The 72,089-nt window shown below is 42.6% G+C and overlaps 2 protein-coding genes across 2 annotated transcripts; both read left to right on the top strand.

Annotated features, from left to right (window-relative positions):
• The first annotated feature begins 28,258 nt into the window (after positions 1 to 28,258).
• Positions 28,259 to 33,139, top strand: LOC134354700 (regulator of G-protein signaling 21-like). Its single transcript, XM_063063842.1, has 5 exons — positions 28,259 to 28,426; positions 29,236 to 29,346; positions 29,657 to 29,718; positions 29,826 to 29,992; positions 31,200 to 33,139. The coding sequence occupies exons 1-5, from the start codon at positions 28,272 to 28,274 to the stop codon at positions 31,386 to 31,388; spliced, it is 684 nt and encodes a 227-aa protein (XP_062919912.1). The 5' UTR covers positions 28,259 to 28,271; the 3' UTR covers positions 31,389 to 33,139.
• A 14,775-nt stretch (positions 33,140 to 47,914) lies between these two features.
• LOC134354701 (regulator of G-protein signaling 21-like) lies at positions 47,915 to 51,492 on the top strand. The gene is made up of 5 exons (XM_063063844.1): positions 47,915 to 48,117; positions 48,544 to 48,654; positions 48,769 to 48,830; positions 49,449 to 49,615; positions 50,171 to 51,492. The coding sequence occupies exons 1-5, from the start codon at positions 48,011 to 48,013 to the stop codon at positions 50,354 to 50,356; spliced, it is 633 nt and encodes a 210-aa protein (XP_062919914.1). The 5' UTR covers positions 47,915 to 48,010; the 3' UTR covers positions 50,357 to 51,492.
• The last annotated feature ends 20,597 nt before the right edge of the window (positions 51,493 to 72,089 follow it).

The raw sequence follows: 72,089 nt of genomic DNA on the forward strand, positions 1-72,089 counted from the left end.
TCTTAGTTGCTTGAGGTTTGAAAACCCTACCTTAAACGTTTGAGGCAACAACCTCCAGAAATCTGAAAAAAAACAGAAAATGTGGAAAGTACTCAGTAAGTCAGGCAGCATCTGCAGGGAGAGAAGTAAAATCAATGTTTCAGATCAACCATCTTCCATCAGAACCCATAAATGAAGGTGAAAGGAAATGGGGGAAAGGGTGGAGAGACAAAGAGATGTCATAATAATGCTGTCAAGGTAATAATTCTGTCTTAAGATGGCTTCTGATTTAAGATGGCACTGCTGAAGTTCGATGACTACTTGCTGGTGGCCAGTGAAACAAAGAAATCAACTAGATACTTTGCTGTTCACACTTCTCCTGGTAAACAATCGCTGCAAACAGAGGCCTGTAGCTTCCCTATCAGAGATGAGTGGAATCGCCAGTACGATCTGGCACTTTTACGATATAGGCTGAGATTTCAGAGAGGTACGACAGTAGCAGCAAGCCCAGGCCAGAGTTGCTGGAGTGGACTTGGAGGCAATTCGATGCATCGAAGCTGAGGCGAAGTCAATGAAAGATCAGAGGTTTGGTCGATTCAAGAGCCGAGCCTAATTGAAAAGTTGGGTACTGTCTGAATTAAAGTGGCAGAGCGTGAGCCCCAGGGCATATCGAAGTGGAAGAGGCCTGCAGCTAGGGAACTTCAGAACAAAAACTTCACTACCGAAAGCTGTTTGCTTGCTTTTATTGTTTGCATGATCTCTCTCTCTCCCCCTCCCCCCTCCGCCACATTGAATGTTTGATGGTCTTTGTTTTTAATGGGATCTATTGGGTTTCTTTGTTTCGTGGCTGCCTGTAAGGAGAAAAATCTCAAGGTTGTTTAAAGCACACATACTTTAATAATAAATATACTTTGAACTTTGAACTTTGAATTACTTCAAAACTTGTCAGTCAGAGACAGAAGGGAATAAAATCAAATTAAAACAAGAAAGCACAGCCGTATCCATGGAGAGAAAATAAAAGTTTTGTGACCAAATTGATAAATTCAAAGTATTGAGTTCCAAAGACTACAGCATTTCCAAGATGAAAGATGAGGTGATTTTACTTGGGCTTATATTGGACAGTGTTAGCAGGATGAAGGCACAGAGGTCAAAGACCGGGATGGAGAATGAAGCTGCTAAGCAACTCAGAGTCACCTCTGAAAACTGAACAGAAGTATTTTCCAATTAGGTTACCAGCCTTGTTCGATCTCTTCAACGTAGAGGAGACCATAGTCTCATGAGAAGGAGAGGGAGTGCTCGTGGAGGTGCAAGAACCACCAGGGTGTAGTGGAGGCAAATGACCTAATTGAAATTCCAGAAGGAAAAAGGGAGGGGAATCTTGGTAGAATTACAGAGGATAACCTGTTGAAGGTAGAAGCTGTTAAATTAAAAAGGGGAATTCCATCAACCTGGGAGGGAGTGCAGGAAGTAGAAGATTCCAGTTTAACAGCCCTGACAACTCTGGAAGGGGGAAACCAGCAAAAGAGATAAATAGAATTTGCCTTTAACAAACTAGCACAAAAAGCCTATTAAAATGTCAGAGACATCAGATGTATTCCTGATGATGACACATTTTCATTGTTGGTATAACCAGTTCCCTCCTTCGTCTTTTCCATGTAGACACAGGAGGTGCAATGCCCTTCCTTCCCTTCGCCCAGAATCCAAACAGCTCTTCCAGGTGAAGCAGAGATTCACTTATGCTTTGTCCAAATGAGTACATTACATTAGATATTGAAGATGTGGTCTCCTCTACATTAGAGAAACCAAATGCAGTTGTAAGACCACTTCGCAGAACATCTAAGAGCACGTTACTTGCCAATTTTTTTCTTCAGCCAGTTTCTGATTGCTCTCTGTCTTTACTGTTTCAAAACATTCTTAACATTGGCTTGAGGAAAATCATCCATCTGAGTAGGTTGCAGTCCTTGGATGTAATTTAACATCCTTTTTCATTCTCTCATCAGAGGTGGTTGCACTTTCCTGTTTCAGATTGATTCTTTTTTTAAAATTTTTATATCAATCTGCCTAACTGTCACTTAGGCAACTTTGGTCTCCATCCTTTGGTCTTTTATCTCCACAAACACCCCTTTGGTTCTCTCCATCCTTCTCCTCTCTGCAACGTCAAATACGTTTGTTGTTTCAGTTATCCTGTTCTGATTATTTTTCCCTCTCCCCATGGTTGCTGTTTGACTTGTAGAGTCTTTGCAACATACTCTATCCTGGATAACTGACCCTCCCTTGCAATGGATTAAATTTCCAAAACTGCAGGTGAAAAATGCCTTCAGAGAAGCTAGTTTGATTTGTGGTCAACAAGCTGTCCAAGAGGATGAGCTGCCACAGGGGGAATGAGTCTCTTGTTTTTGCTGGAAAAATCAAGATTTGCTGCACCCCTCATACTCATGGTGAGCTGCTCAGAGTTAAGGAACTTCCAATCCATAACAGTCAGCGGAATATGGGATTTACTGTTGCCAGGTTCGAATATGGCCCAAGTGTGGAATGAGAGACACTGAAGCAGGTCACTACATCACAGACTTTAATGCGAACATTGTTAGAAGGAAAAAGAAAACAATAAATGCTAGGCCAAACAGGGTTGTTGACTAAAACACTCAAATGGAAAACAAAGCCTACACTGCGGCTGAAAAGAACAACTAAGAATAAAATGAATTCCGCTAGTCTTCAGAGTCAGTTGACTCCACAGTCCAATTTCTCAGGCAAAGCGGAATGCAGGTAACGAAGTGTAGCTATGTCCATTTCCAAGTCTCGACCAATACTATGATGGAATGAATGGAGTTAATACTATCACAATTAAGTAATAATTAGCTGACATGTGCATATTCACGAGCACAATTTCCGAATCTGTTGTGCCGCTGAATCCGTGGTTGTGACACTTACATTTCATCTAAGCAAAGACTAACACTGGGTCAGATGTAAAACTGGAACTATCCTCCCAGGAGTCCAGAACAAGTTGCAGCTGGGCAATATGGAAATCCAGTGTTAGCTCCAATCCCATCACATAAATTATATACAATTTTTACAAGAAACATCACAATTGCAATAAAAGAAACAAAGTCCATTGAAGTGAACAAAGTGGTCACAATGTTGTTATACTGAGGTAGTGATTTGTGTTGTGCTGGTTAGTTCAACAAACAAATGATTGAAGAGAAGTAGCTGTTCTTCAAGCTGTTGGTTTGGGACTTCAGGCTTCTGTGCTTCCTGCCAACAAGTGAGATAGAGAAGCCTGTACCTTTAAAACTGGGCAGGATGCGATTCCAGTGTTAGTTCCAATCCCATCAGTTTCCATGTGGATAGCTCAAGTTACAATTACCGGGCCCAGACTCCCTCCTGTAATCCATGTGCCCATTTTCAGATCAACTTACTAAACTGTTCACTCACACTCATCCACTTTCACCAGCATTGCCTTTCATCCTGCAACAAAATGTCTCAATCAGACCTACCTTTGAAATTACTCAGTAAGAACATCAAGCCAAATGGGCAATTATTGGCCAGACACCAGAGGTTTCATAGGGTTTCTCAGCTGATGAGGCAGCAAGTGCCAGCCTTGTCCAAGTTTGTGTTCACTCAACCAGCATGAGAACTGTCGGATAGAATTCATTTGGAAATTACTTCACTGTTTAAAATAACTCACTGGAATGCAACTCATGCTAACTGCACTGTTCAGTGCCTTCATGGCACAGAGGAAGACCACGTAATGTAACTAGTTAAAGCCAGTTAAAGCTACACGGTACCTCTTAAAAGATGGGGACATTGTGAATTCAGTGGATGAGTGCCTGAAGTTCTTCAACTGAAGATTGATCTGCCACTGAAAAATGGCAGGGCAGGCTTTGCATCTTACTTAGAGGCTATATCAGAGTACATGGAGAGGAGGAAAGACACCTTCCTTCTAAAGTGATCAGGAGACCTTCCATGCACACGTTCAAAAGGTGGATGGAGGAGAAAGAAGTGGACATCAATGCCAAGAGTCAAGCCCTGATGATGAAATGCAGAGAGGCAAAAATTTCAGTGACTTCACCGACAAATACAAGGAAATAGAATGTGTCCGAGACTTGTAGTTACCTGATCAGATCATTAAATTTTACATCCTAAAGTCAGAATTGGGGCCTGTATCTGGTGAGTTACCAGGATAAGTAGCTTGAGGATTCCAGCTTTTGCGAGGCTGAAGTCACATGCAAATACTTGATGTGAAGGGCTCAGCCAAGGAATACACATGAAAGCTGATGCCCGTGTACTTCAACGACATGCCCAAGTGATGGCTAACTACAGCCTTTGAGCCCAACCTCACAACAATGGAAGGCTAGTGTCTCAACAAATTCACTGTCCCAAGCTCATAAAGCATACAAATATCATCTAATCACCTCCCTTCTGTGTAGTCTTATCCCCTCATGAGCTTTCCTAACCCCTGGTCAGGCTGCACACTTCATATCTTCAGTGTTTTGCCGGGTTCAGAGTCTACCTTTGAGATACCAATTAAATTTCACACAGCATCAGTGTCCATGCCTTTGGTTGTGTGTGTGCCCACTTTGTCAATGCTGTTCTATACTCTTTCCTAAGCGGTTTGAGATCTTGGAGATCTGAAAGGTATGATGAGGTGGGGAGGGGAGCATGCTTACCTCATCTGCAACTTAGGAAAGAGATAGCAGAGTGAAGAGTAGCTGGATTATGAGGATAGCATTATCTTCAATGATTTCAGCCATACTGCTGACACAGATTCAGCCACAGCAGCAATAAAGGCCACCATCCTCTCACCTATAGGAATTGTGAAGATTTCTATCCACCCTGATAAACTACGGCTACCTCCGGTCATAAACCCAGTTGAAATTCAGACTGTTCAGCAAGCTGAGTGATGTGGCTTTCATGGTTGAGAAGGTGATACAGCCTCTGAGAGGTGGGTGGGAGATTCAGTCAGATGCAATAACCATGCACCTATGAGGTGGAGCATGGTTATAAGCCTGACTGACAGCTATTGTTGGGAGCTGAGTCACAGGGTCTGTTGTACTGAAATGTGTCTGAGTTGAAGCAAGCAGTTGGATGACTAAGGCACTTGAAGGTATACTCACTTACAAGCATTTATTTCAGACTTCTGACCTGTATGCAGTATTTCACCCAGATGGTTAGGAATGGCTCTTAGCTGTGAACTCCATGGCTTTGGCTATCAACTTTTACTATTTTCCAAGTATGTGCCTGGAAGGCCTTCCGGCTCTCTTAGATACGGAATATCACTCCCTCTCTGCTGGGGGGAAGCACAGTGGCACAGCGGACAGAGCTGCTAGCTCCCAGCTCCAGCAACCTGACCCCAGGTGCACTCTGTGCGTGGTCTGCATGTTCTCCCCACGACCACTTAGCTTTCCTCTGAGTGTGTCAGCTTCCTCCCTTATCCCAAAGATGGGGTGAATTGCCCATGGTAAATTGCCTCTGGCGTGCAGGTGGGCCGGAGGAGGAGGAGCAAATGGGAATGTAGGGGAATAAAATATGGTAGATGGTCAGAGGTTGGTGGCGGACCAAATGGCCTGTTTTCCTGCCGTATCTCTCCGTGACCCTATCATCCTTCTAGTATTGTGTCTGAAAGCACTGAAACCTTTGCACTCCTGTGCGACGTTTTTTGTCACTGTTTCCCCAATCAACCAGAACCAGTAAATGTTAACTGTGAGTCTCTCTCCATGGACGCTACCTGACCTTAGAACATTCAAGAAGGAGTATGACAAGTTTTTAAACTCTAAGGTAATCAACAGAGTTAGAGCAGAGAGGTGGCATGAAGGTTAAAAACAAATCCATGATCTTATCAAATGATAGAACAGGGATGGCCCCCACCTGAACCTGCTTCACATGCCCTCCTAATGAGTGATGCATTGGCTGCACACAGGAATCCTACAGATAATCAGGCAGCTTATGATGCAAACAAGAGGCCTGAAGTAATTGTCCGTCGGGATCTCTGTGCTTATTTTTGGGTGTTGTCCATTTTGTCCACAAGTAGTACAGGCAACGCCCGCTATGCCAGAATTTGATGTGAAACACTTCTGTAATCAAGGTAAACCTCCTGTCTCATTTCAGCCCAAACAAAAATTGCCTGACGTAAGTAGTTGGTCGGCACTTTGAGCAACAGATGGGACTTTCGTGCTCCCTCATGATTCTTTTACTTGTACAATGATTCAGATCACAGAATGAACAGAACGCCATCAGGCTGGGTACTGTGGTGGACCACAGCTTTGCATTACCAAAATGCCTGACGGAGCACTAAAATTATATATTTTTTCCATTGGAAATGAGATGGGCTTTTGTTTAGAGACAAAGAACCCATGTTCGTGATGAGTTAAGCTCTATAGTTTTAGTTCCTGTTTCTCAATTGGTCAGGGCAACCCTTTGTTCGTGTTTGTAAATATGATCCACAGTAGAAGCTGACTGATTATTATCACCGACTGGGTGCTATATTGAAAATATGAGAAGCACGGATGTACAGCAAATGAAAAAAAGTACCATGTGTTTTATGGAAAGTAAGACTGGCACATAATTCAGCAACAAAGTTGAAAGCCAACTCTGAATATCCAAATATTATGTAAATAAACAGAAGGTATCAGAGTGTACTGTGCTAGTTTATAGTCCGTGATCTCACCTTGGGAGCCCAGATCCATTTCCTGTTCAAATGGGAGGAAACCCCAGAGGGAGATTGGTCTTAGTTCATCTGTGCTGCACTGAATGTCGAAATACACGCCATTGCATATCTAAGGAAACCCACAGCAACTTCTTCTAATGCCATGTTCTAAAAAAGGCATACAAGCTGCCTAACTTCCGCAGCCTCCCTTTTTACAATTACTTCAGATCTGATAGTAAACAATATAATTAAGATCGGTTAGAATATGGTGGAGTTACATTCAGGAGCGATTTTGATCAGGGTAAAAGTTCAAAGTAAACTTATCGAAGTATATATATGTCACCACATACAGTGCTACCTTGAGATTCATTTTCTTGCAGGTGTTCACAGTAGAGCAAATGAATACGACAGAATCAATGAAAAACTCCACACAAAGACTGACCGACAACCAATGTGCAAAAGAAGACAAACTGTGCGAATAGGAAAAATAATAAATAAATTATCAACAGATAAACAATACTGAGAGCATCAGTAGTAGAGTCCTCGAAAGTGAGTCCATCATTTGTGGAATCATAGTCATAGTTATACTTTATTGATCCCAGGGGGAAATTGGTTTTTGTTAGAGTTGCACCATAAATAATAATAGTCATAGAATCATAAATAGTTAAATAGTAATATGTAAATTATGCCAGAAAATTATGAAATAAGTCCAGGACCAGCCTATTGGCTCAGGGTGTCTGACCCTCCAAGGGAGGCGTTGTAAAGTTTGATGGCCACAGGCAGGAATGACATCCTATGACACTCTGTGCTGCATCTTGGAGGAATGAGTCTCTGGCTGAATGTACTCCTGTGCCCACCGAGTATATTATGTAGTGGATGGGAGACATGGGCCAAGATGGCATGCAACTTAGACAGCATCCTATTTTCAGACACCACCGTCAGAGAGTCCAGTTCCATCCCCACAACATTGGCCTTACGAATGAGTTTGTTGATTCTGTTGGTGTCTGCTACCCTCAGCCTGCTTCCCCAGCACACAACAGCAAACCTGATAGCACTGGCCACCACAGACTTGTAGAACATCCTCAGCATCGTCCATCAGTTCAGAGATGAGATGAGAGAAGTTATCCAATTATGCACACTGGTTCAGGAGCCTGATGGCTGAAAGTTTGTTCCTGTACCTGGTGGTGGGGGACACAAGGCTCCTGTACCCCCTTCCTGATGGCAGCAACAAGAAGAGAGCATGTCCTAGCTGAATGGGGTGGATGCTGCTTTCTTGTGGCAGTGCTCCGTGTAGGTGCTCAGTTGTGGGGAGGGCTGTGCACATCACCTTCTGTAGGCTGATGGTGATTGTGTATTGTGGATTATTGTGCCCATTTTCCAAACCAGTAGAGGATGTACTGGGTTTAAATTCACAATTCTAAGAGTGATGAAAGGCGACGTCATATACTGGGATAGCCAGGTTGTCATGCAGTGGTTAGATATAGTCGGGAAATTATGTGTGGTGCTGCATTATATTCAATCACAGATCGCAAGCTGCAAAAAGAATTCTTCAGATTAGAAACTCACAGCCTTTGACCCAAAATTGCAAATGGAACCTTTTCAATTGCAGCTACGCTTTTACTGTAACTGGCTTTATCTGGACTGTCTTTTCAATTTCACAGAACACGCAAAAGACTTAATCTGCTTGCCTCTAATAGAGAGGAATTCCTGATATATTCAGGATGATGTAGATAAGCCAAAGGAGTTCTTACCTTATTGACCGACAATGTGGGAAGCGAGATATTGGAAAGCAAAAGAAAGCATTTAAAGCAGGGTAAACTGAGGGGGATATATCCCAAAGATAAACACAAGTGTTTCAATTGTTGCAACTATTTAACCACCAAAAAAAAAGAAAATATCCCCAAGTCCCTTCTTTTAAGTACTGTGGATTCCGGTTAATTGGAACACCTTGGGACCAGTACATTTTGGCCCAATTAAGCAGCTGCCCCAATTAGCCAAAGTTTCATGGAAATAGTTAAAAACATATTAAAAAGACAAACTAATACTGAGTAACAAATTAAGTATTTAAATCAGAGCACTAAATAATTCTTAATACTATAATAGTTCTTAATAGTTATCGACGGCTGAATTCATCCTGTGTGTTCATGCCATGTTCCTTTGATTGACTGTAAATGAACAAAATCAGCATAGAGACCTAGTGCGGGTAATGGACGTCCTTCAGAAAATGCTCTTGACAATTGCATCCTCCAAATCTTCATTTTCATTGTAACATTCGTGATGATTGTTGACACTTTCAAATTCTTCGTAGCTCCTAAGGTACTACTGCTGTTGTACAAGGCCTTGGTGAGACCACACCTGGAGTATTGTGTGCAGTTTTGGTCCCCTAATCTGAGGAAAGACATTTTTGCCATAGAGGGAGTACAAAGAAGGTTCACCAGATTGATTCCTGGGATGTCAGGACTTTCATATGATGAAAGACTGGATTTACTAGGCTTATACTCTCTGGAATTTAGAAGATTGAGGGGGGACCTTATTGAAACATATAAAATTCTAAAGGGATTGGACAGGCTAGATGCAGGAAGATTGTTCCCAATGTTGGGGAAGTCCAGAACAAGGGGTCACAGTTTGAGAATAAAGGGGAAACCTTTCAGGATCGAGATGAGGAAAAACTTCTTTACACAGAGAGTGGTGAATCTGTGGATTTCTCTGCCACAGGAAACAGTTGAGGCCAGTTCATTGGCTATATTTAAGACGGAGTTAGATATGGCCCTTGTGGCTAAAGGGATCGGGGGTATGGAGAGAAGGCAGGTACAGGGTTCTGAGTTGGGTGATCAGCCATGATCATACTGAATGGCGGTGCAGGCTCGAAGGGCCAAATGGCCTACTCTTACACCTATTTGCTATGTTTCTATGTTTCTAACTTGTTGAAGTAATGAAATTTTTTCCTTTTCACTCCTGGCCATTCCTTCAAGCCTGCAATGAGGAAAACATTTCTGAATTGTCTTACTGCTTATTAATCATCAACCAGTGGCATGCAAAAGTTTGCACAACCCTGATCAAAATTTCTGTTACTCTGAGTAGTTAAGTGAGTAGAAGTGATCTCCAAAAGTCATGAAGTTAAAGATGAAACATTCTTTTCAACATTTTAAAGCAAGATTAGTGTATTATTTTTGTTTTGTACAATTTTAGAGTGAAAAAAAGGAAGGGAGCATCATGCAAAAGTTTGGGCACCCCAAGAGATTTGAGCTCTCAGATAACTTTTACCAAGGTCTCAGACCTTAATTAGTTTGTTAAGGGTATGGCTTATTCACAATCATTGTTAGGAAAGGCCAGGTGATGCAAATTTCAAAGCTTTATAAATACCCTGACTCCTCAAACCTTGTCCCAACAATCAGCAGCCATGGGCTCCCCTAAGCAGCTGCCTAGCACTCTGAAAATTAAAATAAATGATGCCCACAAAGCAGGAGAAGGCTATAAGAAGATAACAAAGTGTTTTCAGGTAGCCGTTTCCTCAGTTTGTAATGTAATTAAGAACTGACAGTTAACAGGAACAGTGGAGGTCAAGTTGAGGTCTGGAAGACAAAGAAAACTTTCTGAGAGAACTGCTCGTAGGATTGCTAGAAAGGCAAATCAAAACCCCCATTTGACTGCAAAGACCTTCAGGAAGATTTAGCAGACTCTGGAGTGGTGGTGCACTGTTCTACTGTGCAGCGACACCTGCATAAATATGACCTTCATGGAAGAGTCATCAGAAGAAAACCTCTCCTGCATCCTCACCACAAAATTCAGCATCAGAAGTTTGTAAAGGAACATCTAAAGAACCCTGATGCATTTTGGAAACAAGTCCAGTGGACTGATGAAGTTAAAATAGAACTTCTTGGCCACAATGAGCAAAGGTATGTTTGGAGAAAAAAGGGTGCAGAATTTCATGAAAAGAACACCTCTCCAACTGTTAAGCACGGGGATGGATCGATCATGCTTTGGGCTTGTGTTGCAGCCAGTGGCACGGGGAACATTTCACTGGTATAGGGAAGAATGAATTCAATTAAATACCAGCAGATTATGGAAGCAAACATCACACCGTCTATAAAAAAAAAGCTGAAGATGAAAAGAGGATGGCTTCTACAATAGGATAGTGATCCCAAACACACCTCAAAATCCACAATGGACTACCTCAAGAGGCGCACGCTGAAGGTTTTGCCATGGTCCTCACTGTCCCTCGACCTATGCATCATTGAAAATCTGTGGATCGACCTCAAAAGAGCAGTGCATGCAAGATGGCCCAAGAATCTCACAGAACTAGAAACCTTTTACAAGGAAGAATGGGTGAAAATCCCCCAAACAAGAAATGAAAGACTCTTAGCTGGCTACAGAAAGCGTTTACAAGCTGTGATACTTGCCAAAGGGGGTTTTACTAAGTACTGACCATGCAGGGTGCCCAAACTTTTGTTTCCTGCCCCTTTCCTTTTTTGTTATTTTGAAACTGTAAAAAATGGAAATAAAAAAGTCATCTTGCTTAAAATGTTAAAGAAATGTGTCATCTTTAACTTTATGCCTTTAGGAAATCAGTTCATCTTTTACTCGCTTAGCTATTCACAGTAACAGAAATTTTGACAAGGGGTGCCCAAACTTTTGCATGCCACTGAGAAAAACGGTTCTGAATTGTCTTACTGCTTATTAATCAACAACCATAAATGACAAAAAAATATTTTTTGAAAAGAAGCACAGTTTAAAAACTGTTTGCTCTAAGCACGTGTATGTAGTATTTAATGGCCACACAAGTGCACGTAACTGATGCTAATAAAAAACTGTTTGGCAACAATATCCTGTCCCAATTAAGTGGCATAATATCCCAAATAAATGAAGGGAATCCCAGCTATTTTCTTGATTGGCTTTTGTTCTTTAACATTTGTCCCAAATAAGCAGCTGCCAATGGTCTAATAAACTGGAATCCATTGTGTGCCCAAGGGCACTGCACAGGCAAATTCATATTTTCATCTCTATGGATAGACAGCAATCAGATGGGCAACCAGTTAACATGTTTCAATGAAGATAATTAAGGGAGAATATCAGAGGAGATCCTTCTGATCTTCATTCAATAACTCCTTTGCACTTTAATGTTTTATCTGAAGGACATTATTGCACACTTGGATAACAGGCAAGCTTTTGACTTGGGGTAGGTTTTAAACTCATGACTCCCTGACTCTAAAGCAAGAGGCTATAAATGTTTTATTTATATCTGGAACATGCATTTGATGATAAGCCCAGCACTTCTTATCTGGTGGTGATAGATCACATTCTTAAACAACTTCGTCCTCTGCTAAGTGCCATTGTTGGGAAATTAGTTTCAGGATTTAAAGTGACACTGAAGGATGAGCAATGTATTTCCAGGTCAGGATGATGTGAGGGGAGGAGGGGAACTTAGACACGTTGACAAACCCAGGTGCTGTTGGACAAACCCAGGGAGTAACTACAGCACATTCTGTACGATGGCACAAGCTGCAGTCACTGACTGCCAAACCTGCTGGGAGAGCTATAGAAAAAGACCATGCCAGACTGTGAGATAACTCACACAAGGGAAAATCCTACTTGATCAGGTCCTTCCTGATCTACCTTTTGCAGATTTGTCCATGTTAAAGTAATTGCCAAATGTTTTTGGTTGAGATAAATTTTTGTCCTCACACTGAAGAAATCCCCCAAAGGTGTAGCTATTCTTCTAAATGGGATGGTTGGAAAATTGGGCATCCATGAGATGCAGTGAACATAAAATTATAAGATATTAGAAATAATTCAGAAAATGTGTAGCTCAGGAGATTAATGATTAGGTTGAGTTGTTCTCTGATCCAGACCACAATGTACGAAGTTCACCACACAACCAATCAGTGAGGAGATTTCCTCCCCATATCACAATGAAAGACTATTCAGCTGATTGATAAGCAAAATGAAGGCCAAGCATTTGGAGGACACACCAACCAATACATACGCTGAAGATGTCTCCTTGTGTGGTGACAAAATGTTGCAAGTAAGTTATCAAGATCGGAGAGCAACTCAAGGCAACCACCCTACGATATATATTAGAGATTAGATGTTCCACGTACAGTGAAATGTGTTGCTTGCATCAACAACCAACACACTCTGAGGATGTTCAAACTAGAATTGCATGGGGATGGGAACCACAGTGTCTGAAAAGATAGTGGATTGGGTGTGGAGTCAGATGTTGCTAAGACCTCAGACAAAGTCAGTAATCAAAAGGCTGCACATGGTGGGACAAATGTTCTGAGTTGTGTATATTTCAATGCAAAAGTATTATAGGAAAGGCAGAGGAGTTCAGGGCATGGATCAACACATGGAATTATGATATTGTAGCCATTAGTGAGACTTGGTTGCAGGAGGGGCAGGACCAGCAGCTCAATATTCTGGGGTTCCATGGTTTTACACATAATAGAGCAGGAGGGATGGCATTACTAGTCAGGGAAAATGTCACAGCAGTGCTCAGTCAGGATATATTGGAGAACTCGTCTAGTGAGGCTTTATAGGTGGAACTGAGGAATAAGAAAAATATGACCACGTTAATGGGGTTGTATTATAGACCACCCAACTATGCACGGGATTTAGTGGAACAAATTTGCAAAGAGATCACAGGCTGCTGCAAAAAACGTGAGGTTGTGATAGTAGGTGATTTTAACTTTCCACATATTGACTGGGACCCCCATATAGTAAAAGGACTAGATAGGACAGAGTTTGTCAAATGTTTTCAGGAAAATTTCCTTAATCAGTACATAGAAGTCCCGATGAGAGAGTGTGCAATACTTGATCTCCTATTAGGGAATGAGACAGGATAGGTGTCAAAGGTTTGTGTAGCAGAAATCTTTGCATCTAGTGAACATAGTACCATTACTTTCAAGGTAATAATGCAAAAAGATGGGTCTGGTCCGCGGTTGAGATTCTAAATTGGAGAAAGGCCAACTTTGATGGCATCAGAAAGGATCTGGTAACTGTGGACTGAGGCAGGTTGTTTTCTGGCAAAGGTGTACTTGGTAACTGGGAGGTGTTCAAAAGTGAAATTTTGAGAGCACACACCTTGTATGTGCCCGTCAGAATAAAAGGCAAGGATAACAGGTCTAGGAAACTTTGGTTTTCGAGAGATACTGAGGCCCTGGTTAAGAGAAAAGAGAGATCCATAGCAGCTATAGGCAAGTAGGAACAATTGAGATACTTGAGGAGCATATGAAATGTATGAGAACACTTAAGAAAGAAATTAGGAGGGTTAAAAGAAGGCATGAGGTTGCCATAGCAGACAGGTGAAGGGGAATTCTAAGGGATTCTACAGATAGGTTAAGAGCAAAATGATTGCAATAGCCAAAGTTCTGAAATGGTAATCAATAAGTGGAGACAAAAGATCTGGGTGAGATCTTAAATAGATTTTTTACATCTGTATTGACTCAGGAGACAGACACAGTGTCTATAGAAGTAAGCAAAATAGCCACAAGTTGATGGACACTATACAGTTTACAGAGGAGGAGATGTTTGCTGTCTTGATGCAAACTAGGGTCAACAAATCCCCAAGCCCTGACAAGGTGTTCCTTCGGATCCTGTCTGAAACAAGGTGCAGAAATTGCAGGGGCTGTAGCAGAGATATTTAAATCATCCAGAGTGACAGGTGAGGTACTGAAGGACTGGAGGATAGCTATTGTTGTTGCTCTGTTTAAGAAAGGCTCTAAGAATAAACTAGGAAATTACAGGCCGGAGAGCCTGATGTCAGTACTGGGACAATTATTGGAAGGTATTCGAAGGGACTGGATATGTGAGTATTTGGATAGACCTGTTTGAGTCTGCATGGGTCAAAGCTGTGCACTCATTTAACTCCATTCCTTTTGAAGAGTTTGAAGCTCAGCATGAATGAAGTCACCTCTAATGTCTGTCACAAGTAACTCTGGAGGACCACGCTTAGCCAAGATCTTTCCCAGCTTTGAATCTGTTGCTTGAGGAGCAAATGGTGGTGATGCATTTGAGTGGATTGGACAAGAGCACAAGGGAAAAGGGTTTCAAGGGATACACTGATAGATGAAGAAGAGAAAAGTTGGGATGAGGTTTGAATGGAGCATTAGTACTAGCATGGGTTGCTTTGCCCAAATATTATGTTAGTGTATCATAAATCACCATGCATGTACAATGTTCAGTTTATCTCCTTATCCCCCATACAATGAAGCAGTCAATCCCTGCAGGTAGCAGGACCTGTAAAACATTCAAGCGGTGCCTATCGAGCGACAAGTGCCCTTCACGCTGCACAGGCCCGTCTCCGATAAGGAAGAGATGTACCAACTGACAGTGATGCCCAACAGCATTACCAGTGGTGAGGCCACCTCATCCACATCCTAGGGCTCACACGTGAACAGAAAATAAACTGGACCAGTCACACAGACACTGCAGCTACAAGAGGAGGCAAAGCCTTTTCACCATCCATAGGACATGTCAGGAGTACGCAGTAGCTGGACACTTATCTGAATAGGTACAGTTCTAACAACTTGCAAAATGGCGGAGGACATCTGGAATCAAACAGCCTACCAAACTAACTACTCAGCTAGTTTCCTGAATACTCCCTCTATTTCCAAACCCCCCCCCAACACACATGTGGCCACATTCTGACCCACCTGCAAAATACACCATTGCAGCTTGAAAGGTCAAAATACAATGGACAGGGGAAAGAATATTTCCAGTAGTGAGAGAGTCTAGGACCAGGGCCACATCCTCGGAATAAAAAGACATCCCTTGAAAACAGAGGATAGGAGGGATTTCTTTAGCTACAGAGGGCTGTGGAGAACAAGTCATTAGATATATTTAAAATAGAGGTTGATTAGTAAAGGCACCAAATGTTACAGGGAGAAAGCAGGAGAATGGGGTTGAGAGGGGAAATAAATCAGCCATGATCGAAGGTGGAACAGATGTGATAGACCAAATGGCCTAATTCTGCCCCTGTATCTATGGTCTTATGGTCTTTCCAAGGCATCCTCAGCTGCATCTGTCTGCTACCAAAAAGGATAAGGACAGTGGGAACACCACCACCACCTCCAAATCTATTCCTAATTCTTCAAGATGCTTAGTCTCATCTGAACTCCCAACCCAACAGCATTGAGACCAAGGGTTCAACAAGATGGTTCACCACGACCTTCTTAGGAAAAGGGAAGAATGGAGATTGTCTCATCTCCCAAATGTCTCCTGTCCATGATTTTCTCAGCGACTGGCAGATGCTGTTAAAGAAGGCTTGTAAGGAATGAGGAAAAATGTGCACTTGAATTCACAAGGAACTACCAAAGCAGCACTTCCAGATATACTTATATATTCACACCTTCTTTCTTACTCTAAATCAATATGGAAAAATTTAACTGACCAGACTTTATTTTTTTAGTTGCAGTCACAGCAAAGTGAAACAAGAGAAGCTGTGTGCCCTTTCTTTGAACTTCACAGTTTTGTGGCCTTTGGGAGGTTTCTACCTTCTGCGCATTGAGTAGCAAGAAACTTGCCATGTGTGCCTGAGAGAGAGAGAAAGAGACAGAGTGAGGCAGACAGACAGACAGACAGAGTTATATCCTGTGCCCTCGTCAAGTTTGTCCACTTGTAGAACAGATGCCAGGCAACAGTAAAAAGTTTCATGCATGCCCTGCATTGTGCTTCTTTAACACTTTTCTATTTTTGTGCTCTTAAAAGCAAGTGAAGCCCAAATTGTGGTGGAAAGCTCGATTTTATTTCCACCGCTTCTCTCGCCTGTGTGTCTAACAATACAGCAGAAACTTACTGTACACTAATCCTAAAACCCATTGCACAAATGTAAGTTTCTGCATTTCATGTCACAGTCCATACTATGAATGAAATAGATGATGGTTGTGCATGGCGTTAGAACAGATTACTTTTATTTCTTATGTTATTATGCCTGCACAAACTTTTGAAAATGGTGGGCTTCTTGTGGGCATTTTCTCTATCCATTGCTTCCTAGTGCAATGACACAATGGGCATCAATCAGCACGTCAAGCCTGAACAGACATATGAAAAACATGACTATTAATGTTTGATGAACTGATTTCACATACATGCCCACCCAGTATGTGAGTAACTGAACCCTCAGTGGCTGACCACACAAACACAGATATCATCCGTCTGTAATGTTTCCCTAAGCACAACGAGATGAGTCATTTATTATCATTTCTACCTGTGCTGTCATAAGACAGTTCATTCATTTCCCAGCACTTAAGCACCAAGATAATTTTGTAGATATAGAGCAGGAATGTTTTCCAATCTTGGGTCGCTCTCTCTCTAAGCACCAGAGGCCGAGAAGGAGGCAGGCAGAGTTTTTTTTAAATTAATGAGAGAGGTAGGTAGGATAAACAGTCAAAATCTTGTCCCTAGGAGAGGAATGTCATGATTTTAAGGTTAGAGCAGGGAAATTTAGAGGTGATGTGAAGGGCGAAAGTTTTTACGCAGAGTGCGGTAGCTGCCCAGAGTAGGTTGTTGGAGTTTAAGAGGCTTTAAGATAGACCCATGAATATGAAGGGAATGGAGGGGTTATGGATGATATGCAGAAGGGGTGGTGTGGTAGTGTAGTGGTTAGCACAATGATTTACCGTACAGGTGGCATGGGTTCAGTTCCCACCACTGTCTGAAGGGAGTTTGTACGTTCTCTCTGTGACCGTGTGGGTTTTCTCTGGGTGCTCCGGTTTCCTCCCACGTTCCAAAGACTTTCCGGTTAGAAGGATAATTGGTCATTATGAATTGTCCTGTGACTAGACTAAGATTATATCAGGGGATTGTTGGGTGGCGTGGCTCGAAGGACTGGAAGGGCCTACTCCACTCTGTATGTCAACAGCCTAGGGTTAAGTTAGGGGTTTCTGGGCGGCATGGCTCAAAGGGCCAGAAGGGCCTATTCTGCACTGTATCTTAATAAATAAATAGATTTAGTATAAATCTGCATAAATATCATGAGCTGAATGGTCTGTCCTGTGCTGTACTGTTCTATGTTCTCTGACAGTCATGAATGATTTGTGCTTAACTGGCAAATACAACCAATTATTCTCTCTCTTTTACTCGGCTTCACTCCTGGGATTGTCTCAGGACATGAGATGAGCATTGAAATGGACTAGAAGATTAAATTACCCAACACTTACTCATTGAGGTTAAGACAAAACTTAGCCCTTGCAGAGAGATTGCAAGCTAAACAGGGAAGTGAGTAAATATTGCTAAATGCTTGTCCTAAAAGGAAAACTTCTATTTCAAAAACAAAGTTTATTCATAATAAAATATCTGTATGAAAAGAAAAACAGTTTTAAAATATTCTACATTCTTAGTCAATATAATTAGTATTGATATCACTTTTGTTAAAACTGTGGTGGTTGTCTGTAGTATCCAATGCTGACAGGAAACCTGTGAGGGAGTGTTTTTAAAGTGGAAAGCCATTGCACTGGGGCAGTTCCATTCTCTTGATCTCAGAACTCCAGGTCCAGTGATAGGAACAAGCGTCAGAAACTGGGGGTTCTTCCTTGGTTGCAGTGGATGACCGTGAAGTCTTCTGTGCTTTGTCATGCCCTTCGCTCTCCATGGAGTGTTACAGTACACATTCCTGGCTGTTAGATTTCACTATAGATCTTATTCACCCAGGCCACCCAATCCACGCCAGGTCTCACCAATATACAGCATATTCTCCACAACTTCCGCCGTCTTCAACGGGATCCCACCACCAAGTACATCTTTCCCTCCCATCCAAATTTATGCTTTCCGCAAGGATCACTCCCTACGCGACTCCCTTGTCCATTCGTCCCTCCCAACTGATCTCCCTCCTGCCATTAATCCTTGCAAGCAGAACAAGTGCTACACCTGCCCCTACATCCCCTCCCTCACTATCAGTCAGGGCTCCAAACAGTCCTTCCAGGTGAGGTGACACTTCACCTGTGAGGCTATGGGGGTCATACACTGTGTCCTGTGCTCTTGATGTGGCCTCCGATATATCGATGAGGCCCGATGTAGATTGGGAACTGCTTTGCCAAGCACCTACGTTCTGTCCACCAGAAAAAGCAGGATCTCCCAGTGGCCACACATTTTAATTCCACTTCTCATTCCTATATGTCTAACCATGGCCCCCTCTACTGTCGCAATGAGGCCTCATTCAGGCTGGAGGAACAACACCCTATATTCCATCTGGATAGCTTCCAACCTGATGGCATGAACGTCGATTTCTCAAACTTCTGGTAATGGGCCCTCCTCTTCTTCACCGTTCCCCTTTTTCCTCTCTCGCCTTGTCCCCTTGCCTGCCCGTCACCTCCCTCTGGTGCTCCTCCCCACTCCTTTCTTCCATGGTCTTCTGTCCTCTCCTGTTAGATTCCCCTGTCTCCAGCCCTGTATCTCTTTCACCAATCAACTTCCCAGCTCTTTACTTCACCCCTCCCCCTCCCGGTTTCAGCTATCACCTTGTCTTTCTCTCTCCTCTCCCTTCACCTTTCAATTCTACTCATCTCTTTTTCCCCAGCCCGAAACATTGACTGTACTCTTTTCCATAGATGCTGCCTGGCCTGCTGAGTTCCTCCAGCATTTTCTGTGTGTAGCCTTAACCTGTTGTTCTCTCTGCGTCGTGGGTCCTTATAAGGGTAAATGCATTGTGTAATTTGCCAGTAAAGTGTCATCGTCCAATATCAAACTCAGTTCACTTGGCCATTAATTGATAGTTACTAATGTGGTGAGGGGAGACAGTTTTGCTCCCCTTTTGAATACATCTTGCCTCCGGCTATGATATCTGCACCTGGAATGTGGCTCCATTGAAGCAAGATAAAAATAGGGGAAAGGCCTCAGTGCAAGATCCAACTTTAAGTTCCTTGTCTGATGATTGATTGAGTAATTCTTGTCTTGTTTTTACACTATTTGCCTGGCTAAAGGAAGATTATTTTGGTAAAACAATAAAAGGAATGGTGGGCTGGGGTGTGACTGAGAGCAAATGGACAGTGGGCAGGATATGAGAGTTATCCAACTGTTCTCACAGAGGTTTCCTTAACAAAAGCAAGGGTCCCAAAGTCACCCAGTCTCCTCATCTTGCCATTCACATCACTGTTCAAAAACATTTTTCAAATCAGCTTAAATACGAGGAATTCTGCAGATGCTGGAAATTCAAGCAACACACATCAAATTCACTGGTGAACGCAGCAGGCCAGGCAGCATCTCTAGGAAGAGGTACAGTCGACGTTTCGGGCTGAGACCCTTCATCAGGAAGAGTCCTGACGAAGGGTCTTGGCTCGAAACGTCGACTGTACCTCTTCCTAGAGATGCTGCCTGGCCTGCTGCATTCACCAACAAATTTGATGTGTGTTGCTTTCAAATCAGCTAAGGGCCAGTTTTCCAAGCAATGGCTAATTATTCTCACCACACAGATGCACATACAAATTACACAAACACACATACAAGCTAACAAGAAAAGAAAATGCCAAATTTAGTTAAAATAATGTAAAACTTTGTTTCCTGTTCAGCAAGATTGGTTTTCACCTCCTAGTGCCAATAGCTTGCAAATGCTCAAGGTATTAATTCTTTTTTTCTCCTATCTGATAGGTGAACTAAGAAAAACGATAAACAGGTTCTGGCCTTCAGTGCTGTCTGAGTAGTTTGCACATTCTTCTTGTGGGAGAGTGGGTTTCATCTGGGTATTTCAGTTTCCTACCACATTCCAAAGACATGCAGGGTATCAGTTTACCCAGTAAGTTGTCCTTCAGGTATTTCGCATGGGAGAAGCAGCTTCGTATTACAGGGCATATGAAAGATAATAGGTTGCACGAAAATAAGGGTGGGAATGGGATTGGTCGAATTCTGTTTAGAATTCGGATTGGTCATATGACCTCCTTCCCTGTTGTAAGAAAAAAAATGGAAATTCCAAAAATCTCCATTTCAATAAATTATCTTTTGGCATTTTTTCATTAATTTTCCCTTTGAATTTTGTAAAAGCATGTCAGCCTTCCAAGACAGCCATTTTCTATTGATTGATCTATGGGATCAGAATTCAGTAATTTATTCGTATTTCTGCTTCTTGCCCTCATGATACCTTCTCCATTTCCAACCATGTCAAAGGAAGAATCAGCATCAAATATCAGCACCAATCTTTATTCTTAAAAGATCTGTGTAACATTTCACTCTCAGCATTCTACAAAAATCTGTTAACAACTATGCAGCTTTCGTAATTTGTTGCCCATGTTAATATAAATAGATATCGATAGGCTTGCATCTTTAAATTATGGAGAGCGGATGTAGTGCAGTGCGGGTTTCACCTGCCCAACCACTCGTTCTGCCACTTATGGAGATGTACATCAATGGCTACCCGTATACCTGCTCTTTAATGCAGATATCTAATCAGCCTGTCATGTGGCAGCAACACAACACATAACAGCATGCCAAGACGTTCAGTTGTTGTTCAGAACAAACATCAGAATAAGGAAGAAATGTGATCTAAGTGACTTTGACTGTGGAATGGTTGCTGATACTTGGCGGGGTGATTTGAGTATCTCAGAAACTGCTGATCTCCTGGGATTTTCACACACAACAATCTCTAGAGTTTACAGAGCATGGTGCGAAAAACAAAAAACAGACAGTGGCAGTTCCATGGGCGAAAATGTCTTGTTAATGAGAGAGGTTAGAGGAGAACAGCCAGACTTGTTCAAGATGACAGGAAGGCAACAGTAGCTTAAATAACCATGTATTTTAACAGTGGTGTGCAGAAGAGCATCTCTGAACACACAACACATCGAAACTTGAAGTGGATAGGTTACAGCAGCAGAAGATCACAAACATACACTCAGTGGCCACTTTGTTAGTTACAGGTGGTACTGAATAAAGGGGCCAGTAAGTGCATGTATTATATAGCAAAAGGAAGCAATTCAGCCGATTACGCCTGTGTTATCCAACTGAAACAGCTACATCTTAATGCATGTAATAAAGTTACTGTTACTTTCATTTCCTCTTTAATCATCGCCATACAGATTATGATTTACAAATTTAAAAACAAGCTCATTTCCTGCCCTCCTCACATTTTTTGCAAGTGAAAGCAGTTTCTCCAACTAGTATATCAAGAATCCAAATAACCTTTGCCACCTTAACAATAACCTTGACATTCAAGGACCAAGGACCCTGGCACTTGTGAGAACAGTGGTATGCTAAAAGGTGGTTATGCTAAAAAATGTCACCATTAAGAAAGAAGATGCTGGATCCTTCGAAAAACATTAGGATAGATAATTCCCCGGAGCATATGGGATTTATTCCAGGTTACTCGGGGAAGTGAGGGCAGAGATTGCTCGCCTTTGGCAATGATCTTCATGTCCTCATTTACTACAGGAGTAATACCGGATGATTGGAGGATAGCAAATGGTATCTCCTTGTTTAAGAAAGGCAGTAGAAATAACCCTGGGAATTATTGAACAGTGAGTCTTACTTCAGTGGTGGGGAATTTATTGGAGAAGATTCTTAGAACAAGGTTTACAAGCATTTGGAGAAGGATAGTATGATTAGGAATGGTCAGCAGGGCTTTGAGAGGGGCAAGTCATGCCTTACGAGCCTGATTGAATTCTTTGAGATTTGGGGAAAAAAACACTGATGAAGGAAGAGCAGTGGATGTGGTTTATAGGGATTTAGTAAGGTGTTTGATAATGTTCCCCATCGTAGGCTCATTCAGTAAGGCAGGAGGCATCGGATTCAGGGAAAATTGGCTGCATGGATTCAGTATCGGCTTACCCATAGAAGGCGGAAGGTGGTTGTAGATAGAGCATATTCTGCCTGGAAGTCAGTGACCAGTGGTGTTCTGCACACATCTGTTATGGGACCCCTGCTCTTTTTTAGAATTGACTTGGATGAGGAAGTGGAAGGGTGAATTAATAAGTTTGCAGATGACATGAAGGTTGGTGGTGTTGTGAATAGTGTAAAAGGTTGTTGTGGGTTACAATAGGACATTGATAGGATGTAGAGCTAGGGCTGAGAAGTGAGAGGTGCTTCCTTTGGATGGTCAAATTTGAAGCCAGAATACAGGATTAATGGCAGAATATTTAACAGTGTGGAGGAACAAAGGGATCTTGAGGTCTATGTCCATAGATCCTTCAAAGTTGCTTCACAAGTTGGTAGGGTGGTTAAGAAGACCTGTGGCAAGTTGGCCTTCATTAGAAAGGAGATGGAGTTCAAAAGCCATGAGCCAGTGTTGCAACTCTATAAAACCCCAGTTAGATTACACTTGGAGTAATGTGTTTAGTCCTGGTCATTTTATTATAGGAAGGATGCGAAAGCTTTAGAAAGAGTGCAGAGGAGACTTACCAGAATGCTGCCTGGTTTGGAGAGCATATCTTATGAGGGTAAGTTGAATGAGCTAAAAGTTTTCTATTCAGAGCAAAGGTGGATGAGAGGTGCCTTGATAGAGGTGTACAAGATGATAACAAGCATAGACCGAGAGGGCAGCCAGAGATTTTTTCTCAGGGCAGAAATTAATAATATGAGTGGGCATTATTTTAAGGAAATTGGAGGAAAGTATAGAATCAGAATCAGGTTTATTATCACCGGCATGTGACATGAAATTTGTTAACTTAGCAGCAGCAGTTCAATGCAATACATAATCTAGCAGAGAAATAAATAAATAAAATAAAAATAATGATAATAAATAAACAAGTAAATCAATTATGTATATAGAATAGATTTTTTTAAATGTGCAAAAACAGAAATACTGTGTATTAAAAAGAAATTGAGGTAGTGTCCAAAGATTCAATAACCATTTAGGAATCAGATGGCCAAGGAAAAGAAGCTGTTCCTGAATTGCTGAGTGTATGCCTTCAGGCTTCTGTACCTCCTACCTGATGATAACAGTGAGAAAAGGGCATACTCTGGGTGCTGGAGGTCCTTAATAATGGACGCTGCCTTTCTGAGACACTGCTCCCTAAAGATGTCCTGGGTACTTTGTAGGCTAGTACCCAAGATGGAGCTGACTAACTTACAACCTTCCGCAGCTTCTTTCAGTCCTATGCAGTATCCCCTCCATACCAGTGAATTTTTGAGTGTATTTGTTGACATGCCAAATCTCTTCAAACCCCTAATGAGGTATAGCCGCTGTCTTGCCTTCTTTATAACTACATCGATATGTTGGGACCAGGTTAGATCCTCAGAGATCTTGACACCCAGGAACTTGAAGCTGCTCACTCTCTCCACTTCTGATCCCTCTATGAGGATTGGTATGTGTTTTTTCGTCTTACCCTTCCTGAGGTCCACAATCAGCTCTTCTATCTTACTGATGTTGAATGCCAGGTTGTTGCTGCAGCACCATTCCACTAGTTGGCATATCTCACTCCTGTACGCCCTCTCCTCACCACCTGAGATTCTACCAACAATGGTCATATCGTCAGCAAATTCATAGATGGTATTTGAGCTATGCCTAGCCACACAGTCATGTGTATATAGAGAGTAGAGCAGTGGGCTAAGCACACACCCCTGAGGTACGCCAGTGTTGATCATCAGCGTGGGCGTGATGTTATCACCAATCGACACAGATTGTGGTCTTCCAGTTAGGAAGTCAAGAATCCAATTGCAAAAGGAGGTACAGAGACCCAGGTTCTACAACTTCTCAATCAGGATTGTGGGAATGATGGTATTAAATGCTGAGCTTTAGTCGATGAACAGCATCCTGACGTAGGAGGTATGTCAGAGCTAAGTGTTTTATACAGACAGTGGTGGTTGCCTGGAATCAAGGGTAGTGGTAGAGGCAGGACACATTAGAGACATTTATGAGACTCTTCAATAGACACGTGGATGATAGTAAAATGAAGGACTATCTGGAGAGGATGGGTTAGGGTGATCTTAGGTCAGCACAACATCGTGGTCTGAAGGGCCTGTACTGTGGCGTGCTGTTCTATGTTCTATTTTCTATTTTCTTTGTTGTAGTTCCAGCTTTCCTATTCTCTACTGAAAACATTCTCCTTTATTACTAACCTGTTAGATCAACACATTATCAGCTTTAATTTAAAAACATTAGTATTTTCGACTCTTTTATGCATCTTAACATCGTTTCTGCAAATCAGAGCCTTCATGCTTCCTAGATGCAGAGGATTATAGATAAAAACAATAACCTGCTTATTTTATAAATCCTACATTAAAAAGGGCACAAATACATAGCTCTTCAGAGACTAGACCAGGAGTCAACACATGATTACAGCTGAAATTCAGAAGTGGGTTGATCAGTCCATGGCAGATACTGGTAAATATTGACATCAAAGTAAATAAAACTTATCCATAGCACCCAGTAATCACTGACAGTTCTATGTGTTCAAAGTTCAACACAAATTTTATTCTCAAAGTACATATACGTCACCATACACAACCCTGAGATTCATTTTCTTATGAGCATACTCAACAAATCTAAAGAACAATAACTATATCTGGATCAATGAAAGATATCCTAACAAGAGCGTTCAACCAGAGTGCAGAAGACAACAAACTGTGCAAATGCAAAAAAAAATGCAAACAATAGTAAATAAATAAATAAGAATAAATATCGAGAACATGACATGAAGAGGCATTGAAAGTGAGTCCATTGGTTGTGGGAATATTTCAATGATGGGGCAAATGCAGTTATCTCCTTTGGTTCAAGAGTCTGATGGTTGAGGGGTGGTAACTGTTCTTGAACACGGTAAACTAAGTCAAAACTAAGTAATGTAGGGTTCAAAGCAGGAATTGCTTCTGCGCATGTGTAATAGAGAGGATCAGGAACTCTCTCCCATACAAGGCCATTGAGATGAGGCAGACAGGAAATTTCAAAAGTGGGATTGATAAATTTTTATATGGCCATATTACTGATGATAAATAGCTTTCAACTGATGGTAAATAAAATAGTAGAACAAACTGAGGAGGCTGAATCTTGTTCTTGTGCTTGTGTAGAGTATCTGTAATGAGCTTCACGGGATTGAGGAATTAACTTGTTGGAAGAGTTCTTGTGGACATTGTTTTACAGCATAAATGATTCCGACCAAGCAGATTTTGTAAATATAAGATTCTCCAAAATGTTGTTCCTTGCTTGGCGGTTTTATTCCTTTTATAGACATAATAAATACAAATATTTTCAGATGAGTTCCTTGGAATATCAGTAAAACCTGATTTTAGTTTACTCCCATTATCTTTGTTCATCTCGAATTACTTTTTCTCTGCCTGTTATCTTTTCTTAATTATCATCGATTATTATTAACAGGGTGGAAAGTCTCTCAATCAGATATTTGTTTTGCGTGAACGGTGTGGATTAGACAGCAATCTCAGCCAGCCAATTCCAAGGTGTGATTCTCACACTGGATTTGAATGCACTCTAAAAGAGTAGATTACCAGGTAATTCTTTGTATTTACAGAAAAAAACTCAGTGAACATGTTTAATCTTGGTGGTCAGCCCTCCATTAGATTATAGCATTTGGAGTGTCATCTCAGGACATTTTATTATTTAATGAATATTATTGAAATGCAAGTTAAAAGGCAAGAAAGTGTAAATCTCCTTCAAAAACAAACGTTAGAGCTTTAATATTTGTAGAAAATGAAAATGGGTTACAGATGTCACTGACTGACTATAGTGTAGTGCTTCGTGTAATGCATTACAGCACCAGTGACCTGGGTTCAATTCCCGCTGCCGGTGCCAGTGATAATAAACCTGATTCTGATTCTGTCTATAAGGTGTTTGGACCTTGTAAATATATGCTGGTATTTATCTGGGGCACCATGGTAACGTTGGGTAGCATGATGCTACTACAGTTCGAGGTGTCAGAGCTTAGACTTCAATTCCGGCATTCTCCGTAAGAAAGTTTGTACGTCATTCCCATGAAGTGCGTGGGTTTCCTCCAGGTGCTCCAGTTTCCTCCCACAGTCCAAAGATGTACCTAGTGCGATTCTTTGAGGTAGACAAAGGAGATGCAGTGGACATGGTGTACTTGGATTTTCAGAAGGCCTTTGATAATGTGCCGCACATGAGGCTGCTTAGCAAGATAAGAGCCCATGGAACTACAGGGAAGTTACTAGCATGGGTGAAGCATTGGCTGAATGGCAGAAAACAGAGAGTGGGAATAAAGGGATCCTATTCTGGCTGGCTGCCGGTTACCAGTGGAGTTCCACAGAGGTCAGTGTTGGGACCGTTACTTTTTACGATGTACGTCAATGATTTGGACTACAGTATTAAGGGATTTGTGGCTAAATTTGCCAATGACACAAAGATAGGTGGAGGAGCGGGTAGTGTTGAGGAAACAGAGAGCTTGCAGAGAGACTTAGATAGTTTAGGGGAATAGGCAAAGAAGTGGCAAATGAAATACAATGTTGGAAAGTGTATGGTCATGCACTTTGGTAGAATAAATAAACGGGCAGACTATTATTTAGATGGGGAGAGAATTCAAAATGCAGAGATGCAAAGAGATTTGGGAATCCATGTGCAAGATACCCTAAAGGTTAACCTGCAGGTTGAGTCGGTTGTGAAAAAGGCAAATGCAATGTTGGCATTCATTTCTAGAGGTATAGAATATAAGAGCCGGGATGTGATATTGAGGCTCTATAAAGCACTCGTGAGATGACACTTGGAGTATTGTGTGCAGTTTTGGGCTCCTTATTTTAGAAAGGATATACTGACATTGGAGAGGGTTCAGAGAAGATTCACAAGAATGATTCCAGGAATGAAAGGGTTACCGTATGAGGAACGTCTTGCAGTTCTTGGGCTGTATTCTCTGGAGTTCAGGAGAATGAGGGGGGATCTCATAGAAACATTCGGAATGTTAAAAGGCCTGAACAGATTAGATATGGCAAAGTTATTTCCCATGGGAGGGGATTCTAGAAAAAGAGGGCATGACTTCAGGATCGAAGGACGTCCTTTTAGAACTGAGATGCGGAGAAATTACTTTAGACAGAGGGTGGTAAATTTGTGGAATTTGTTGCCACGAGCAGCTGTGGAGGCCAAGTCATTGGGTGTATTTAAGGCAGAGATTGATAGGTTCTTGATTAGCTGGGGCATCAAAGGGTATGGGGAGAAGGCAGGAGAGTGGGAATGAGTGGATGGAATGGCAAATGGCCTACTTCTGCTCCTAAATCTTGTGTTCTTATGGTCTTCTGGTCATTGTCAACTGTCCTGTGATTAGGCTAAGGTTAAAGCAGTGTTTGCTGGGCCCGAAGGGCCTGTCCGTGCTGTATCACTAGATAAAAATAAAATAAATATATTGGCCATCTTATTATCCAGCTGTATGAGTATTTCTTTTAGATGGCAATGCCAATACAACTTAGACCCTTAACATATACCCAGCAGCAACTTAGAAGCTGCAGCAAAACATCGCAATAAACACCTGGGTCTTCCGTCACACTTTGGACAGTATAATCGTAAAATGAGAACATTTGCATGATCTTGAGATATAGTGTTTATTTGAATCTAAAACCAGAGCGTAGCTCTACATGCGCATGAGGCTGCCGCCTGATTGAGCAATCACGTCAATGATGGTTCAGAAGAAAAACTTCCTTTTTTTGTGGTGTGAATTCGCATTACCCAGTTCTACTCACACAAACAGTACTTCCCCCAACCCAGCCCCACACTCCACCCCTCCACCACCATAAGCCCTGCCTATATATGACCCAGTGTGAGAGGAAGAAACATTACTGACAGCAAATGAAGCAGAATTTACAGAATCATCCAGAGCACATCAACCAGACAGACATGCCTGAGTTCATGCTCCCCTTGAAAGCATTAACCAAACAGAAGGACATCAATAACGGTGCTGCCACCAAAACTCAACTGACTGAGGAAAGGAAAGCAAAGTGTCTGTAAGCATTATCTTCTTACTATTACTCAAAAAGCACCCTAAATTATAACTTTGTGAGTAGATTTCATGAACTGTACTGCAAAACATAACTGACCCTTGCCTTTCAGACTGCACTTCAACAGATATTCTCTCTTTTATTTCAAAATTATTTAAAAACAAACCAGTAACTTTTTTTTACTAATTCAGTGTTAGATATTTGAAGTGATATTTTACATGTACATAGTGAGCTGCTTCACTTCTTGATAAAGTTACCAAGAGCAGAAGGGTGTGTGTAAAAACAGAAGTGTAGATAATAATGGATTCATACTTCAGTATAAATACTTTGCTGTTCATTGTGTTAGGATATGTAAATATCACACTCTTAACTTAGATCTAAAATGGAAAACAAATGCAAATTACCTGAAGAAAATAACTAACGTCATCAGAACTCAAATCAATTTTAATAAACGGACTTTATCTATAAAGCATAGTTTGCTGGCATTAGTCAATCAATAGCTCAGGTCATTTCAACAGCAGATCTGCAGAAGGCAACCTACTTTATTATACCTCATGCTGTATTTCCTGAACAAGCTTAACTAGGCTCTCTCTTAGTAACTTCCATATGACTGAGAATGATGTTTTAATTAAAATATTCTATCATTTGTATCTGAGTAAAGAAATGCTAAAGTCAAGAAGTCCAATTATTGGTTCTTAAGTATAGAATACAATAAGTTGGAGCAGAAGTAGAATTCTTCACCGTTCAGGTATTGCAGTTACTTAATTTAAAATAATATTGTGAACACTGACCTTTCTTTTTTACTTTTTCCTTAGACCCAAGGACTTGAAATCTCGCCTGCTTTCCATTTGGCTGAACTCTGAACCTCGACATCCAGCGTTAAGTTTTCTATCCAACATGTCAGGAAAACTGGATCTGTCCCTGGGGTAAGTATATTCTCTTTCATCAATTTTAGAAATTATTTCTAAATTTAAACATTAGGTGGTCATCAGACTACAGATTATAAAAGGGAGTACAGTATGGGAGCTTCATTATAATCATTGCACTAGCAGTATAATGTATATTTCAAAAACAAATTCACTGAAATGGGTCAGCTCCTTACTCCAGTATTTAAAAGTAAATTTGTACAAAATGGATATAAATTTCAGAACAAAATAGCTATTTTAGGCAATTGAAAGTTGAGTTGAATTTAGGAATAAAATATCCATGTAACTCAGTCTATTCTGTTTTCCATAGGATCACACTTGAAGAAGCAACAGAATGGTCTAAGTCTTTGGATATTCTCCTTGCTGATCCGTGTAAGTAATAATTCCTACTCTGATGCTGGATGATCACTACCAATGATTCCTTTCATGAATGTTCTCTCTAAATAACAAATCTAAAGTGATACTTTCTCTTCCTCAAGGTGGACTTGCAGCTTTCAGGGCATTCCTCAAGTCAGAGTTCAGTGAGGAGAACATTGATTTCTGGTTGGTCTGTGAGGACTACAAGAAGACCAAATCTACAGATAAACTGGGTTCCAAGGCACAACATATTTACAGAGAGTTCATTCGAAGTGATGCTCCAAAGCAAGTGAGTGCTTTTTTTTGTAAATAGACGTTGTATCTGGACTGAACTGCACAAGTAATGGTGGTAGAAATAATATTTTTTCCAGTAATTCAGTTGCATCTATTATTTTTACTACTATTATTTCAGTAAATTGATGCATTCGTTACAAGTATTTTACTGGTCTGTTCATTCTGAGTGTCACCAAGCCTTTATTAACTTCTGTGGCAAAACCAAAGAATGCCATTGTAGGTTGGTCAATCCCAAGAAAATCACCCAAAAATCTTTAACGTATTTAAGATCAGTGCCCAAGTGACGCAACTGTGAAATATGCTGTTATAGTTATAGTGCATCCTGTTCGAGTATCACTTCAAAGGAAATGTTTGAACTCTTACCAGTGCATTTCCAACTCTCTAATCGTTACATTTCAAAATTTAAGCTCTGCTTATCTAACAGAAATTTTCTAGCGCTTTTTGTGCAGTAATTAATAGGAAGAAGATGTGGGGTGAAAAAACAAATGTGTTTTTTTTATTCCATACTCACATCAGTCTTTTCACTCAGATTTCCACTTGTGTGGACATTCCATAATAAGGGATTATTAATAAGCATAGCTGGGAAAATGCATATTGGTATCTCCTAAAATTCTGCAGAATATCTTTATATTCCCTCCCTGAAAACAGTATGCAACTGCATGGTATTTCCAAGAAACCTCCTCAAGATAATAAGTCTGAGATTGATCAAAAATATACTTGACACTGAACTTCAAAGACAGCTTTGACTTTTTTTTTCATTCAGATTTGAACCCAAAGCAAATTTATGTGTACCAATGCTGAGTAAATCTAACACTACTGCAAGCTTGGTAGTTCAATATATGAATAGACAGCAGGGTGCCTAGTGGCTGAGTTGCAAGGAAGGGTTAGGGAACATTGTGTTGATCTGTCAGTAAAAGAAAACAAATTAACAACAGAAAAGCATCACAGTTATTTAACAGGTCATTTCCTGCATTTAAGGATTTAGTAGAACTGAAACTATAGACAGTTAGAGCTCGAAATCTTCATGACTCAATGCCAGAAAACAATTCATTTGGGCATCATGGGGAAATTCAGCACTCTGAACAGATGTACATTCTCAGATTTAGCAGGGTGTCAATTTTCAGACAAAAGTTACAGATTTTTTAATATAATGTTGAAATGAATGCAATTAAGTATTTATCTACTATCCTTTTCTAATATAGGTCAACATCGATGGCACCATGAGAGATTTGCTCAGCCGGAGTGTTTTAGTGCCAACTCCCCACTGTTTTGAGGGGGCCCAGAGAATTATTTTCAGTTTGATGGAGAAAGACTCCTACCCTAGGTTTCTAAAATCGGATGCCTACACAAACCTGATAAACAAGATACAAGCCAGCAACAATAACAGATAAATGAAGAGTTTTCACCAACAGTAAAATGATGAAAACATGGATGGTCAAGACTGTATTTCTCATATTTGTGTGTACCACAGCCCTGCATTGAACTAAAGATAAAATCTGCCAGGAAGCAGGAAAAGAATAAATAATGATTGTGACACAGTTAAATTCTTTCAGAAGAAGGGCAAGGAGTACTGCCCAGCTTCAGGGACAAATACATTTCCACGTGCTGTGTCATTTGTGTATAATTGTGAGGCTTCTCTCCAGGACCAGGACCATTTTCTTTTCTTTCACCAAAAGAATTACAAGGAGAACGTATGCCAAATTTGATTCAGTAGAGGGACAGTAAAATATGAACCTACCTTCCTCAGTCATGTTTTAAGATGAACTGGAAAATATTTCATCCGACCGTTGCATGCAAGCCATGTGAAACAGTTTAGGCCTGGATTGCTTTGCACTATGCTTCATGACAAATTGCATAATTACATATGATGATAAAAGTATTTATTTATTATTTCTGTTTCGTTTCTAATTTTAAATGAATAGTTAAGATCAATGTCGTAGGATCACAGTTTCTTTTAAAATATGCTTCTTTCAACAATGGTAGTGCCTGACCTCGGATCATCACAAGCATTTAGGTGACTTGTTAGTGAGAGCTTTTTACCAAGAGGTTAAGTGTGGGAAAGCTGAGAGCAGTTAATGCAATGATGGTATCAATTACGATATCTGCGCTGTTACCTCACTAACCATCATCCTGCAAGTTATTTTCTGCAGGGGCAATCCTGACCCAATCGTTAGAGTCAGTCTGAATGAACAGTTATTGTAATACCATTACTGAAGCTGGATTATAATCTTTTACTCATAAAGCAAAACTCCTTATGAGAAATATCATTGATAGAGTCATCATAGCAGTAACATGCCGTAGGATGACAGGGCAGTATAAATAGAACAATCCTCCTAACCCAATAAAGAACACGTGATCAAACAGTTGTTCAAAGGGACTTACAACTACCTGTCTGCCTGCCTTCTATATGTTCGAATGATTTCCTATTGACAATTGCGTTGGTCATTCAGCGATGTCACCTGCAGCACAGAGCATTATGATGGGGGATAGTGAATAGTTTGAAGGATATCTATTGTTTAGGGTAACAACTCATGCTTTTGGATCACACCACTTGTCCAGCAAAGAGATCATACTCACCTATTTTCCAGCAACATTATCAAAGATCACTTTACTTGAATTGGCTACACTTCTTCCATTAGATCCTAACAATTCTATTCAGTCTGACTAGTGATGCTAATGACTATAAAAGGGCAATAAAACATTTCCTGCAGTAACTAAACTGACAGGAGAATTCACTTTTTTTTCAGCTTGATTGCATTAACATGCAGCGAAGTATATTGTTCAGTCAGAGAACAGAGTTAACCATTTGCTCAAGGCCTTTGGTGTGTTCAGATAATGTTAACAAGCAGCTCGGTGGCTTTTTATAACTTGGGCCCTTCTCGGGACATGATGGCTGTGTAAACTATCCACACTAAAGAATAAATGGGTACTTGGCCCGAAAGGTCGACTGGTTACTCTTTCCCATCGATGCTGCCTGACCTGCTGAGTTCCTCCAGCCTTCTGTGCGTGTTACTAAACACTCATAGGCCATGAACATAGTAGACAGATATGAGAAAAATAGTCAAAGAAGTAATGTAATGAAAATAAATAATGTTGATAATATGTTTTGCTGTGCTCTACATTCGTCTGTTCACTAATTATGCAGAATATTAAATGAATATATAAAATGTGGCCTTGTACTTGACTATTTTCTGCACATTTTTACTACTACTGCTTCTCTACCTTCAAGCCAAGTCAAGTTTATTGTCATATAAACATGTATATGCATGCACAGGTACAATAAAAAACTGATTATGTGCCCAGTGTCACAGGCACGTAGCGTGAGACACACAGCTTTCACAAGAAAAACATAAACATACTGTAAACTATACAAATTATACAAGAAAGAATACAATTTAAAGAAAACAAATAACAAAGTCTATCATAGTGCAAAGTGTTGACATACCAGTGTAGTGGAGGTTGGTTCAAGAACAGAAAGGTTGAAGGCAGTTGGTTGTCCTTGAACTTGATGGTGTATGACTTTGGTCTTCTGTATCTCCTGCCCAATGGTAGCTGTGACAAGATGGCATGACCTGTATATTGGGGTTCTTTGATGACAGATGCTGCCTTTTAGAGGTAGCACCTCATGTAGATACTTTTGATGATGAAGAAGGATGTGCCCATAATGTATCAGGCTCAGTTCACAACATTCTGCAGCTTCTCAGCTTACATTCCTGGGCATTCAAATTGCCATACCAGATCACAAAGTAAAAATGATTTCAACAGTATCTCGGTAGAATGCCGGGTGATATGCTGAACATCCTTAACCTTATAAGAAAGTAGAGACGGCACATGAGTCTGGAACTATAAAGAGAAATGATCACTCCAACAGATTGTTTTTCTATCAACATAGGCTATGCAACATTGCCCTAGCAACAGGGAAATGTTACACGGAGGGGCTTTCTTTATGTCTGGCCTATTTGCCATCTTCCGTTGATCTCATCAAATGATACATCATCTACAACAGAACACAAACTAATGCTACAATATGAAGCTGGGTGCATGCAGAATAACACGTTCCAAGTAAAAAGATTTTAGTAAAATTATTTTTTTTATTGAGATACAATGTGGAATAGGCCCTTCCGGCCCTTTGAACCATGCCACCCAGCAATGGAGGCTACCTCAGTAAATATATTTCAGACAAAGTTAGATAGATTTTTGCATAGTAGGGGAATTAATGGTTAAGGGAAAAGGTAGGCAGGTGGAGATGAGGCAATGGCCAGATCAGCCATGATCTTATTGAACGGCGGAGCAGGCTCAACAAGCCAGATGGCCTACTCCTGCTCCTATTTCTTATGTTTTTATGTTCTTACCGCCCGATTTCATCTGAGCCTAATCACAGGACAAATTGCAACGGCCAATTAACAAACCAACCGGTATGTCTTTGGACTGTGGGAGGAAACGGGAGCACACAGAGAAACATGCAGTCACGGGCAGAACGTACAAACTCCTTACAGGCAGGAACGGGAATTGAACTCTGGTCCTCTGTACTGTAAAGTGCTGTGAATACCACTACGCTACCGTGCCACCCCCTTAATGTAATGTGACATGTCCCAAACTACAGTCAACATAGATTAAGAGGCAGAAGGGAAATAAAACTCCTTCTTACTATTGTATTCATGTGCATTCACAAAACAATGCAGAGAAAAGTATGTCTGAAATGACTATATAGTTGTAGTTAGCAATGCAGTTAGGAGCCATAAACTGAATATGGATGTTTTGTACAGTGAGCTGTTTATATAGCTACAGAGTTCTAAATAGCTCGTGCATATTTCTAAAATCTGTTTATTACAAAAAGTGCCTTCATGGTGGCAACCTTCAGCAGATTATTATGACCATAGTCCAGTCTCAAGAGGATGCTCTTGCCACAGCATAACTATCAATTTGAAATGATAAGGCAATTTCTGACCATGTTTGGTCGGTTAATGTGACATGCAGAACAGTAATGTTAGGAGGGATTATTCACCTTCTTTTACAGCTGAGTGCGTGGAAGAGGCGTGGCTACAGACTAAATTCATGTGCAGTAATAATTGCAAATTATTGCACAAGTAAGACCCACTGCCATGAAGATATGTAGTTCATTTATCAATACATCTGATGCAGATAAGCTCTAAACAAAGCAGACTGTTAAAAAAAACTGTACTAAATACATGAGTCTTTTATTTATTTGTCTTTTGGGCATAGGTCATTGCTGGATGGCCAGCAATTATTGTTTGTGCCTAAATGTTTCTGAGAAAGTAGTGAGAGCCAGCCTGAAATACTGTGGTCCTCCTGGAGAGGTCCTCCAACAATACATATGGGGAGGCAGGTCCTCAATGTAAACCTGACACAGGTGAAGGAGTAGCAACATACAGTCAGTGGCCACTTCATTAGGTATATCCCGTGCCTAATAATGTGGCTACCGAGTGCATGTTTGTAGTCTTCTGCCACTGTAGCCCATCCATTTCAAGGTTCGATGTGTTGTGATCGAACCATTGATGTAACGTGTGACTATCTGAATTGAACCAATTTGAATCTCTCAATTTGAACCAGTCTGGCCCTGCCTCTCTCATGAACAAGAAATTTTCACCCACAGAACTGCTGCTCACTGAATACTTTTTGAGTCTCAGACTATCCTTTGTAAACTCTAGAGATTGTTATGCATGAAAATTCCAGGAGATCAACAGTTTCTTAGATACTCAAACCACCCCATCTGGCACCAACAACCATTCCACAGTCAAAGTCACTTAGATCACGTTTCTTCTTCATTCTGATGATTGCTCTGAATAACAACTGAACCACTTGGAATGCTTTTATGCATTGGGTGGCTGCCATATGATTGGTGAATTAGATATTTGTGTTAACAAGCAGGTGTACAGGTGTACCTAATAGAATGGCCACTGAGTGTATTTCCCAGTCAGGATGATGTGAAACTTATAAGGGATCATGCACGTGGTAGTGATCCAAAGTGCCTGAAAGCTTTGTCCTTTTTGGTGTTAGAGGTTACGGGTTCAGCATTACGGCAGCATCATTTCTTGGAATTATCAATGCAGAGAAAACCAGCATTGTAAGCAACCAGCAGCGCCTAAACTCCTTCCCTTCCCCCTCACGGCTTTATACTGGCCCCCCTCTATCTACCTGAAACGTTGACCATCCATGTCCTTCCATAGTTGCCGCCGGGCCTGCTGGGTTCCTCCAACATTTTACTTGCTGCTCCACATTCCAACACCTGCAGTTTACTGCGTCTCCTGCTTCACCCTTTGGAGCCAATTACCCAGACATTTCAGTTTTAGCTTGTAAATTTGCTCAATAGCAGCATGATCATGTACTGTGGACTCTGTCTGGCATCTTTTAAAACACATTTCATGCTCATCTAATTGCGTGGTCAGAAAGGTTATCACCTCACTACGTCCACAAGGTGTCAGTATCAAGCATTTGTATTTCTGGTGTAGGGCAGATGTCAAAGTTTGAGCCATACACATTGTAAGCACACAACCTCAGTTGTTACCATGGCAGCATCACTTTGCCTAACAGGGGAGATCTGTGTACTTGGGTTTCGGTCTCATACAGATAGTTCAGATCCAACAGCTAACCCAAATAAGATTGTCCCTTGGGAGTTTGAAAAGGATTCCCATTATGCAACCAGTCAGTATTTGGCCAAAGGCACACTCTGTCCTCTTAAATTAAGCAGTATCAGCTGCAAAACCCATCAGCAAATGATTAGTAATCAGCTATTCCTACCAACTAAGTATTTCTTCTCTACAAATCTGTGCCAGATCAGACAACACTTCAGATCCCACAGCATTCTATGGGAAAACAGGATGTCTTAGATGGTCTAAAATAGTTCAAAGAATGTTCAAGCCATTGCTCATCGGGACAGATGCATTACAAACAAAATCTAACAGTGTTCTGCAAGGGAATAACTTGCTGGCATAACCAAGAGGATAAAATATTAAAATCTAATATCAAATGAATGATCAACTGGATAAGCATCAAAAACCTCAAACTCATTGAATTTAATTCGGGGATTTGGAGGTTTAATATCATTCAAGATAATGTTTCCTCAGTGAGGAAAATCTCCTTCTCTCTAAATCTGGAGGGGGAAAAAATCAATCAAAATGGAAAACATCCAAACACAAATTAAAATCTCACCTACGCAGTGAAGTACAAGTGCTAGACCTGTGCAGATATTTAAAAGACTGTAGAAGCATGTCCATCCATACGTTATCACAAATGTTAAAACGTGCATCAGGTATGCATTGTGGTGACTAAGCCCCTGGGGACATTCTGAATACACACAATACTTATGCATATTAGTCTTTGCCTGACTTTTGCAATGCGACAGGTGATGTTAGAATTTGTAACCAACTAGATTGTACAAGTCCTAAATCACATGTAATGGCACGTTTTTCTCAAGGTACTTAATTTTAGTCATAGGTAGTATGCCAAGGTGAGAGGTGGAAGGAGCTTTAAAAAGAGGTAAGTCATTCAGAACCTTGACTACTTTGGATACACCTTTGTTCCTTCCTCAGTAACTCCACAAGTCACGTATTACTCATTCTCACCCTAATTCTGAGAGTGGGCGATGCCTGCATAATTATCTTAATGTTGAGTGGTGGTTGAACAACAGCACCAGAGCAAAGTCTGAGTAATTTTTAATCAATGTATGTTACCGTGAGTTTCCTTTTCTTACAGCATTTACAAGAATTGCAATCAAATTTATGAAAAACCAATTATGAACAAAGATTGACAAAGAACCAATGTGCAAAAGAAGATAAATCATGCAAATAGTTTGAAAGAGTAAATAAGTAGGTTGTGTTGAGCTGAATGAAGTTACCCACACTGGTTCAGAAGCCTCACTGATGCAGAGCAATAACTGTTCCTGAACCTGGTGGTGGAGGGCTTAAAGGACTTTCCTGTACCCCCTATAAGGTTGTTTAATGTCATTTGATGTGCACAGGTATAAGTAAAGGCATCCATTAGTCTTGCGAGACCATGGATCTGCACCTGGAAAGTCTTCACTCTCCAGGGCGCAGGCCTGGGCAAGGTTGTATGGAAGACTGGCAGTTGCCCATGCTGCAAGTCTTCCCTCTCCACGACACCAATGTTGTCCAAGGGAAGGGCAAGGGCCGATACAGCTTGGCACCAGTGTCGTCGCAGAGCAATGTGTAGTTAAGTGCCTTGCTCAAGGACACAACACACTACCTCGGCTGGGCTCGAACTCACGACCTTCAGATCGCTAGTCGAATGCCTTAGCCACTTGGCCACGTGCCCACACACTTACAAGTGTAAGGAGAAGGAAATAATTGTTATTCTGGATCTGATGCTGCACAAAAAAAAACACAATAGATAAAGAACACATAATAATAATAAAAAACATACAATACATATAAATACATTAGATAGCTTATATACATAGATTGATCGTATGTCCATAAAGTGACACTAGGCTGAACATAAGGTGACTAATGGGAAATAATAAAATAGGGGCGGAGTTAGTGGGTGGAGGTGTTGATCAACCTCAGGGTAAGTAACTCTTTTTGAGTCTGGTGGTCCTGGCATGGATGCTACATAGCCTCCTCCCTGATGGGTGTGGGACAAACAGTCCATGAACAAGGTGGGTGAGACCCTTCATGATGTTACTGGCCCTTTTCCGGCGTCTTTCTGTATACATGTCCTTGATGGCGGGAAGGCTGTTGCCAGTAATGCATTGGACAATTTTAACTACACATCGTAGAGCATTCTTGTCCGCTGCAGTGCAGTTTCCGTAGCAAAGAGTGATGCAGCTTGTTAGGATGCTCACTGTTGAGAATCTGTAGAATGAAGTGAGTGTGGATGTGCAACGTGCGGCTCTCTTCAGCCTCCTCAGAAAGTAGGGGCAGTGGTAAGCTTTCTTGACTGTGTAGGATGTGTTCTGGGACCATGAGAGGTTGGGTTTGATGTACACTCCCATGAGTTTGAAACTGCTTGTAGTTTGCATTGCTGTGCCATCAATGTAAAGGGGGGTTGTGAGTGCTCCCTGAAGCCGACAACCATCTCCTTTGCCTTGTTGACATTAAGGAAGAGGTCAATTACCTGGTGCCAGTCCTTGAGCTCTTCCTGATTGCTTGACCGTACAGTTATGCATGAGCAGAGGGTTCAGCAGTCAGCTCAGCACATGGCCCTGGGCTGGGGGGAAACCATGTTAAAGATAATGGGGAAGGAGGAGCAATTGTACATCCTGACTATCTGGGGTCTGTTCATTAGGAAGTCCAACACCCAGTTGCACAGTGGTGTATTTAGAACAAAGAGCAGGAATTTGTTCACCAAGGTCCTGGGAAAATAGTGTTAAATGCCAAAATGAAATCCAGAAACAGTGTTCTGACAGACTTGCTTTCTAGCTGTGTCAGGGCCAGGTGAATGACAGATGCTATGACATCTTCAGTAGAGCAGTTCTGTCAATAAGCATTCTGGTGAGTGTCCAGTGTGGCGGGAATGGAGTAGTTATCAGCAGGTAGTAGCATAAAAAGGGTGTAGCCTGGGTAGGGGGGTCCTTGATGATGGATGCTGCTTTCTTGTGGCAGCTCTCCTTGTAGATGTGCTCAATGTTGGACAGGGCTATTCCTGAGATGGACTGGGTTGTATCCACCACTTTCTGTAGACTTCTCAGTTCTTAGGCATTGGTGTTTCTGTACTAGGCCATGATGCAAACAATTCGGAGACTCTCCACTGCACATCTATAGAAGTTTGTCGAAGTTTTAGGTAACGCGCCGATTCTTCTAAGAAAGTAGAGGTGCTGTCATGCCTTCTTTGTGATGGCACTTACATGTTTACGTGATAGCACATGGGGTTGACACATAAAGATCCAGGAGAACTGGAAGCAAGGTTCTCTTGCAAAGACTTAACACACAAACATGAACATACATGTTCGTATATACATGCACATTTATACGCATAGACACATACTCACAAAGTGTACATCTACACATGAGCCAATGCACAGAAACATAGAAACATAGAAACATAGAAAATAGGTGCAGGAGTAGGCCATTCGGCCATTCGAGCCTGCACCGCCATTTATTATGATCATGGCTGATCATCCAACTCAGAACCCCGCCCCAGCCTTCCCTGCATACCCCCGATCTCCGTAGCCACAAGGGCCATATCTAACTCCCTCTTAAATATAGCCAATGAACTGGCCTCAACTGTTTCCTGTGGCAGAGAATTCCACAGATTCACCACTCTCTGTGTGAAGAAGTTTTTCCTAATCTCGGTCCTAAAAGGCTTCCCCTCTATCCTCAAACTGTGACTCCTCGTTCTGGACTTCCCCAACATCGGGAACAATCTTCCTGCATCTAGCCTGTCCAATCCCTTTAGGATTTTATACGTTTCAATCAGATCCCCCCTCAATCTTCTAAATTCCAACGAGTACAAGCCTAGTTCATCCAGTCTTTCTTCATATGAAAGTCCTGCCATCCCAGGAATCAATCTGGTGAACCTTCTTTGTATTCCCTCTATGGCAAGGATGTCTTTCCTCAGATTAGGGGACCAAAACTGCACACAATACTCCAGGTGTGGTCTCACCAAGGCCTTGTACAACTGCAGTAGTACCTCCCTGCTCCTGTACTCGAATCCTCTCGCTATAAATGCCAGCATACCATTCGCCTTTTTCACCGCCTGCTGTACCTGCATGCCCACTTTCAATGACTGGTGTATAATGACACCCAGGTCTCGTTGCACCTCCCCTTTTCCTAATCGGCCACCATTCAGATAATAATCTGTTTTCCTACTTTTGCCACCAAAGTGGATAACTTCACATTTATCCACATTAAATTGCATCTGCCATGAATTTGCCCACTCACCCAACCTATCCAAGTCACCCTGCATCCTCTTAGCATCCTCCTCACAGCTAACACTGCCGCCCAGCTTTGTGTCATCCGCAAACTTGGAGATGCTGCATTTAGTTCCCTCATCCAAGTCATTAATATATATTGTAAACAACTGGGGTCCCAGCACTGAGCCTTGCGGTACCCCACTAGTCACTGCCTGCCATTCTGAAAAGGTCCCATTTATTCCCACTCTTTGCTTCCTGTCTGCTAACCAATTCTCTATCCACATCAATACCTTACCCCCAATACTGTGTGCTTTTAAGTTTGCACACTAATCTCCTGTGTGGGACCTTGTCAAAAGCCTTTTGAAAATCCAAATATACCACATCCACTGGTTCTCCCCTATCCACTCTACTAGTTACATCCTCAAAAAATTCTATGAGATTCGTCAGACATGATTTTCCTTTCACAAATCCATGCTGACTTTGTCCGATGATTTCACCGCTTTCCAAATGTGCTGTTATCACATCTTTGATAACTGACTCCAGCAGTTTCCCCACCACCAACGTTAGGCTAACCGGTCTATAATTCCCCGGTTTCACTCTCCCTCCTTTTTTAAAAAGTGGGGTTATATTAGCCACCCCCCAATCCTCAGGAACTAGTCCAGAATCTAACGAGTTTTGAAAAATTATCACTAATGCATCCACTATTTCTTGGGCTACTTCCTTAAGCACTCTGGGATGCAGACCATCTGGCCCTGGGGATTTATCTGCCTTTAATCCCTTCAATTTACCTAACACCACTTCCCTACTAACATGTATTTCGCTCAATTCCTCCATCTCACTGGACCCTCTGTCCCCTACTATTTCTGGAAGATTATTTATGTCCTCCTTAGTGAAAACAGAACCAAAGTAATTATTCAATTGGTCTGCCATGTCCTTGCTCCCCATAATCAATTCACCTGTTTCTGTCTGTAGGGGACCTACATTTGTCTTTACCAGTCTTTTCCTTTTTACATATCTATAAAAGCTTTTACAGTCAGTTTTTATGTTCCCTGCCAGTACACACACACACACACACACACACACACAGACACACACACACACACACACACACACACACACACACACACACACACACACACACACACACTCATTCACAAAAACACCCATATTCCCAGTTGATGTTCTATGTGCACATAATGGGCTTAGTGGTCTTTATCAGCTTCCAAAGAGTGATCAGCTGGATTACACAGGTCATAAGGAAATTCCAGGTGGAAGTGTAGTCATAGTATAATAACAAAATGGAGAAGAGCTTTGAGCAAGCAGCTTTTGCAAGTGAGCATAAGGCTTGAAGCTCCACATTTCTCCCTGCACAAGAAACAACACCCTTATCACCACACCTACAGAAAAGCAATGAGCTTATCATCAGAGCTATCTAATGTTTTAGATAGTAAACCTAAAACAGATAGTAGATGTATTCAGAGAGTGGTTGGTGTATCAAATGCACTGCCTGAGTCAGTGGTGGAGGTAGATACACTAGTGAAATTTAAGAGACTACTAGACAGGTATATGGAGGAATTAAAGGTGGGGGTTTAAATGGGAGGCAGGGTTTAAGGGTCGGCACAACATTGTGGGCTGCAGGGCCTGTACTGTGCTGTACTGTTCTATGTTCTATGTTCTATGTTTTAGCACGTTTTGTGACCTTGGGTCATGTCAACCACAGAATAGATAATTTTGCAAGCATCATGCCTGTGGCAATGTAGGAAGTGTGGAAATCGATTGGTGTACAGCAAGTTCTCACACTTTGCATTGAGATAAGAAACCAAGTGACCGGATCTAATGATATAAGTCGGAAGGTAAACGTGATGAGGTCAGGAAGCATAAACTTCTGCTTTTACTTGCAATGATGGTACAGCGTCTTTTACATCCATCGAGGAGAAAAGCCTAAGTTCTACCCCTCAGTTCCCAGCTAACACTTCTGACAGAGCTGTGCTTACAGTACCTACAAAAGTACTCACCCCCACCATCCCCCCCATATGTTTGGTTTACAGCATTGAATCACAGTAGATTTAATTTGGCTTTTTTTGACCCTGGCCAACCGAAAAATAATCTTTCATGTCAAAGGGATAACAGATCTCTACAAAGTGATCTAAATTAATTACAAATATAAAATACAAAATAATTGATTGTGAAAGTATTCACCCCCTTTAATATGACACACCAAATCATCACTGCTGTGGCCAATTGGTTTTAGAAGTCACATAATTAGTTAAATGAAGATCTGTTTTTGGAGACCTGTGTGCAGTCAAGGTGTTTCAATTGACTGTAGTGAAAATACACCGGTATCTGGAAGGTCCAACTGCTGGTGAGTCAGTATCCTGGCAAAAACTACACCATGAAGACAAAAGAACGCTCCAAGCAACTCCACAAAAAGGTCATTGAAAAGCACAGATCAGGAAATGGATGCAAGAAAATTTCCAAGTCACTGAATACCCCTTCGAGTACAGTTAAGTCAATTATCAAGAAATGGAACAAATAAGGCACAGCTGTAAATCTGCCTTGAGCAGGCAATCCTCAAAACTGAGTGACCGTGCAAGAGGGGACCTACTGAGGGAGGCCACCACGAGACCTTTAACAGCTCTGGAGGAGTTCCAATCTTCAGTGTTTTATACTTAAAATTAATTTAGATCATTTTGTAGAGATCTGTTTTCACTTTGACATAGAAGAGTCTTTTTGTGTTGATCAGTGTCGAAAAAAGCCATAGTTAAACCATTGTGATTCAATATTGTAAAACAATAAAACATGAAAACTTCTAAGGGGGGGGTGAATATCTTTTATAGGCACTGTATATTTCACATTATTTTCTTATGGCATAGAAGGGCATTTGGCCCTTCAAATCTAGGCCGGCCTTTAGAGACAATTCCATTACTCCACTTACTTTCCTGGATCCTTTCTTTGCACAAAGGTCCGTGAACGCCCCTAACCCTACCTCCTAACCACCGCCCGCCCCAGCCTCCCATTCCTCTGGCACCTACACCAGGGCAATTTAATGTAGCCAAGTAATCTATTATCCCTGGGATAAGGGAAGAAACCAGAACACTTGGTGGAAATCCGTGCAGTCACAGAATGAACGTGCAAACTCCATACAGGCAACATGAATTTGCGTGTCAAGATTATGTAGAAATTTAACACAAGGTAAACGTCCATCTGATTTTGACAATGAAAACTTTGAACCAGTGCAAATGAGCCTCAAAGGAAAAAGAACTATTTAAAGTCAGACTGATTCATTGAGCATTGCTTTATTTACTTTATAGCTACCTTTGCAAGGTACCCCATGCAAGGCTTATTGAGAAAGTAAGGAGGCATGGGATCCAAGGGGACCTTGCTTTGTGGATCCAGAACTGGCTTGCCCACAGAAGGCAAAGAGTGGTTGTAGACGGGTCATATTCTGCATGGAGGTTGGTGACCAGTGGAGTGCCTCAGGGATCTGTTCTGGGACGCCTTCTCTTTGTGATTTTTATAAATGACCTGGATGAGGAAGTAGAGGGATGGGTTAGTAAGTTTGCTGATGATACAAAGGTTAGGGGTGTTGCGGATAGTGTAGAGGGCTGTCAGAGGTTGTAGCAGGACATCGATAGGATGCAAAACTGGGCTGAGAAGTGGCAGATGGAGTTTAACCCAGATGTGTGAAGTGGTTCATTTTGGTAGGTCAAATATGATGACAGAATATAGTATTAATGGTAAGACTCTTGGCAGTGTGGAGGATCAGAGGGATCTTCGGGTCCGAGTCCATAGGATGCTCAAAGCAGCTGCGCAGGTTGACTCTGTGATTAAGAAGGCATGCGGTGTATTGGCAGTCATCAATTGTGGATTTGAATTTAGGAGCCAAGAGGTAATGTTGCAGTTATATAGGACCCTGGTGTTATGGTCCAGTCCGTGAAGTCCGTGTTCCGGTCCATGGTTCCTTGTTCCAGGGTTTCTGGTTTTCCCCCGTTTCTGTTGTGGGCACATGTTTCTCGTTTTGGGGCTGAGACATAAATACCTCTGCAAACCAGTAATTCCCTGTTTGACTGACCTGTTCCCCTCCTTGTCTCCTCCCTCCCCTTCTCTCTCCCCTCTCCCCTCTCTCCCCTCTCTCCCCTCTCTCCCCTCTCTCCCCTCTCTCCCCTCTCTCCCCTCTCTCCCCTCTCTCCCCTCTCTCCCCTCTCTCCCCTCTCTCCCCTCTCCCCTCTCCCCTCTCCCCTCTCCCTCCCTCCCTCCTCCTCCTCCTCCTCCTCCTCCTCCTCCTCCTCCCCCTCCTCCTCCTCCCCCCTCCTCACCTCCCCCCTCCCCGCTCCTCACCTCCCCCTTCCCCCCTCCTCACCTCCCCCGGCTCTCTGCCTGCTCACCTAGCCTGGAGACCCGAAGTTTTACTGCTGGAGCAAGACCGGAATCTGGCTAGGTCAAGAAAAGGAACTGTCTTTCGTTGTGTGGAATTGTCTCTCTGAGTCCTTGCCTTCGCTAGGTGGGTCTGGCATTTGCCGCCACCCTGTGTTGGGATCCGTCTCTTCATGTTCAGTGTTCTGTGTATGAGTCCCAGCCCTACAACCTGTTCCCAAGGAGGGGTCCCGGCTCTGTGTTATGTGTGTGAGTCCCAGCCCTACGTCCTGTTCCCAAGGAGGGGTCCCGGCTCTGTGTTCCATGCTCCTGTCTTTCCTAGTCCAAGGCTCCATGCTCCTGAAGGCCCTTGTCCTGTCTGTGCCTAGTCCAGTCCTATCTGAGTCCTGTCCATGTGCCTTTACCTGTCCTTGTGTCTTGCCCTACCCAGGAGTTCCTCACCCAAGCCATGTTAAGTCCTGTAGCCTCGTCTTGTCCTCGCCCAGTTCTGGAGTGTGAGCCTGAGTCAAGTCCCAGGTGCTGGGTCCTTGCCCAGTCTCTGGCTCAGAGCCCATACCCAAGCCTCTGCATTTCAGGACCCAAGACCCCAGCCTGCAGGCCTTGAGCCTCGAGACCCCAGCCTGCAGGCCTCGAGCCTCGAGACCCCAAGCCTGTCTCCAAGCCTCGAGACCCCAAGCCTTTCTCCAAGCCTCAAGCCTCGAGACCCCAAGCCTGTCTCCAAGCCTCGAGACCCCCAAGCCTGTCTCCAAGCCTCGAGCCTCGAGACCCCAAGCCTGCCTCCTAGCCTCGAGATTTACAAGGATGTTGCCTGGATTGGGGAGCATGCCTTATGAAAACAGGTTGAGTAAACTCAGCCTTTTCTCCTTGGAGCGACGGAGGATGAGAGGTGACCTGATAGAGGTGTATAAGATGATGAGAGGCGTTGATCATGTGGATAGTCAGAGTCTTTTTCCCAGGGCTGAAATAGTTAACACAAGGGGGCACAGGTTTAAGGTGCTGGGGAGTAGGTACAGAAGAAATGTCAGGGGTAAGTTTTTTACGCAGAGAGTGGTGAGTGCGTGGAATGGGCTGCCGGCATGGTGGTGGAGGTGGATGCGATAGGATCTTTTAAGAGACTTCGGGATAGGTACATGGCGCTTAGAAAAATAGAGAAATTACCCTAGTAATTTCTAAGGTAGGGACATGTTTGGCACAACTTTGTGGGCCGAAGGGCCTGTATTGTGCTGTAGGTTTTCTATGTTTCTATGCTTTGCAAAAAAACAATTAGAACATAAAGGAAATGTTGATGCTCAAAATTACCATGATTCCTAAACATTTACAAAACATCTAACTGATGGAAAATAGAACAACTACTTAAGATTATAAGAAACATGGAGGCAACAAACAGGGCACTTAGCTCTCAAACTCACTCCACATAAGGTTACAGCTGACCCAACTTTGGCCTCGATACAACTCATCTGTGTTCTCCCAATACCCCTTGACTCATCTGCAGCTCAAGTATCTATCAGTCCCTGCCTTGGTTGAATGCACTAATTTCACCTCCTCAGATTTCTGAAGTAGGACATTTCACAGTCATAATGCTGTGACAAAATTCCTCCCCATCTTTGACATCACTGATCAACTCCCTCTCCTGAAATTAGTTCAGGATGCATAGTCTGAAAAACACTCACAACACGGTGTGAGCATTTATACTTGTGCGTTGGTGTGTCTGCGTCACGCTGCAATTTGGACACATCGCGCATGCGCACACACCTGCCTGTGCAAGGCTTCATGGTCATGGTAGTCTTTCTCGGGGTAAACAAGTTTAAAGCAAGCATCTTTTTTCATAAAAGTGAAATGTGTCCTCCATAATTTCGGAGGTCTGTAAAGCTTTATGGAAAGCATTGCAGCCAGAGTTCCTTCCCTGCCCTTCAGTCGCCCAATGGGAAGCTATTGCAGCGTAGGAGGAAATGCGATGCTACCAAGCGGACCAATCACAGTTGTTGCGGTCTGCGTTGCCGCTACGCGTAGTTACATTTTGGGAGAGGTGCACATCAGGCTACGGCGTAGGGATCTGCGTAGGCTCTGCGTAGTGTTTGCAGCAATGCCATACCTACAGCATCGATTTGACACAGAAGTATAAATCAGCCCTAAAATTCAGGCAAAATAAGACAGAGGCCCACAATTTTAATTAATTTATACAACAGTCTCTTAAAAACTCAGATTAATGCAGAAGGACAGTAACCAAGCCAAGTTAGTTCTGTTTTATTTTAAACTCCTTTAAACAGACATCTGCATTTTTGCGGTTACATCAAAGGTGTACGAATGTCCCAAAGTGCACTGTTAAGTTTGTTCACGTCAACAATCAAATCAAATCTGATATGCAGCAGGTCACATCCTTCAAGGATCTGAATCATTTAAAATCCTTTTGCATTATCATTAATCTCATTTCCTGCGGCTGTTTGTTGACACATTGTTTGCTTTCTCCAAATGAGCCAAGAATGTTGTTTGTACCCTAGCGACATATGCTGCTGTTAGGCAAACCTAATCTGATCTGCCTTGAGGTAACCTGAAGCAGAACATGCGTCAGCGCTGGGTTCCCTGCCCAGGATCTTGAAACCAGTTTCAATTTGTTGTTATAAACAGTAAATCATCCTTCACTCTAGTCACAGCTAATCCACACCCACAAGCGAAATGGGTGTGTATGCCTGTGCGTATATATAAGGAGGCAGAAGAGGAGAAAGGGCAGATACTGTCAGCTCTTGCCAGAGAGATAGTGACCAGAGTATAACTGAGGAAATCCAGCAGCAGCTTCTAGTGAAGAAAAACATGCAGAAGTCCCTGATTTTGCTTGTGCACTCAAAACATTCTCCAAGCAAAACTGAATACCAGAGCAAACAGGACGAGATGCAAACGAAAATGCACAAACAGAGCTTGTAAGTAATAAGTAATAAACCCTCCATTAACTACCAGCTGTTACACAACCCAGTATAAAGCTTGTTGTTTCATGTCTGCCTCTCTGGGTAGACAGATTTAACTTTTGCACTTTCAGAGTTTTAGATCTACTTCTGCTTTGCATAGTACTGACCAACTATTTTCAGAACTGTAAAAAATTATTGCTTCAGTAAAACAAAGATAATTGCTAGAATTATAGAGCATTGCCCGAGATTTGAAATCTAATTGTAGACAATAGGGCAATGTCGCTTTGCATTTCTTTTGGAATTAACACTGTAGATTTTTGCTTCACTATTTTCTCACTTTACTTGTGGAGTTTTGAGGAGAAAGAAACATCTTTTGGATTATAGGTTATTATAGTTATACTTCTCTTGACGTTCCTAATGTCTGTATCTTTTCCTTTGCAGTATTAAAGAGCTGAGGAATCGGTGTTCACACCTATTGCAGCATCAGAAGGCAACCACCAATTCCTCTCAACATGCAAAGGTCAAACCAGGAGGAGGAAAAATCATTTTAAAGTAAGTTACTGTGCCTACTTAAACCTTGGTGCTCCAAAACATTTATTTGAAATGTGCATTTGTAACCTTGAATGCAAAGACGTCAATAATAATTTTATTTCTATTTCTCCACAGTCCCACCCATGAAGAAGTACTGAAATGGGCTGAATCACTGGACAAGCTACTGGGTCATAAATGTAAGCAGCTTACTGTACATCACTTATGATCAGTTGCCTCTCTGTGCTGATTACCCTTTCTTCTTCGGAATATAATGAGAAGTTCTGAATTCCCATTAAATCTGTCCAAGAGGGAAAGGCACTCTTTAAAATTCAGTGCCCAAAGTAAATAATCTGATGTTTTAATGGAAAATTGCAACCTACTTAAATCCAAATAATACACTTAGAGATATAAAAACATGGAAGTTTAAATGCTGAAGTTTAATTTCATTTTTAAAAATCCTTCATAACATTGTTACATAGATTCTACTGCATAGATTCTTATACAGTTTGACTTGAAAGAAATTAATTCAAGTTCTAATAATGTAAAGTCAGGTGATATTAATGTGATGAACATTAAGAATAATGTTCACCCTTTCCCTAGTAACATATACACATTGCATTACGTGCTGCATAAGTAAGCATTATGGCCAGCAGCAGCAAAGAGTAGCAGTAATCTGCACTGCAAATATCAGAGTTATAATATTATGGGCTTTAGAAAGTCAACAGAGCTGTTTAGAAATTTTAATGTAATTACCATGACAATTGAGGAATGAAGTAGCATGAAGTAATGTATTATTTCTTTTTTCTTCTCTCCAGATGGGCTGATTGCCTTTAAAACGTTCCTTAAGTCTGAGTACAACGATGAGAACATTGAGTTCTGGCTGGCCTGCGAGGACTACAAGAAAATTAAGTCACCCACAAAACAAGCCTCCAGAGCAAAGAAGATCTTCTCAGATTTTCTTGAGCCAATGTCTCCTAAAGAGGTAATTGTTGACTGACTTCTTCCTATCGATTATCAGGGTTTACTTCATTGAAAACTAAACAGGCATCAATGTCCATGGGATCAATTATAATGATAGACTGAAGTAGAAGCTCCACAGTAGTGCTGGTTCAATGTGTACATAATGCTTACTGACACACACGGACAAGACAAGTCTCAGATTCCGTTCTGCGTGTGTGGTGAGCACAAAGGCTCTACATTCTTCCTGCGTTAAAGGTACTCAACAAGTGAAGCTGCACCAACGCAGGGGCATAAACAGTCAATGTTTTGGGCTGAGACCCTTCGTCAGGACAAGGAGCTCAGTCCAAAACATCAACTGTTTATTCCACTCCATAGATGCTGCCTGACTTGCTGAGTTCCTCCAGCAATTTACGTATGTTGCTCAAAATAGCCAGCATCCACAGAATCTCTTCTTTGACAATCACCCTCAGCTGTCTGCAATAATAGAAGTAAACAAATGTGGTAGACTAGACATGTTAATGCTGACAAGTGCTCTGCAGCAATCACTAATAGTGTTACAATTTATTTTTTATAACAGATTAATGTGGATTACTATACTAAAGATGCAATCACCAAAAACCTTCAACACCCAACCTGCTCGTGCTTTGAAGTTGCACAGAAGAAGATCTACGCTTTGATGGAGAATAATTGCTATGCAAGGTTCCTTCAGTCAGATATCTACCAGAACATACTCAACAACAGTCTCGACCATCACCAAACATGAACATGCTCATTCGTTCAAAGCAAATCTGAAGATGACCTCTTGTCGAGATGTGGTTGTTTTCTTTGCTGTGAGTGAAGCACTCCATGGGAAAGGACTGAAAACTAACAGCTGGTCGGACGTGAACAGTGAAAGGCCAAGACGAGGTCCCAGAAAGAATAGAGAAAAGTCCAATGAAGCCTTTTGAAAGGCAGAGAGAGAAAAGTAACAATGGCCCACTGTGAGCAGAAAACTCAGTGGCTTACCAGAGCCAAGTTATCTGCGTGGAGGTAAAGGAGACAAAGCAGAGTGCAGAGCCTCCAGGAAGACAAAAGGACCTTTGGAGGTCAGGAAGCCTGCCCTGCCTTTGAGAGAGAGAAAGAGAAAAGTTAGTGAGGAGAGAGGTGCATGTTGCACTGGCAGTGCACCAGCAGTAAAAAGTGCATTGACACAATGACAATGCTTTCATTTAATAGTGCTTAAGATCTATATAATTAAATGTGTGATTGCTTAGTCTTTCAGTGTACTTATCTAACATTGGAAAATGCAAAATCTTCCTCTGTAATCTCTAATAAGATTGGATTTGTGCTTCCAGCTGTCTAGATAGTTAGTCGGATCTAATACAGCTATCCCCAACTTGAAATATTTAGGGGTAGAGAGAAGGTTAACTGCTCCAAGTTTGCACCATGTTATCCCTGTAAAAAGCGACTTGGCTGACTGCTTAAGATCTGATATCTTTGTGTAACTAGTGATTGCCTGGCTTCTCACACTATCAGTGTTTCTGTTGGACATGATCCAAAGTGAACAAAGCCAATCGATCATAGAGTCAGTAAAAGATTTTTAATCATTTTAATGTACTGAAGCTGAACTTTGGATGATGACCCTTCAAATCCAATGTATAAACCATGCTTTTGTGCTTCATTTCAAAATGCAACCCAACCTGCATTACCTATATCACTTCTTGATACTTAACCAAGCTCAGAACTTTAAAGGGTGTGGCGGGGTGGTGTGAAAATATTCAGAGATGTGATTTACAGACCAACATTGTGCAGATGCTAAAACTGTATTCTTGCCTGTGATGTGAACAACTTAAACATATGTTGATTCAGTTATTGAAGAATTCTGAATTAATAAGTTATAAATAAAGTTATTTGAATTCAGCTCAGATGTTATACCAGATTTTTTTTGTGCTTCTAATTTTTTTGTAGTAATCTCACTCTTTCATTAAGCCTTAAATGCAATTACATTCTATAAGGTGATACAGTTGTGGGACAACATTAAGAAGTCACAGTAGAGGTTTGATTGGAAGCAACTGAATTTTCACCATATACTTATCAGCAGATTGACCCCATGAAGGCAGAAACCAACAGTAGTAATTGGGAGCTGGTGAACCATGTTCAGTATGGGGTGGGGACCTCCCTGGCTGAGGAATGATAATGAGAAAGGCAAAGGGCTGTTACCAGACCTTACTGAGCTCACCGGGAGCCAACCTCCTCATGGCTGTCAACAAAAAAAGCATTTTCTAGAAACACTCAGCAGGTCGGGCATCATTTGTGGGAACAGTTACCGATTCAGATCGCAGACACTTTGCCGTGCTCTGTTTTCACTCCTCTCAGAAGGCAGGATAAAGCAGTCAGATCCTGAGGTCAGCAAACATCACATTCAGTCATCAGGTGAGCTGGTCCGTTGACATCGACCTATGGCATGCACTAACTCCAATGTTGACTGTCCTCTGCAGCTGGACCAATTTCGTATCTGCCGGGCATAACTTAGAGCCAGCATGCATTATTTAAAGACACTCGTAAATACAGCACCTGGCTGCAGAGCTCAGTATAATTCTCCTGAGGCACCACTCCCTTCTACATCCCCATCAATCACCTACTTTTCTTCCTGAGCACCGCTGAGCCATTGCACTTCGTGACAGCCTGAGAGGCACAACTTGCAGTTTCATATTTTATCATCTGTTCTGCCAACATTCGAACAACACTAACTGTTGCACTTGGAACGTGAACTGCAGAGTCCTCCAAAAACGACTCTGCAAATGTAGAGCGCGATCAGAGCTGAGGACATTAAACATCAAACCGCAATATCCCCCCCTCCCAAGAAAGAGTCCCACAGCCGCAAGTCGCGCAGAGGTGGTCAAACCTGCACCCTCCTGCAGCAGCAGCGGGAGGGAGAGCAGTCAAACGCAAGCTGACGCTTTAATCGACGAGGAGTAACGGAACCCACCACGGGTCCACGTTCTGCCATTAGGAAACGATGGCCATGCACTCCACTCCCAGCCTAGCCAAATTCCCCAGGAGATAGCTGGAGTGCCAGATCACTCAGGTCCCCCCAAACACATCTGACTGTATGTTGGATCTGGCCTGTCAGGAGGGGATAACTAAAGTCAGATGAAATCAGTGAGATTAAAAGGGAGGGGGTTTAACTGTGTGGGAGAGTCAAAAAGCAGCAAGTGGTGGCAAATGGTTGTTTTTCAAACTGAGCCGAACTGCCTCACATGGGGTCAACCAACACTTTTTACTATACACTATGTTAATGAACAGCACTTGGCATAACTTCAATGTTTGTGGGTGAATCCAAAAGGAAGTAAAGTGTAACGTATTACAGGAGAATGAAGGCCGGCTGCTGAGAGAGACAGCATCATGACAGGTGAACTTTAGCGTGGAGCAGAGGAGGGTGATTCGCTTCAACAGAGCAATATAAATAGAGAGTAGTCTGGAAAGAGATGCAAGAACAGAAGAACCGAGGGGCGTCTGCGCAAAATCTTTGAAGGTGGGGGGACAAATTATGAAAGCTATTAAAGGAAATGAGAAGAAAAGGCATCTGACCATACATCCCTACAAGGGACTGTGAGGACTGCTGAGAAGATCATCAGGGTTCTCTTCCAACCACCAGGAGCATTACCTACACAGAGCCCTTAGCATTGTCAGTGACTCCACCCCCACCCCCACCATCTGTACCATAATCTCTTTAGCCACTGCAACACACATCAAAGTTGCTGGTGAACGCAGCAGGCCAGGCAGCATCTCTAGGAAGAGGTACAGTCGACGTTTCGGGCCGAGACCCTTCGTCAGGACTAACTGAAGGAAGAATGAGTAAGAGATTTGAAAGTGGGAGGGGGAGGGGGAGATCCAAAATGATAGGAGAAGACAGGAGGGAGAGGGATGGAGCCAAGAGCTGGACAGGTGATTGACAAAAGGGATATGAGAGGATCATGGGACAGGAGGCCCAGGGAGAAGGAAAAGGGAGGGGGGGAAGGAAACTCAGAGAATGGGCAAGGGGTATAGTGAGAGGGACAGAGGGAGAAAAAGGAGAGAGAGAGAAAGAATGTGTGTATAAAAATAAATAACGGATGGGGTACGAGGGGGAGGTGGGGCATTAGCGGAAGTTTGAGAAGTCAATGTTCATGTCACCAGGTTGGAGGCTACCCAGACAGATTTAAAGTGTTGTTCCTTCAACCTGAGTGTGGCTTCATCTTTATAGTAGAGGAGGCCGTGGATAGACATACCAGAATGGGAATGGGATGTGGAATTAAAATGTGTGGCCACTGGGAGATGCTGCTTTCTCTGGCGGACAGAGCGTAGGTGTTCAGCAAAACGATCTCCCAGTCTGCGTCGGGTCTTGCCAATATATAGAAGGCCACATCGGGAGCACCGGACGCAGTATATCACCCCAGCCGACTCACAGGTAAAGTGTCGCCTCACCTGGAAGGATTGTTTGGGGCCCTGAATGGTGTTAAGGGAGGAAGTGTAAGGGCATGTGTAGCACTTGTTCCGCTTACAAGGATAAGTGCCAGGAGGGAGATCCGTGGGGAGGGATGGGGGGGAATGAATGGACAAGGGAGTCGCGTAGGGACCGATCCCTGCGGAAAGCAGAGGGGCGGGAGGGAAAGATGTGCTTAGTGGTGGGATCCCGTTGGAGGTGGCGGAAGTTACGGAGAATAATATGTTGGACCTGGAGGCTGATGGGGTGGTAGGTGAGGACCAGGGGAACCCTATTCCTAGTGGGGTGACGGGAGGATGGAGTGAGAGCAGATGTGCGTGAAATGGGGGAGATGCGTTTGAGAGCAGAGTTGATGGTGGAGGAAGGGAAGCCCCTTTCTTTAAAAAAGGAGGACATCTCCCTCGTCCTGGAATGAAAAGCCCCATACCAGCTAATGTAGCATTGTGACAAAAACTATTAGGATGTGAAACAGCTTCTTACCCAGGCAATGAGACTACTGGACTCCAACCCAGGTCTCATCACTTATGAAGTGTCAATAGTGTTATACTGTTTACTTTTTAACCTGTGCTGTAAATGCACCTTATGCTAAATGCCAGTTTTCTAGAATCGATTTTATTTGTGGTGGAATTACTCTGGGCTGTTTGTGAGTTATGTGTACTGTGGTTGTGTCCCTCAGTCTGGGGGAACATTGTTTCATTGGCAGGATACATGCATACTGTTGAATGACAACAAACCTGGACTCGAACGTAAAAACGGAAGGGGATTACAATGTCACCAGCTACCCCAGCACGCGCCAGTGAGCATGAATCCACAGTTTCCATTGCAAACATAAGATCAGTCTTCTGGAGAGGGAATCTGTGGAAAGTAACTGGACCAAGCAGTGTCCCTGGCTGTATCTCAGATCCAGCACTGATCATCTGGCGTGAGTATTTGCAGATATTTTTAATTTTCCCTGGTACAATCTGAAGTTTCCACCTGCGTTAAGGAGACCACTATCATCCCAGTACCTTAGAAAAACATGAACATCATTCTTACCCTTAGCCATTAGGCTCTATGAGTCAACCAGTAGCTGGGGAAGTGATGATCCCCTCCTGTTTCCTTCAGTTAGTCCTGACGAAGGGTCTCAGCCTGAAACGTCGACTGTACCTCTTCCTAGAGATGCTGTCTGGCCTGCTGCATTCACCAGCAACTTTTATGTGTGTTATCCCCTCCTGTTGGACTGTTTGTGGTAACTTATTTTTTATTCTTTCCACTTCTCTTCTAATATTTATATCTGTATACTTGTAATGCTATTGTGACACTGTAATTTCCTTTGGGATCAATAAAGTATCTACCTACCTTAATAACTGCTTCCTATTAGCTCTGGCATCCACCATCTTGAAGTGCTTTGAGAGACTGGTCATGAAATGCATTAACTGACAACCTCGCCCCACTGCATTTGGCCATAATAAACAAATTTACCATTAAAAAAGCTCAAGAACTCCTTGATTTGATATTGACATTGGTTTAATTATTGTCACATGCACCAAAATGCAACAAAAAAAGTGTTTGCATGTCATCCAGACAGAACAGTACAAGCATAAGCATATTAAGATAGTTAAATGGAAAGCAGAACATAGTGTTTCAGAGAAAGTGCAGTGCAGGAAGGCAAGCAAAGTACTGGGGAACAGAGACAGGCTATACAGTATAACACCAGTCAGCCTTTAGCTGAAATGTTGTGCTTAAATCTGAGTGGCAATTTGTAGCAAGAAAGAATGGCCTTTGAAGAAGTGTAGAGGAGATCTGTTCCAGTGATAGTGGAGTCTAAAAGAGGGACAACTCAATGGCTCAGCTGATAGAGCTGCTGTCCCCCAGCTCTGGCAACGAGTGTTCAATCATGACATCAGGTGCACTCCATGTGGAGTTTGCACGATCCCTCTGTGATGGTGTGGGTTTCTCCCCATAGACTCCAGTTCCTTTTCACATCATAAATTTGAACAGGCTTGTGAGTTAACTGGTCACTGTAAATCACATTGGCAAATCACCACCATTTTCAGGGTGCTTCCAGTCAAGACAGTACTGAGCCGCGATGTCTCTCGAGGTCATCACTTATACTTACTTGTTCTATAGGTTTGTAGGGATGGTTATTGGGGCACCACAGGGAGCTAGGGGACAGGTTAGGGATTAGGGACAGCAATCAGGGAGAGTTGGAGGATAGCGGAAGTGAACGATGAGTCAGGCAGGGGTCAGATCCAGATTGGAATGTTTTGTAATTGAAGGCCAGTGATACACATGGATGCATGTTGAGTTGGCAGGTGCTGAAGATGAAGATCAGTGATCCCTGTGGTCAATGTTCGAGGTCAGAGAACCTCATGGATGAGGGCTAGTCACCCTCTCCCCATGTTGGTGAGGCCTAAGATTGGAGGTACATGTGGCAGGAGGCATGTAGGCCAGTGCCTCCTTGGTCAGCGAGTCCTGGGGTTGGAGGCCAAAAGTTCAAATTCCTGTGATTGTTTTGTCCTGGGCTGGATACCAAAGGTCAAAGCCCAGTGGTTGAAGACTGAAGTCAGCAAGTCCAGAAGTTGGAGGCCTGATGGTCAAAGCCCCTGATTCAGTGTGTCCAGAAGTTGGAGGGCCGATGTCTACGAGTGCTCAAGTCCAAGCCAAGGACTGGAGGTTGGAGGCCCGGAGGCAGCCTATCCTGGGGTTAAAGGCCTGTCTGTATGTGAGAGAATGGGTGGGTGGGAGAGAGGAAAGGAGCTTTTATTGCTGCTGTTGTGTTGTTGTTGCTTGTGTTGGTCTGCTGAACATTGTGGGCATTCTATGTTGGTGCCAGAAAGTGTGGCAACACTTGTGGGCTGCCCCCAGCACATCCTCTGGCTGCGTTGGTAGTTAGTGTCAATGATGCATTTCACTCTGTTTCAATGGACATGCAATAAAAGAAATAAATCTGGATCAGAATCTCAAGCGGTGAAATAATAGTGGAGAATTGATGGGAGAATAAAATGAGTTGAGTATAGGATTGGTGTAAGTGGGTGCTCACTGGTCAGCATGGACAAAAGAGGCTGTTCCATTCCCCATGTCTGTGATGGTGTATACAGGGAGAAGGGAAAGTGGAAACCTGTCTTTGGAGCACAGCAGATAACAAGGTACATTTGATAGGGTTGTTGAAAATTATGGAAAGTTTAGTTGAAGAGAAATTGTTTCAGTGGAAATAATCATTAACCAGAGGAACAGGGTGACAGGGTGGAGAGAAGTCTCTACCAAAGGAAGTGTAAGGGTCTCCTTCCCTCCACTAGCCTGCAGTTCACCCTTGGGCAAGGTGTAGCACCTCTTAGCCCCTGATCATGGAGCAGGTGCTGGATGGTCGTATGAACAGCTGATGCATATATCTCAAGTCCTGCGGCCACTGACACCAGGCAGACAATCACTGGAGAGTATTGGTAATGGCTGGGATCACCAGTCTTGTAAAGACACTGCCCGGAAGAAGACAATGGCAAAACTTTGCCAAGACAATCATGGTCATCGAAAGGCCATGACCACCTATGTCATGCGGCCGGCACCTAACGAACAAACCAGAGAAATAAGCATAGGAACTAAAAGGGACAAAAATACAGTATGTGGCAAGATCTAGATTGTCTGCAATAGAATGGTAGAAGCAGAAGGATAACCCACAGCAGAATAATATGCAGGTCTATGGAGAAGAACAGTGAAGTGGAACAAACTGGGCTGCACTTTCAAAAGTATCAGATAAATTAATATGATTATGATTGTGATTATGAGGACACGCAGTCCCCTTTTATTGTCATTTAGTAATGCATGCATTAAGAAATGATAAAAATGTTTTTCCAGAATGATATCACGAAAACACATAACAAACTGACTTAAAAACTTGCAAAAACCACATAATTATAACAGTGCAAAGCAATACCGTAATTTGATAAGAACAGACCATGGCACAGTAAAAGTCACAAAGTCTCTCGAAAGTCCCATCATCTCACGCAGACGGTAAACCTCCAGCGTCGCTAACTTGCCAATGCAGCATCCCGGAAGCATCCAACCACAGTCCGACTCTGAGTCCGTCTGAAAAACTCCAAGCCTCCGACCACCTATTTGACACCGAGCACCGAGCACCATCTCTGCCGAGCGTTTCGAGACCCTGGCCCCGGCAACAGGCGATACGCAAAGCTGAGGATTTGGGGCCTTCGTCTCCGGAGATTCTCGATCGCACAGTAACAGCGGCAGCCAAGCAGGCATTTCAGAAGTTACTCCAGATGTTCCTCTGCATTTTCACGACTGTCCCCATCAAATCCGGACTGTGCACAGCACTCCTAGTTACACACATCGATATTCATTGGGAACGGCCGTGCGCGCTGCGTCGCACTGCCATCTTCTCCTCCCTCTTTCAGGTGGAAGATAAAATGGTTCAAAGGTTGAAAGATCCAATTTAATGTCAGAGAAATGTATACAATATACATCCTGAATTGCTTTTTCTTTGCAAACATCCACGGCAACAGAGAAGTGCCCCAAAGAATGAATGACAGTTAAACATAAGAACCCCAAAGTCCCCTCTCCCAGCTCCCCTCCCTCCCACACGTAAGAGGCAGTTAGGAACAATTCCCCCCCCCCACCGGCAAAACAGAAGCAAACATTGGCACTGCCACCAAGCACTCAAGCATGAGCAAAGCAATTGTAAAGACACAGATCTGCAAAGACTACCTGTTCCACCCAGCATTCGACATACCACAGGTTCTCTCTCTCCTTAGTAAGGGAGACGGAGATGTCTCCATTTTCCCAGCGAGTGGGGAGACATAATAAACAACTCAATGATTTACAATGTTAGAAGTCTGTTACATCGCTTTTTTCGAACTCTGTGCCTGAAGATCGCAAAAATCCCGGGTCTCCAGGCACACAGCAGACATCCCGACTCCCCTGACGACACATGGGTCTCCTGCCGTGACACTGACCCTCGATCATCCCGTCTCCAGAGCCCCAGGATCTTAGGCTTCCAAAACCGAGCCAGACTCTCAGGCCGAACCCTTGGCCGAACAACAGCCAATCCTGAAACCCCGAGATCAGGTCCCGCAAAGAACCGAAGCCTGTGTGTAACTCCAAGTCAGGGTCTTCAAAAGAACCCTGAAAGGGAACAATAAAGATATTATAGATAGGAATAGAGCTGTTTCCGAAGATGCAAGCAATGGAATCGCCGTTTAGCGCATCTTTACTTCGCTCCACCTCCCAGAAGTACTGGGATTTGTATAAATTTTGAGAGGTGAGATGAGGCAAATGAAGGATGTCAAATGAACTCTGCATGGAAATGTGGACCATGTTCTCATATGATGCAGCCATACAGTCCAGTCATCAGGTTTGGGATGATCAATACAATCCAGAATCAAATCACTCCGTGCACTTACCCTCTGCATTGTCTAAATATTTTAATTTTAGCAATGATTTTGTGAATCAGATAGCAACCGTGATGACTCACAGAACGCCAGACAGGGGACACTCAGTCACACCTACCTGTTGCGTAATTCCCTATCAGGTAATGGAAAAAAGGATAGGCTTGAGGATGACACAAGAATTGGAATCGGGGAATATGTTTAAAAGTTTTTTCTCAGTCTGCTGTGGTTATCATATCCTGGGTGGAGATCGGTAGCCAGAGGTGTTCTACAGAGACCTGTTCGGGAACCTCTGCTGTTTGTGATTTTTATTAATGACTTGCATGAGAAAGTAGAGGGGTGGGTTTTTAAGTTTTCAGATAACAGAAAGGTTGGTGATGCTGTGAATAGTGTAGCAGGTTGTCATAGGTCACAATGGGACTTGGGTAGGATGCAGAGCTGGAAAGATGAGAGTCTCATCCAGAAAAATGTGAAGTGATACACTTCAGAAGGTCAAACTTGAAGGCAGAGTTAATGGCAGGATTTTCAGCAGTGTGGAGGAACAGAGGGAACTTGGGGTGCATATTCTTTGTAACCTCAACACTGCCATGCAAGTTGGCAGGATGATTAAGAAGGCATATGGTGTACTGACCTTCATTAGTCAGGGGACTGAGATCAAGAGCCGTGAGGTAACATTGCAGCTCTATAAATCTGGTTAAACCACATGGAGTATTGTGTCTAGTTCTGGTTGCCACATTATACAAAGGATATGGAAGCTTTAGAGAGGATGCAGAGGATATTTACCAGGAATAGGGTCTCGGCCTGAAACGTCGACTGCGCCTCTTCCTATAGATGCTGCCTGGCCTGCTGCGTTCACCAGCAACTTTGATGTGTGTTGCTTGAATTTCCAGCATCTGCAGAATTCCTGTTGTTTATATTTACCAGGATAATGCCTAGATGTCTTATGAAGTTAGGATGGGTGAGCTAAGGCTTTTCTCTTTAGAGGTATATAAGATGATAAGAGGTAGAGATAAAGGGGACAGCCAGAGACTTTTCCCTGGGGCAGAAATGGCTAATACAAGAAGGTGTAATTTTAAGATGATTGGAGAAAAAGTAAGGAGGGAGGTTGTCAAAGATAGTTTTTTTTTAAAGGTGGGAGCTTGGAATGCCCTGCCAGGGCTGGTGCTAGAGACATTAGGGATATTTAAGAAACTCTTCGATAGGCAGATGGATGATAGAAAAATGGAGGGCTCTGTAGGAGGGAAGGTTAGATTGATCTTGGAGTAGGTTAAAAGATCAACACAATTTGAGAGATGAAGGGCCTGTACTGTGTTGGACTACCCATGTGCCAAAGCAGTCCAATAGAATCTGCGCCTGCTGTGCAGAGAAACAGCAAAAACATCAAAGGTTCATTGTGCAATGAGTCGAATTCAACATAAATCCATAGAATCATACTGCATGGATATGCAGCCTAACATGTGCAAATCAAACAAGATGCCATCTCTGCGAACTAATCCCATTTGCCCGATTTCGCTCATACCCCTTTACACCCGTCCTATCCATGTACCTGTCCAAACAACTTTTAAGCATTGCAATTTACTGTTCTCTACAACTTTCTGTGGAAGCTTATTTCATATACCCACCACTCTCAGTGTGAAAACCTTGCCCCTCGGATTTGCCAAACTTAGACCGAGTTAATTTTGTCCTGGTTGCATAAACGCATTCATAGACTGTATTTAGCCTGACATATGTTGCTAAATTGGGACTCGCTGATTAAATCAGCTTTAGCATTTTTTACCATAACATTTTTTACATAGGCCAGCAATTACAAGGGACGCTTTGTCATCGACAAGTGAGTCTCTCTTGTTTCCTGCTGCCTCTCCCTGCAAGAAATGGAAATTGAAACATTCATGTTTAAACAGAAACCTGAAATTAATTCATGAGATCAGCTTAGTTGAAAGTGTTTGATGACAAATAAATCTTCAGGATTCTACCGTTCAGAGTCATAGATTCTTAGAGCACTAAGCACAGAAATAAGCCCTTTGACCCATCTATTTCGTGCCTAGTCCCATTGACCTGCACCTGGACCATAGCCCTTCATAATATCCTCCCATCCATGTACCTGTTCAAAGTTCTCTTAAATGTTGAAATTGAACCGGCTTCCACCATTCCTGTTAGTAGTTTGTTCCACACCTCATCACCCTATAAGTGAAAAGATTGCCCCTATCTTCACCTTAAATATTTCACCTTTCACCCTTAACCCATAAGACCCTAAAACATGGGAGCAGGATTAGGCCATTTGGCCCATCGAGTCTGCTGCACCATTCAACCATGATGGCTGATCCTTTCTTCCCCTCCTTAGACCCACTCCTGCCTTCTCCCTGTAACCTTTGATGCCATGTCCAATCAAGAGATTGTCAAGCTTTTCCTTAAATACACCCAACAACCTGGCCTCCACAGCTGCTTGTGGCAACAAATTCTCCAAATTCAACACCGCTTGGCTAAAGAAATTTCTCCGCATCTCTATTTTAAATGGATGCCCCACTAACCTGAGGCTGTGCCCTTTTGTCCTAGACTCCCCCACTATGGGAAAGGTGCTTCATGTTTTCCACATCTACTCTGTCTAGGCCTTTCAACATTCAAAAGGTTTCAATAAGATCCCCCCCTCATCTTTCTAAATTCCAGTGAGTACAGACCCAGAACCATCAAACATTCCTCGTATGATAACTCTCTCATTCCTGGAATCATCCTTGTGAAACTCCTCTGGACCCTCTCCAATGCCAGCACATCTTTTCTTAGATGAGGAGCCCAAAGTGCTTACAATATGCATGGTGAAGCTGACTAGTGCCTTATAAAGCCTGATCATCACATCCCTGCTCTTGTATTCTGGACCTCTTGAAATGAATGCTAACATTGCATTTGCCTTTCTCACCACCAACTCAACCTGTATATTAACCTTTAGGTTGTTCTCCCAAGTCCCATTGCATCTCAGATTTTGCATTTTCTCCCCACTTAGAAAAGAGTCTACACACTTATTTCTACTACCAAAGTGCATGACATGCATTTTCCAACATTGTATTTCATTTGCCACTTTCTTGCCCAATCTCCTAATCTAAGTCCTTCTGCAGTCTACCTGTTTCCTCAATACTACCTGTCCCTCCACCCATCTTTGAACCATTTACAAACTTGGCAACAAAGCCATCTATTCCATCATCTAAATCATTAATGTGCAGCATAAAAAGAAGTGGTCCCAACACCAACCCTTGTGGAACATCACTAGTCACTGGCCGCCAACCAGAAAAAAGATCCTTTTATTCCTACTTGCTGCCTCCTACCAATCAACCGACACTCTGACCATGCTAGAGGAACTCAGCAGGCCGAGCAGCAAAGGTCTCGGCCTAAAACGTTTACTGTTCATTTCCACAGATGCTGTCCGACCTGCTGAGTTCCTCCAGCGTGTTGTGCGTGTTGCTTTGACCCCAGCATCTGCAGAGAATTTTGTGTTTACTCTAGCCATGCTAGTAACTCTCCTGTAATACCATGGGCTTTTAACTTGGTAAGCAGTCTCATGTGTGGCACTTTGTCGAGAGCACACAAATCCAAACAGACAACATCCCCTGCATTCCCTTTATCTATCATACTTGTAATCTCCTCAAAGAATTCCAACAGGTTTGTCGTGCAAGCTTTTCCCTTAAGGAAACCATACTGATTTTGTCCTACCTTCTCCTGTGTCATCAAGTACTCTATAACCTCAACCTTAACAATTGGTTCCAACATCTTCCCAACTACTGAGGTCAGGCTAATTGGTCTAGAATTTCCTTTCTGCTGCCTTCCTCCTTTCTTAAAGACTGGAGTGACATTTGCAATTTTCCAGTCTTCTGGCACCATGCCAGAGTCCACTGATTTTTGAAGGTTCATTGCTCATGCCTCCACAATCTCCCGCTACCTCTTTCAGAACCCTAGGGTGCAGTTCATCTGGTCCGGGTGACTTATGTACCCTTACATCTTTCAGCTTTTGAGCACCTTCTCCCTTGTAATAGTAACTGCTCTCACTTCTCTTCCCTTACACCCTTCAACGTCTGGCACACTGCTAGTCTTCCATAGTGAAGACTGGTGCAAAATACTCATCTCTCTTTTATTTTTTACATACTTGAAAAGTTTTTACTATTCACTTTGATATTGTTTGCCAGCTGGCTTTCATATTTTATCTTTTCCATCCTAATGATTATTTCAGTTACTTTCTGTAGGTTTTAAAGGCTTTCCTCCCACTGTTTTTTGCTTTGTTGTATGCACTCTCTTTTGCTTTTACATTTGCCTTGACTTCCTTTGTCTGCCACAGTTGTACAATTTTGCCATTTCAGTATTTCTTTGTTTTTGGAATACATCTATCCTGCACCTTCCTCATTTTTGTCAGAAACCCAAGCCGTTGCTGCTCTGCTGTCATCCCTGCCAGAATCTCCTTCCCATTTACTTTGGCCAACTCCTCTCTCATACCACTGTAATTTCCTTTACTCCACTGAAATACTGCTACATCAGACTTTGCTTTCTCCCTATCAAATTTCAAGTTGAATTCTATCATATTGTGATCACTGGCCTCCTAAGGGTCCTTTTACCTTAAGCTCCCTAATCACCTCTAGTTCATTACGTACCATCCAATCCAGTATAGCTAATCCCCTAGTAGGCTCAACGATAAACCACTCTAAAAGGTCATCTCATAGGTATTCACCAAACTCACTCTCTTCAGATCCATTACCAACTTGATTTTCCCAATTTCCCGCATGTTGAAATTTCCCATGAATTACATAACATTGTCCTCCTGACACGCCTTTTCTATTTCCCATTGTAATCTGTGGTCCACATCCCAGCTACTGTTTGGAGGCCTGTATATAACTGCCATCAGGGTCCTTTTACCCTTGCAGTTTCTTAACTCAGCCCACAAGGATTCAATATCTTCCAATCTTATGTCACATCTTTCTACTGATTTGATGCCATTCTTTACCAGTAGAACCACACCACCCCCTCTGCCTACCTTCCTATTCCTCCAATAAAATGTGTAACCTTGGACATTCAGCTCCCAACTACAACCATCCTTCAGCCAGGATTCAGTGATGGCCACAACATCATACCTGGTAATCTGTAATCATGCAGCAAGATCATCCACCTTATTTCTTATACTCCATGCACTGAGATATAACACTTTGAGTACTGTATTTGCTACCCTTGTTGATTCTGCATCCCTAGCGCATTGGTACTCACCCTGCTGGCTGCAATTTTTGTCCTATCATCTGCCTGCCCTTCCTGACAGTCTGAATGCATGCTATATTGGATTTTTTTTTACCATTCATCCTATCCTGAGTCCCTTCACTCCAGTTCCCTGATCTTCTTGCCAAATTAGTTTTAACCCTCTCCACCAGCTCTAACAAGCCTGCCTGCGAGAATATTGGTTCCCCTCAGGTTCAAGTGCAAACCGTTACTTTTCAACAGGTCATTCCTCCCCCGGAACAGATCCCAGTGATCCAAGAACCTGAAGCCCTGTCCCCTGCACCAGCTTCTCAGCCATGCATTTACCTGCTAAATCATCCTGTTTCTACCCTCACTGGCGTGTGACACAGGCAGCAACCCAGAAGTTACTACCCTGGGAGGTCCTGCTTCTCAGCTTTCTGCCTAGCTCTATAAAATCTCTTTTCAGGACCTCTTTGCTTTTTGTTCCTATGTCATTGGTGCCAATATGTACCAAGACATCTGGCTGCTCTCCCTCCCTCTCCAAGGTGCTGTGGACGCGATCCAAGACACTCCTGACCCTGGCACCTGGGGAGCAACATACCATTCAAGTGTCCCATTCACATCCACAGAATCTCCTATCTGTTCCCTTGACGAATGAGTCCCCTATCACTACTGCTCCCCTCTTGTCCGCCTTTCTCTCTGCACCACGGACCCATGCTCAGTGCCAGTAACCAGGTCCCCATGACCTCTAGTTCTAGTCTCACCCAACTATGTGGAAAAAAACTTGCTTTCATTTACTCTATCTATACCCTCATAACTTTGTATATCTCTATCAAATCTCCCCTCATACTCCTATAGTCTAGGGAATGATGTCCAAGCCTATTCAACCTTCCCCTATAATTCAGGTCCTCAAGTCCTGGCAACATCCTTGTAAATTTTCTCTGCACCCTTTCAATTTTATTTAAAGCTTTCCTGTAGGTATGTGTTCAGAACTGCATTGAATACTCCAATTAGTAATATTTCATAGTTCATGTAAATGATTTGGATGTGAACGTACATGGTGTTATTAGCAAGTTTGCTGATGATATTAAATGAGGGGTTCTTATTGATTGTGAAGCAAATTACAATGAATTGCAAGGAGATCTTGATCAGTTAGAGTTGGGCTGAGGATTTCGCTATTTCTCTTTCAATATTTTTATTAGTTTCTGCATAGAAGAATACAGAGTACAAGAAGGTACATATTATAAGTCAAAAAAAAATAAAATAGCATCAAATACATTGTATTAAAAATACAATTACAATCACAAAACCCTGTAGTCATAAAAATTAAATTAAATCGTAATATTGAAATATAATAATTTTGTTATACAGAAAAAAAATCCAAACCCCCTGCCAAAGTCAGAGCTGTTAGGAAAAGCACGAAAAAAGGGGGAAAAACCCTTATCATATAATAAAATATATTACTAACCACCATCTGTACTTTTACAACAAATCAAAGGTTTTGAAAATAACTCAAAAATGGTCCCCACAATGTATAAAAGTCTTGGCTGGATTCAAAAACTGAACAACGGATCTTCTCTAAATTTAAGCATGACATAAGGATTTCACTATTTAACAGAAATTTGGATAGGCACGTTAATGGGAGGAGTGTGGAGCGCTATGATCCAGGTGCAGGTCGACGGGAGGAGCAGTAGAGTAGTATTGCTACTAGGACTTGATGTTTCAATCCCTATGGTAAGTCGGCACTCTCGATGTTGGCAGTGGGTTTGGAGTGGTGACAAGGAGGGAGGGTAGGTACATCATTGGGGTCATCAGGTGGGCACCCTCCATCTTTGACATTTCGTTGATAAGCCCACAACGTCTCCAGAGGGCTCAACGGTGCTACCTGGCATCCCAGATACACCCCCCCCCCGCCTCAGTTCCATACCCTCCTGTCTTCATCTTGCAGCCCAGTTGCTGTCTTTCCTTTTAATCCAAATCCAATTGCTGCTTTCTTCTGCTGCGTTTGACAAGGACTTGATTGCTTGTTGGAGGGAGTGACCCCTCACCCCCATCTTCTTCAGCAGAATAATATTGTGGCAAAGACTAGATGGGTCCAAAGAGCTGTTTCTGTGCTATGGTGTTCCATGACTCCATGATATGTTCCAACACAGAGACCCCATTAGTGACAGGTTACCACTTGACCTTCAACCATTACTTTCTGCTTCCAGTCATTGAGCAAATACTGAATTCATGCCACGAGCTCCCCCTGAATCCTATGTGACCTACCCTTCCAGATCAGCCTGCCATAAGGTACCCATGCAACCTAACCTTCCAGATCAGCCTTCCATGATGGACCTTGTCAAAGGCCTTGGTAAAGTCAATGCAGAAAACATCTACCCTCCTATCTTAGTTACCATCTCTAAAAAACTCCAAATTATTCATCAGACATGATCTCCCATGCACAAAATCATGCTGATAATTTCTGATGATCCAAATGATGCTGCAGTAACTTCCCGACAATAAACGTCAGGTTCACCGGCCTGTATTTCCCTAGCCTGTCCTTGCTACAGTTCCTAAATGATGGAACAACCCCCAGTTCTCTGCAACTTCACCAATGACAAGAGCAAATATCTCTCGAAGGGCCTCCAGAATGTCTTCCCTAGCTTCCCAGGAGGTCCAAGGCTGTACTTGGACAGGCATTGGAGTTCTTCAAGACTGCTAATTCTTCTTATGATCCAAGGCTTCACTACTTATTGCCCTGATTTCTTTGACTTCTAAAATATTCTTCTTTGTAAACCACAAAGAGAAATAAACATTAAAAATCTCTGCCATCTCACACAGCTCCACAAGCAGGTAGCTCTGATGGTCTTTTAGAGGACCTAGTCTCTCAGTTAACATCCTTTTACTGCAGTATAACTGAAGATCCTTTTGGGATTATCGTTGACACTGCCTGCCAAATCCATTTCATACCCTCTTTAAACCTGGTCTTAAACTTTTTATATTCATGAAGGTTTAAACTAGAGTAAGCTATTCGTGTCATCTATCCCTGAATAACCAGTGCATTCAATTGGAAAACAATAACATCACATATGGACAAAAGGCTTTAACCCAGTGACTAACTCACTTGCAGGGATAAGCAATTTGTCAAAATCCACATCCTTCCTGATGGACTCACCAAGCAAAAACAAGATAGGGGAGAGAGCAAAATCTTACTTAACTCCAAATCTGACTGGAAAGTTTACTGTTTTCCACTCATTTAGCCAGTGCAACAGTAGCCCTATACTGGAGTCATCTACAGCTGGGAATGTATCGCCAAATCTGACCATTATTTATATGTGTGATATTCTGCTAAAAACATCACTGCTATTATCCATGTGTCAATCAGTTTACCTAGCAATCTCAGACGAACCTTTGGAGTAAACCATATTGCTAGTAATTGGTTTATAATTGTCACAATGTGATGGAGAGCACCAGGTAAACGCATTCCTTACACACGTGCATTTACATACTCACACAAACATTACCTTGTCATTCTACCGTCATAGAGCTGAGTGCATGCACTTCAGTATCCTCCCCAGTATATTCTCATCATGAGTTCTAAACTGAGCTGATGCGCCTGTCCTGACGAAGGGTCTCGGCCCGAAACCTCAACTGTACCTCCTCCTATAGATGCTGCCTGGCCTGTTGCGTCCACCAGCATTTTGTGTGTGTTGCTGATGTGCTTCTGTTGGCTTTATAGTGCCTATCTCACCGTACACGGCAGTATATTTCATCTCTTTAGTAATGGGGATGTGTAAATGTGAATATATTGCTTGTATACTGCTTGTAAGGCAGATATTCCTGTTTGTTTTGTAATATGATTGTAACTACATTGTGAGGTGCTTCATGTTCTAATTCATATAATCTTAAGGTAACTGTGGGTAATTAAAGATGGTTTGTCTTGGTGTCTATTAAATTGGGTTGATCACTCTCAGGAGGGACAGGGAGAGGGAGGGAGAGGGGGGAGAGGGAGGGGAGGGAAGGGGAGGGAGGGGGAGGGAGAGGGCGGAGAGAGGGCAGGAAGGAGAGGGGGAGAGAGAGTGGGAAGGAATGGGGGAATAGAGGGCAGGGGGAAAAGAGGGCAGGGGAGAGAGGGCAGGAGGGAGTGGGGGGAGAGACGGCAGGAGGGAGTGGGGGAGAGAGGGCAGGGGGAGAGGGCAGGGGGAGAGGGAGGGGGAGAGGAGGGAGGGAGAGGGGGGAGGTAGAGGTGGGAGGGGACTACCAGGAGTTCACCCTGGACAAAAGCAGCACGGAACTACTACTGCGCTTTCTGGTAGTCACCTTTTGTACATATTGCCAGTTTTCTTTACACTATTTCTGCTCATTTTTGTAAGTTTTTTTTGACGCAGCTCCATGACTCCAGCCATTTTTCCTTTGGTCATAACCCATATATCTAATATATATGTACTGTACTAAGATAAAATTTTAAAACTTAGTTTTGCATTGCATCCACGCAGATCATTTCAAAACCTAAGTACTTCAAGGTAGTACAGAGGAAAAGCAATAGCAGAATCCAGAATAGAGGGTTGCAGTTATAGTTACAGAGAGAGCGCAGTGCTGGTCGGCAATACGGTGTAAAGGTCTGATGAGGTAGATTGAGGTAGATGAGGAGTTCATCTTTATTGTACAAGAGGTCTGCTCAAGACTGCCATAGCAGCAGGATAGACACTGTCCTTGAGCACGGTCGTGTATGTTGTGTCTCCTGCTGAATGAAAGCTTTTGACCATTCTACATGAAGGAAGAGAGAATGGAAGGACGGTGGGGGGGTTCTGATTATGTTGACTGCTTTCTGAACACAGCAGGAAGTGTAGACAGAGTGGTTTTTGTGATGGACTGACGTGTGTCCATGGCCCTACATTTCTTGCAGCTTTGGGCAGAGCAGTCGTTCTACCAATCCATAAGGCATCCAGGTAGGATGCTTTCCGTGGTACATCTACGGTAAATGAGGATTGCTATGTTCTCTGTATTTCTGAGACATGGCTCACTCAAGACATGCTGGATATGTTGGCAACATCTGAAGGGTTCTAGATCTGCTGGATGGATCACTGTAGAACATTTAGGGAGTACAAAACATGGGAATTGTCTTTCACACTGAACTCTTCATAGTACTCGGGCGCATTGCAGTCTTGTCATATTCTTGTTCTCATAACCTGGAACATCTGATGATTAAGTGCCATCCATTCTACTTACGGAGGGAGTTCTCCTCCATGATCCTTACTGTAGTTTACATACCACCAAAGGCAGATGTCAAGCAAGCACTCATTACGACTGCCACCACTAGCAAACAAGAAACAGCCTACCCCAACGCCTTTCACATAATTGCTCGAGTCTTCCTTCAGGCTTGCTTGAAGAAATTTCTGCCCAATAATCATCAACATATCACCTGCAGCACCAGGGGTCCCAAAACACTTGGCCACTGTTACTATGATCAAGAATACCTACCATTCCATCCCTAGACCACATTTCAGGAAATCTGATCATCAGGCTGTCTTCCTCCTTCTGGCATGCAGGCAGAGGCTAAAGGGCAAGGCAACAGAGGTAAGAACACTAGAGAGGTGGTTGCAGGAGGCAGAGGAGAAGCTACGGTGGACTGGGCCGTGTTCAAGGATACATCAGAAGATTTGGATGAATACACCACAGTTGTTACGGGATTTATAAAGGTACTTATGGACGTATGTGCCCCCACAAAATTCATTCAGTTCAGAGTCTTCCCCAACCAGAAGCCCTAAGTGAACTAAGAGATCCATAACCTGCTGAGGGCCAGGTCAGTGGAATTCAGGTTTGGCAATCAAGGAAAGTACAAGAGGTCCACGTATGACCTCCAGAAAGCCATCTGACATGTGAGGAGGCAACTCTGGACCAAGCTTGAATCACGGAAGGATGCTTGACAGCTGTGACAGGGATTGAATGCTATCACCTCCTACACAGTAAATCCAAGCGACATATGTGATACGTTTCGCTTCCAGAAGAGCTCAATGTCTTTTATGCTCACTTTGACCAATAGAACATGGAGGCACCTTCACAAACTCCCACAGCCCCTGACAACTCTGTGATTTCATTCTCTGAGGCTGACATGAGAGTAACCTGCAGACGCAACCTGCGGAAAGCATCCGGCCCAGACAGTGTACTTGGCTGAGAACTGAAGACTTGTGCTAATCAACTGGCTGGAGTGGTTACTGACACACTTACTCTCTTACTTTGACAGTCTGAGCTATCCATCTGCTTCGAGCAGGCGTCACTCATATCGGAGTCTAAGAAGAACGTGGTAACCTGCCTCAACAACTATCATCAGTAGTATTTACATACACTGTGATGAAGTGTTTTGAGAGGATGGTGATGAAACATATCAACTCCTGCCTGAGGAGTGACTTGGATCTGCTCCAATTTGACTAGCGTCACACAGGTCAACAGCAGATGCCATTTCATTGGTTCTTCACTCAGACATGGAATAACTGAACAATGAAGATGAATACATCAGAATGCTCTTCATTTACTACAGCTCTGCATTCGACACCATCATCCCTCAACTGATTCCTCACTTGCAGACGTCAGCTAGTTCTGTTTGATTCAACAATCACCATCAGCGCAGTTACATCATAAGACCGTGTGCTTTGCTCCCTACTACACTCACATGAATGTGCTCTAAGTACAGCTCCAATGCCATATTTAACTTTGCCGATGACACCATTGTTGTTGGCTGAATGAAAGATGGTGGTGAATCAGCATATAGGAGGGAGATTGAAAATCTGGCCAAGTGGTGCCACAACAACAACCTCTCAATCAGCGTCAGCAAAACCTAAGAGCTGATTATTGACCATAGGAGGTGGGCAGTGGAGGTCATTGAGCCAGTCCTCATCAGGGAATTAGAGCTGAAGAAGGTCAGTAAAGTTAAATTCTTTGGCATTACCATTTCAGAGGATCTGTCCTGGGTCCTGGGCATAAGTGCCATTAAAAGGAAGTTTGCAAAGATTTGGCATATCATCTAAAACTTTGACAAACTTCTGTTTTGAACAGCCGTGAGTAGCTGCATCATGGCCTAGTATGGAAGCACTAATGCCTTTGAACAAAAAAACCTACAAAAGGTAGTGGACACAACATCTTCAGGGAGCGCTGTCACAGGAAAACAGCATCCATCATCAAGGCTATTCTCTCTTCTCACTGCTGTAGTTAGGAAGGAGGTACAGAAGCTTTAGACCACACACCACCAGATTCATGAGCAGTTAATACCTTTCAACCATCAAGCTCCTAAACCATTGTAAATAACTTCACTCACTCCAAAACTGAGGTCCCAACTGGTTCTACACCCTATGGACTCGCTTTCAAGGGCCCTGCAACTCCTGTGTTCAATATTAATTATTACTTATTTATCTGTTATTATTATTTTGTTTTTCTTTCTGTATTTGCATAATGGTCATTTGTCTGTCTTTGTT

The sequence above is a fragment of the Mobula hypostoma genome, chromosome 12 (genome assembly GCF_963921235.1).
Source record: "Mobula hypostoma chromosome 12, sMobHyp1.1, whole genome shotgun sequence".
Classification (NCBI taxonomy): Eukaryota; Metazoa; Chordata; class Chondrichthyes; order Myliobatiformes; family Myliobatidae; genus Mobula; species Mobula hypostoma.

Excerpts from the sequence above, each read along its gene's own strand:
- LOC134354700 (XM_063063842.1), top strand. The coding sequence starts at position 28,272 with ATGAAGCAGAATTTACAGAATCATCCAGAGCACATCAACCAGACAGAC. Across the intron at positions 29,347-29,656 it reads AAACTGGATCTGTCCCTGGG|GATCACACTTGAAGAAGCAA; the intron begins GTAAGTATATTC and ends TGTTTTCCATAG. Across the intron at positions 29,719-29,825 it reads TATTCTCCTTGCTGATCCGT|GTGGACTTGCAGCTTTCAGG; the intron begins GTAAGTAATAAT and ends CTCTTCCTCAAG.
- LOC134354701 (XM_063063844.1), top strand. The coding sequence starts at position 48,011 with ATGCAGAAGTCCCTGATTTTGCTTGTGCACTCAAAACATTCTCCAAGC. Across the intron at positions 48,655-48,768 it reads GGAGGAAAAATCATTTTAAA|TCCCACCCATGAAGAAGTAC; the intron begins GTAAGTTACTGT and ends ATTTCTCCACAG. Across the intron at positions 48,831-49,448 it reads CAAGCTACTGGGTCATAAAT|ATGGGCTGATTGCCTTTAAA; the intron begins GTAAGCAGCTTA and ends TCTTCTCTCCAG.